A 72,089-nucleotide genomic window follows, 5' to 3' on the forward strand; every position below is an offset into this window, starting at 1 on the left:
TTCAAGTCATTATACGTAATGTTTATTAAGTACTGTGTTTAAATCATATTTTATACCCTGTTTACACAAATTATAGTATTTTAAATATTTTATACATTGTTTACACTATATTTACAATGATTAGGAAAGCATATATATAGCACCATATATGGGTTGACTGATTCTAGGGAAACACCTCGATCACAGATCGCATATCTAACCCAGATGTGACCTTATAGTCTCTGAATCCAGCTTCCTTGAATAATTCACTCCACTCTTTCTCATCATGTTCCCAGCCTGGTGTGAGCGTCGAAATAAACAGATCAAATAACATCTGTGTTTCATGGCAGGTTGCTTGCGAAGAGGAACTAACCACTACATCGATGATGATCAACTTTCCTTTCTGTTCTCTGGAACAAATCGCCTCTTTGCATCGTTTTAGGATGTTTACACAATCCTCATTGTTCCAATCATGTAGTACTGACTGATAACAACATATAACTATTTCAATCTCAAATATTTGTATAGTTTTCCAAGAATTTTTATTGTTTGACGAGTAAATACTAGTATTTAAATAATTATAATTCGTTGATTTCATGCATTCTCAAATAATAATATTGGTGTATTTTGTAGTAATTGCCCACTCTGATGTTGCTGTGGGAAAGCGGTTGAACCGTTGAAGACCATCCATATCCAGCTTGGCTGCCCGGCCGGTGAGAGACCAAAAAAAAAAAAAACGTCATGTACTAACGAAAACAGACCTGAAACAAACACGTTCGGTTCAAGGCCACTCTGTATTGGGTATTGGCAGGGACTAGCTAGATTGCCCCGTTTCCTTTTAGCGATCACAATTTTTATGTGGTGCTCGACATTGCAAAATGATTCGCATCTAGCTACGTGGTAAGTATAATTGCTTGTTCCATGTTAGCCGCTACAAGAAATTGCAAGAACAAGGATAAAAGACACGTTTCCCGTATTCCTGTATGACCGTTGTTAAGTAGATCATATAGCTAGAAGGAAAACTGAAGGACCGAAAATGGCGATCAGAAGGGGTTGAATGGGAGCCTCAAATTTCATTCGAAACTTTCGATCACTATCCCAAAATCGACTCCAAAAGACACACAACCAAAAGCAGTAAAAACACGAGCCACTGGGTGTCAAGAGAACCTAGAGAAGTTCCCTAGATTGCTAAAAACCCAACGCAAAAGACGGAACTCGAATTGCAGCACGGACGAGCGAGAAACGGATCGAATAGCACAAAACAGGGAACCACGGACTGTCTGCTACAGCACCTCGGACAGTCCGCTACAGTACCCCCATACTGTCCGCAGTTCAAAAATCAGAAAAGCGAATCAGGCAAAAAATGAACGCTGGATAGTCCAGGACCAAGGGACAGACTGTCCGTGGTTCAAATCAGCGAAAAACTAAGTTGAAAAACAGGTTCTGGACGAGGCTAAAACCCGAGTGGCGAACTGTCCGCGGGTAAACCCCGAACTGTCCAGGAGTCGCAAAACAGCACAAAACAGATCGCCTGAAAATCGCCTCTAACCAAAATCCGTTCGATTTGCAGTCAAATCAAAACCAATTGCCACCAAATTTTAACCACATGGTCACAAGGCAATAGGTGAGCTACCCCTAAGAGATCATCGCCCAATTTAAAGCCAATCAACAGGAAATTGGATGAACACGGAAAACACCGGTGGAAAAAGGCTCAACTCACGTCCTAGTTCATCTCAGTGTAAAATGAACGAATCAAAACGACCTCAAATTAGAGAAACGAGACAAGAACAAGAAGGAGAAAAATAAGAACGCGGAGAACACAAACTCGATTCACACAAACAGCTTACAAATCGAATTTCGGAGGACACGAGGAGGCTAGGGCCTCCATTTCCGCAGCAATCTCTTGTTCTCTTACATAAATATTGGAATTTGTGGACCTCTCTCAAGAAAACCTAAGGAGAGGGGGAAACCTAGGGCAAGGATGAGTAAAAAATAAAAGAGGTAAGGGAGATGGGAGCTTCCTCATCCTATTTAACAGAGCTATTATACAATCCTAGTTTTGCTCTTAGATATTTTTGAGTCAAACCACTTAATCCGAGGGGCACTATGGTCCGACCCAAGGTAATTTTCATTCGACGGCCACCGCGCCCTTCATGAGATAGCTTCGCCTCGACGCGAAGTCCTCGATGCTGCCACGTGCCGTCCATTCCTCCTCGGAACCTCCGCCCAGGTTTTGAGGCCCAAACTTGTGAACCCGGCCACCGATGGTTTTGAGGCCCAAACTACAAAACCGCCCGCGAGTAGCGTACTCCATACGCGTCCCCTGCCACTCGACACGTGTCACCGCCGTCCTCGATTGGCCGGCCGCCAAGTCTTTCTGAGCCCCGCTCGACTCGCACGTCCGCCATCTTGACTCGGTCAACACGGTCACTCCCATGTACACTTGCGCTTGTCGATGTCCCAGATGTCAACCACCACGGCTGATCACCCAGCCTCCTGGTCCCTCAGTCCAAGCCTCACGTCCGTCCTTCACTGCTCTCGGTCCATCGGCATGGCACGTCCCTACTTGACCTTCACCTCGTCATCGACCACCGCCTCCGAGCTCCACACCTGCACACCACAAGCCAAGAGACATGTCGCACAACCCAACTCACACCATGGTTAGCTCACAAACTCAACCTAGGACGTAGATCACGTTGACAATCACTCATCACAAAACGAACTACAAGGGCACATATCGGCCCCGTTCGGCTTACCCCATATCCGGCTTATTCGACTTCTTTTTTCAGCCGGAACAGTGTTTTTCTCTCACAACATTTTAGCCAGAACAGTGTTTTTCAGCCAATTTCAGCCAAGATTCAGCAAACCGAACGGGACCATCAACCTTGCTTTCGAAAACCACCAATAGATAGACCATTTTTATGCCATGCATGCACGACATAGATTATATCATGCAGTCCATTGTGCCGAGGTTCTATACAGGACACATGCTCATACTTGTGCTATACTTGCACGGTCTAAAATTCATCATGTTATGTTTTAGGCCATGCTAAAATGTCACACGATTCACGAATATATAGAGATGGCAACCGGGAGTGTTCTCCACCCCCATACCTGCTAAAGCTGTTAGGGAAGCCTTTTCTTCTGGTCCCCATGCTTGCACCGAAAACTAATCTCTGCGAGAGCCCCCGTGCCGCATTAGTACATCACAATTACAAATAGATGACTAGCAAGCAGTAAGACGACAACAAATGCTTAACCAAAAAAATGCTAATTCGATAAACGATAGTGTATACTTATTTAGCAGAGGGTTTAATTATGTGTATGCGGAGTGGGTATGCGAGGAACAGGACCGCGAGACCTGACATGATGATATATCTACCATTTAGATACCACTAGAGATAAAATAGCTTCATCCACATTTTAAAATAGAGGAATTACCTATGAGGAATCACAGTGGGGCCATATTTACATCTCTACACTCTAAAAAAACATAGTTAAGGGCTTCTTTGATACAAAGACTTAATTGTTAGTCAGCAAAAAAGTTAACCCAAATTATTCCTAGTTTACCCACTCAAAACGATGGGCTCACATGTGAGCTAATTTGTTAGCTAAGCCCGCAACTAGTTGTTAGCTAAGCGGCTAGCTAACTCTAATATTTAGCCCCAACTACTAAGACCCTGTTTGGATTAACAATTACTCCCTCCATCCCAAATTATAAGTCATTCCAAGAATCTCGAGAGTCAAAGCATCTCAAGTTTGACCAAATTTATATGATAAGATAATAATATTTATGATACCAACTAAGTGCCATTAGGTTATTCATTAATTATATTTTCATAGTATATCTAGTTGATTTCATAAATCTTTATAATTCTTTCTATAATTTTGGTCAAACTTGAGATGTTTTGACTCTCTAATATTCTTATAGTGACTTATAATTTGGAATGGAGGGAGTCGTTGTCAGTGACTAACAATTAGTTGAGGATCCAAATAAGACTGGCCTAAATTTTAGCTAGCTAATTACTAGTCCTAGCTAATCGTTAGTTCCAGTCCATAAAAAAGGGCTAACTACCTGATAGAAAGAACCGGTCCTGGTTCTTGTGTGAAGATATTCGAACAGAGCTAATTTAGGGTAATTTTATTTTATCATCCGGCCATTCTAAGACCTTTCCAAATTGGCATGCCACCTAGCTGTTGAGCTGTAGTACCAGTACCGCCTGATGTTCGTTGTTGGGGAGCGGAGAATTTCAAACGGGAAAGCAAGGAGAGCATGCGAAGCACGCAAGGACTGCCCATCTGCGATCTGTGGAACGGATAGCCGCTCTTCGGCTGCGCGTGCAACACAACTGCCTGCCTGTTCCTTCGCCTCCTCTCCGCCTCCCATCGGCGCATCAGATATCCGCACAAACCAAGCCATCAGCGCCATGGCGATCTCCACCTGGAGCGCGCGCCTTCTCCTCACCCCTGCTTCCTCCCGCGCCACCCTATGTCCCCCTCGCCCTCCTGCCGCAAACCCCCTCTCGTCGTCCTTCCCTCGCAACCGTCTCCACCTCGCGCGGCCGCGCGCCTACATCTCCGCGCCGGCGCCGGGCCCCGAGGCCGCCTACGCGCCGCCCTCCCTCGACGCCGCGGCGGCGGCAGCCGATGTCGCCGCCGCGATCTCATCCTCCGACGCCGTCACCTGGGCCGGCGTCTGGGCGCTGCTCTCGCGCCACAGGGCCCGCATCGCGGTCTGCCTCGCCGCGCTCGTCGCCTGCACCGCCTGCACCCTCTCCATGCCGCTCTTCTCAGGTGAGGTACTGGGGGGGCGTTGGTTGCGGCCTCTCTCGGGTGCGCCGCTGATGCTGCTTGTTTGGTTGTCTGAAATGTGCTGGCCGCGCCTTGTGTTTGTGTTGCACAGGGAGGTTCTTCGAGACCCTGATTGGGAGGGGGAATGAGCCACTGTGGAGGCTCTTGTCCAAGATCGCGGTGCTGTACACGCTGGAGCCCATCTTCACCATCATATTCGTGATCAATATGACCATCATCTGGGAGCAGGTTATGGCAAGGCTGCGGAGCCAGATATTTCGAAGGATTCTGATCCAAAAGGTACTTTCAGCCGACATCTCCTGTTTTACAAATGGAATTTTTTTGATAATTCTGCATTCTGACAACATTGGATGTGCTTGTATGAATGATGAAATGACATTTGCTGATTACTTGCATGGCTTTGTTGCCTTGACCGCAGAGCTGTTTTAGATTCTCCAACAATTCTGCCAAGTGTAGCTCAAACAAAGTTATCATCAATTAACTTTTTAATACACCTTCAGAGATTGAATTAGTCTTCGCGCCATGATGAAATGATTCACTTGTTTTGCCTCCTAGGTTGCAGAAGCACTTAATACAGTTCTACTAGGTAAATATACTAAGTACCTGGATGATACTAGAAGCAAGTTATGTAAATATTCATGTAGTATCAACACTCCAGTGCAGCAGGCATTGTATGCATCGGTGATGAAATCTTTAAAACAGGTTGTGCTTTAACGTTGCCTGTTTATGCACTAGTAATCCTTTAATGCATAGCCTATTAAAGCTCAATGTACTATGGGTCTATGGCTATTGCTTTCACAGTCATAGCGCATACGTTTCTTTATCTATAGAATATATTAGAGGCTGCATTTTCTCATTACATTTTCAATTTGGCACTCAGCAAAAGAGTGCATTTACTTCTTGTTAATAGCTCCTTGCTTGGAACTCCCTCTAAACTTTCTTATTTTTGCCTTTTGCAGATGTTATTTTTCGATCGTCACAAGGTAATATATTTTCTAGCAATTACAGCACCATCTTCATACTTAATCATGATAGTTACCAAGAAGGAAGAAAACCTCATTCACAAAATACACATCCCCACTTGTGACTTAAAATGTATGTACTTTTTGAAATATCATCAATAGTACTGTAGATTGGAAATAAAGTATATGGTTCTTGTTTCCATTGTTACTGGTAACATGTGATACGTCTTCCATAATGGCATACATACCATTAACATTGGTCTGATCTGTATGATTATGAAGAATTTTACATGATTTATTCAAGATTAGATGAAAAACCAGCTTTCAGTAAAACAAAATGGTAGATGGTTTTAATCATCGTTGCAGTTTATGAAATTGTCATGTTTCCTTGTATTGACCAGTTCTAGTACAGTATCTATTTAGCTTACTTTGTCTACAATGCAATGAATAAGATGCATTTTATTATAAAAAACATGTTTTTTAAAAAATAATTTGTAAATACAAAATTTGTTGATTAGAGCCTGATTGGTTGGCTTCCAAAATTTGCCAAATCAAAGATTTGGCAAGCCATGATTTTGGCTATTATTTGGTTGCCTATTAAAACTTACCAACCTCTCATATTTGGCTTACCAAATCCATGGCAATTTTTTTTTACCTAGCTTTTGCTTGCCAAATCTTTGGCATAGCAAATTTTGGTCACAAACCAATTAGACCCTTAGTATGCCAAAATTCCATGTGTTCTAACAAAGTAGTATATGGCAATAGGCTATTTCAATTTGTGTGAAGTTATTACGACAAGAACAAAGCCATTTGGTTGCAAACAAGTTGGGCTAGGCTAGAGTTGCCCCAACATGGGCTACCAACAAAAAAGGAAAAGAAAGAGAAAAATAAAATAAATATATCTAAGGCATCCATAATAGTGATATTATTAGGGGATCTAAAGCCTGCTGATAGTTTGGGCACGTGAATAGCTGCTTTCTATGCACTCCTATCCAAGGGCAATTCTCTAAGTATGATTTTGTTTTTGTCTATGTCTGTCTCAAGTATGAATTCTTAGCTGTATGTTTCATCCATGAAAACATATGAAAATGGTGCCCTCTAGACTCGATAAATTGGGAAGAAATTGTCTCTCCATATCTTGAGATAAATATCTTACTGTTTGATGGCAGGTTGGTGAGTTGACTGGTTTGTTGACGTCTGATTTGGGCTCCTTGAAGAGTATTGTAAGTGATAACATATCCAGAGATCGTGGACTGAGGGCACTCTCTGAGGCAAGAAACTTTACACTATGAGAATGTAAGGTTGATACTGCTAAATGCTAAGAGTTTGATTAGTACAATCACAACATTTCAGAGGTGTACTAGTATGATATTAAAATGTTAACTTCAACCATATTAGACCTTCTGTTCTCTTGATCATAATACTGAATTAGCTTAGTGGTTCATTTACTTACACCTTATTTCAGGTGAGGGTCTGCTAAAACATTTTTTCTCCTACTTTTACTTTTCAGATCATTGGTACACTTTGTATACTTTTCACACTATCAACTGAGCTAGCTCCAGTTCTTGGGCTCCTTATGGTCTCCGTCTCCGTGCTAGTTGGTAATCTTCTGAAAACTGGCTGCCATCAGCATGTCTCACTTACTGTTGGGACATAATGATATATGTGATGAATGTAAAATACGTAGCTATTTTAGGATATAATGATAGAATTAGATAGATAATGATGGAGTTAGATCAGATCCATCAAAGCCTATACTTCTGTAATTTCTTGTATATACTATGAACTTAAAATGCAATATTTTCTGTGCCGGATTTCTGATTTTGCTTGAGAATGTATTGGATATGTTGAGGAACACTAGTGGAAAAGCCCGAATTGAGATAATACAGACGTGCTGTTTGAGTTGTCAAAACACATCTCCACAAATCATGTTCATTTGTGAGTTTTAATTGTGTAAATGTTCATAATGCAATCACTCTGTATAAAAAGTAACCCCCTCTTTCTGCTGATGTTTTTTTTGGTTTTGTTTTAGGTTTTCAGTTTTTTTTGGGGTACAAATTGATCTACTTGCTTCTTGTCTCGTGCATGCCAAATTTACAAATATTTAATACCATTTCTAGGATAGCATAGGATTTATTTTTCATATTTAGCAATGTTATATCATTTGTAGGATAGAATAGGACTTATTCTGAAGTTTCCCTGTCCAACCCACCCGAATATACCTTTTAAGTTATTATGTATTTCATGAATGATTTTCTTACATTTTGGTGACTGAGATTACTACATTCTTCTAAAGAAATATTTTGCTGAAGTACTATTGATAGTTTTAGTTGCATATCCTTTAACATGCTAGTTTTTGTTTTTTTAATCAGCTATTTTCAAGAGGTCAACTGTTCCCACTTTTAAATCTTATGGAATCTTGCAAGCACACATATCAGATTGTGCATCAGAGACATTTTCAACTATCCGTACTGTGAGTGCCATTGTTTCGTCTGAAACATGCACATTTAAACATTAATTCAATTTCAAGGTTCATTCTTTTGTGTTACTGATGAAATGGTTTATCAGTGTTAACTCCTGTGGTTTATGTTATCCTTGATTCAAAAATTCATTTGCAGGTTCGGTCGTTTGGTGGTGAAAAACGACAAATTTCTTTGTTTGACAATTTGGTAAGGCATGAGATGCTTATTATTATTTTCTTATATTTGGCATTCATTGTGGTTTTAAGAAAATTCTTGTGACTAAGGACGATGCAGGTTGAAACAGAGTTGGGCTTAGGTACTTAGCCAATGAGCAAGTTAAAACAGGCCCAATTCCCTTGTGATTTCAATATTTTACATTTTCTGAAGTGTGCTTCCATGGGCTTTTTGATGGATAAGTCTAGCTGCTGTGGTCTTTGTGGGGCTGTTGTGGTCTTTGTGTTTTTAGGATAGCATAGGACAGCACTTAGACTAGAGGACAACATCTAGGACAGCATCTTAGACTATCATCTAGAGGACAACATCTTAGCATATAGGACAACATCTTAGACTAGCATCTTGGCATATGCTTGGCTGGCTAGCAGCCTATAAATATGTATCCCCACCCCTTGGGTTGGCATGGTATTGAGAAATAAACCAGAAAATTATTCCAGCTCCTAGTGTCATCCTCTCTCGATGAGAGTAAGAATTCTGCTACTTCCAAGAGTGAGAATTCAGCGACTAATAACTAGTATCAGAGCCGTACTATCCTGTAGCCTGAGCATCTCTTGCTCATCTTCTTTTCAAGCCTCGCAACAGCCCCAGCTACGAGCAGCAGTAGCTCTGGCCGCACCTGCTCACTCCTCTCCCTCTGCGCAGATGAGCAGCAGCTCGTCTGAAGTAGCCCTCTCCCCACGCAGCAGCCCCCCGGTAGCGCGTTATGTCCGCAGGGCAGTCTCAGCGCTCGGTCGCCTCGAGCACGTGGCGTCGGCAGGAGGCCGAACTTGCCGCGGTAGAGGAACGTGAGCGAGCAGCGGCAGAGACCGCTGCAGCGGCGGCAGAGACCGCTGCGGTGGCGGCAAGGGCGTCGAGGCTGGCAGCGGCGGAGCTGGCAGCAGCTAGAGCGGAGGCGGAAGCAGCGGCGGTGGCGAATGCAGCGCGTGCGGCGGCAGAGGTGGTCGAGGCTCTGCGCGGCAGCATCGGCAGCTCCATTTTCGCTGATGACACCACCGACGCGGACCTCGAGCTGCTAGAGAGGGAGGCAGCGCGAGCGCGGGTGGCGCAGTGGGCAGCCGTGCACGCCCACGAGCGTGGCGGCAGCCTAGACAGGCACAGACGCGCTGGCGGCGCTCCTGGAGGAGGCGCGCACGGCGGTGGCACTCCTGGGGCAGCCGCGCACGCCCACGAGCGCGGCGGCAGCCCAGACAGGCGCGGACGCGCCGGCGGCGCTCCTGAAGGAGGCGCGCACGGCAACGGTGGCGGACGAGTCGATGGAGAGCGCGGCCTTCACAGGCAGTGTGACTCTCTCGCCAGATCGGTACTGTGGTTACCACGGGCTCCAGGCTGTCGTCAGGGACGTCGGTCCCGGCGGTGGGTGGTCTACCCTCACCAAGACCAACTACGACGAGTGGGCTGCGGTGATGAGGGTAAAGCTCCAGGTGCGGCCCATGTGGGAGGCAGTCCGATATGGCGACGTCGACTACGACCTAGATCAACGGGCGCTGGATGCCCTTATCGCTGCAGTCCCGCCTGAGATGCAGTTCTCGCTTACCAACAAGGGGACTGCCAAGGAGGCTTGGGACGCCATCGCTGCGGCACGCATCGGCAGCGACCGCGCCCGCAAGTCCACACTGCAGGCACTTCGCAAGGAGTGGGAGAACCTAACCTTCAAGCCAGGTGAGGACGTTGATGACTTTGCTCTCCGTCTCAACACTCTGTTGTAGAAGATGGTGCACTTCGGCGATGACACCTACGGCGAGGAGAGAGCTGTCGAAAAGCTCTTTCGCTGCGTCCCCGAGAAGTACAAGCAGATGGCTCGCTCGATTGAGTCCCTGCTGGATCTCTCCACGATGTCGATCGAGGAGGCGATAGGTCGCCTCAAGGTCGTCGACAGCGATGAGCCACAGTCTCTCTCGGGGCCCATCACCACTGGAGGGAAGCTCCTTCTCACTCGGGAGCAGTGGCTTGCTAGCCAAGGTGATCAGAAGAAGGGGGAGCCTTCTTCCGCGACAGGCGGTCGCAAGCGTGGCAAGCCACGCAAGGCGCGCAGAGACGCCTAGGCCGGGGCGCGAGGATGTGCCGAGGGCGATGCCCGCGGAGGCACCTAGGGCGGCGCCGCCGGCAGGCACAAGCCGGCATGAGACGACGCCTGCCGCAACTGCGGCCAGCTCGGCCATTGGGCCAAGTACTGCCGACAGCCACGACGCGGCCAGGCCCACGTCGCACAGGTGGAGGAGGAGCCGGCTCTGTTCATGGCACATGCAAGCATTGAGCTACCTCCAGCGGCACCGGCCGCAGCGGCTCTCCTCCACATCGACGAGCCAAAAGCACACGCCCTCCTCGGCGACAGCTCCGGCAACAACAAGACTGACGGGTGGTGCCTCGACACCGGCGCCACCCATCACATGACCGGTCGATGGGAGTTCTTCACCGAGCTTGACTCTAGCGTCCGAGGCTCCGTCAAGTTTGGGGATGCCTCTGGCGTGGAGATCAAGGGCGTCGGCTCCGTCATCTTCACCACCGTGTCTGGTGAGCATAGGCTGCTCACCGGAGTCTACTACATCCCCGCGTTGAGGAACTCCATCATCAGCTTGGGACAGCTGGATGAGAACGGTTCGCGCGTGGTGCTTGAGGACGGAGTCATGAGGATTTGGGATCGTCGTCGTTGCCTTCTTGCCAAGGTATCCAGAAGCGCAAATCGACTCTACGTCCTTAACGTGCAGGTGGCACAACCCCTCTGTCTCGCTGCTTGTCGGGACGACGAGGCGTGGCAGTGGCACGAGCGTTTCGGGCACCTTCACTTTGAGGCCCTGAAGCGGCTCAATGCCACGGAGATGGTGCGAGGCCTGCCGTGCCTCGACCATGTGGAGCAGCTCTGCGACGTCTGCGTGTTGACGAAGCAGAGGCGACTCCCCTTTCCACAGCGGGCTAGCTTTCGAGCCAAGGAGAGGCTCGAGCTTGTGCACGGGGACTTGTGTGGCCCAGTGACACCGGCCACATCGGGAGGACAACGCTACTTCCTGCTGCTCGTCGACGACCTCTCCCGCTACATGTGGGTGATGGTCCTCGGCAGCAAGGGAGAGGCTGCGGACGCCATCAGGCGCGCACAGGCTGCTGCGGAGGCGGAGTGCGGCCGCAAGCTGCGCGTGCTGCGCACCGACAACGGCGACGAATTCACGGTGGCTGAATTTGCGTCGTACTGCGCTGACGAAGGCATTCAGCGCCACTACTCCGCGCCATACAGCCCGCAGCAGAACGGCGTCATCGAGCGGCGCAACCAGACGGTTGTGGGGATGGCTCGGGCCCTCCTCAAGCAGAGGGGGATGCCGACTGTCTTCTGGGGAGAGGCGGTGGTGACGGCCGTCTACATCCTCAATTGCTCGCCTACCAAGGCGCTCGACGGCAGGACGTCGTACGAGGCTTGGCATGGGCGCAAGCCAGCGGTCTCCCACTTGCGGGTCTTCGGCTGCCTCGTGTTCGCCAAAGAGCTTGGCCACATCAGCAAGCTCGACGACAGGAGCACTCCGGGAGTGTTCATCGGCTACGCGGAGGGCTCGAAGGCCTACCGCATCCTCGACCCGAAGACACAACGTGTGCGCACGACGCGCGACGTTGTGTTCGTTGAAGGGCGAGGATGGGCGTGGGACAAGGCGGTGGACGATGGCTCGGCTCCGACGTACGACGACTTCACTGTCGAGTACGTCCACTTCGAGGGAGCTGGGGGAGTAGGTGGCTCTTCTTCGGCAAGCGCGTCTACCCCTGTCCCCGAGCCTCCACCGACCCCGGCGCCTGCTACTCCGACAACACCACGCTCTCCAGCCAGGACCTCGGCTGCGATGAGTGCTTCGCCGGCTCCACCACAGCCGGCAACGCCACGCACTCCAGCACCGACAGGCACCACTCCGGGCACGCCTACTCCACCAGCTCGTGTCGAGCACGGCCCGGTTGAGCTCGCTACTCCGCTCTCTCACGACGAGGAGCGCGTCGACGCGTACCACGACAGCGAGCCGTTGCGGTACCGTACGATGGAGAATCTTCTCGGCGACCAGCCGGTGCCAGGACCGGTGCCTCATGACCTGGAGGCGCAGTTGCACCTTGCGTGTGACGACGGCGAGCCTCGGTCGTTTGCAGAGGCCGAGAGAAACGCGGCATGGCACGCCGCGATGCAGTTGGAGATGGATGCGGTTGAGAAGAACCGCACCTGGGAGCTTGCTGACCGTCCTCGTGGTCACCGCGCGATCACCCTTAAGTGGGTGTACAAGCTGAAGAGGGATGAAGCCGGTGCCATCGTCAAGCACAAGGCTCGCTTGGTGGCATGAGGTTTCGTGCAGCAGGAGGGGGTCGACTTCGACGACGCCTTTGCTCCCGTGGCACGGATGGAGTTCGTGCGACTCCTCCTTGCGCTAGCTGCCCAGGAGGGCTGGCGTGTTCATCACATGGACGTCAAGTCGGCGTTCTTTAACGGCGACTTGAAGGAGGAGGTTTACGTGCACCAGCCGCCGGGATTTGTGATCCCCGGCAAGGAGGGCAAGGTGCTCCGCCTGCGCAAGGCCCTCTATGGCTTGCGGCAGGCACCGAGGGCGTGGAATGCCAAGTTGGATTCCACGCTAAAGGGGATGGGCTTCGAGCAAAGCCCGCACGAGGCGGCCATCTACCGACGGGGCAGTGGAGGTAATGCTCTGCTGGTGGGTGTCTACGTCGACGACTTGGTGATCACTGGCACCAAGGATGCGGAGGTGGCGGCATTCAAGGAAGAGATGAAGGCCACATTCCAGATGAGTGACCTGGGGCCTCTCTCCTACCTGGGAATCGAGGTGCACCAGGATGACTCCGGGATCACGCTTCGACAGACTGCCTATGCCAAACACGTTGTTGAGCTAGCTGGGCTCACCGACTGCAACCCAGCTCTCACTCCGATGGAGGAGAGGCTGAAGCTGAGCCGCGACAGCACGACGGAGGAGGTGGATGCTACGCGGTACCGGCATCTTGTGGGGAGCCTTTGCTACCTCGCCCACACACGGCCGGACCTGGCATTCTCCGTCGGCTACGTTAGTCGGTTCATGCAGTGACCGACAACGGAGCACCAGCAGGCTGTGAAGAGGATCATCTGCTACGTTGCGGGGACTCTTGACCACGGCCTCTACTACCCTAGGTGCCCTGGGGCGGCACACTTCGTCGGGTACAGCAACAGCGACCACGCCGGCGACATCAATACCAGCAAGAGCACAAGCGGGATCCTCTTCTTCCTCGGCAAGTGCCTCGTTAGCTGGCAGTCGGTCAAGCAGCAGGTGGTTGCCCTGTCCAGCTGTGAGGCCGAGTACATAGCGGCCTCCACCGCTTCGACTCAGGTGCTCTGGCTCGCTCGACTGCTTGGTGATCTCCTCGGTAGAGACATTGGAGCGGTAGAGCTCAGGGTGGACACCAAGTCCGCTCTGGCCCTGGCAAAGAACCCCGTCTTCCATGAACGCAGCAAGCACATCCGGATGAGGTACCACTTCATCCAAGGCTGTCTTGAGGAAGGGAGCATCAAGGCGAGCTACATCAACACCAAGGACTAGCTTGCGGACCTGCTCACCAAGCCCCTTGGGAGGATCAAGTTCCTTGAGCTCTGCTCCAGGACCGGGATGGTTTAACTTTCCCACAAGACGACGCACAAGACTTAGTGGGAGAATGATGGATAAGTCTAGCTGCTGTGGTCTTTGTGGGGCTGTTGTGGTCTTTGTGTTTTTAGGACAGCATAGGACAGCATCTTAGACTAGAGGATAGTATCTATGACAACATCTTAGACTAGCATCTAGAGGACAGTATCTTAGCATCTAGGACAGCATCTTAGACTAGCATCTTAGCATATGCTTGACTGGCTAGCAGCCTATAAATATGTATCCGCACCCACTCGGGTTGGCATGGCATTGAGAAATAAACCAGAAAATTATCCCAACTCCTAGTGTCATTCTCTCTCAATGAAAGTAAGAATTCTGCTACTTCTAAGAATGAGAATTCAGCGACTAACACTTTTGGGCCTAGAAGGCTGGAGCACAGTAGCCCATGCCCTCTCTCCCACACACATATTAAAGTAGCGCAGCAGCCCATGTCCCTGTCTCCCCCAGACACATATTAAAGTACATACTGTCTATCTTTGTTCACAATAGAAACCCGAAACTTGAAGATTTTGCTTCTAAACTTTCACGAAATTCCACATTCCTGTACCATAGTTTCAGGTCATCTACCATTATACTTAAAGTACCAGTAATCTCTAATTATTTCAGAAGAGGTTTCCCTACGTGAAGTCGTAGAGTCAAGTACCAGACTGATCAGAGTTGTCTTATCTCCCAAACATTTCAGAGTCTCCATGCATAACTTAGCATGTTTGGCCATGTGGCACCTCTGTAAAGATGAAATCTTGACCATGCCATGCATGCCTTTGGGACTATCCCTAGGCAATTAAGTGCTCTAGTACATGAAGTTCATGACAGATAAGCTTAGTGCTCGACAGCACTTGTATCTTACTTTTCTGTATTTTATTTTTCATGGCTTCCAAGCCTTTGTAATAGGAATATGTTCAGCATCCAGTTTAGTAGTTAGGAAATATGCTAGAGCAGGTAGAAAGTAGATGCTGCCCTCTGCCCATTAAAGCAGGGGCACACCCTTGTATCAGGACAAGCCATTCCATTTCCTTTCAATCCAAGCAGCCAAGGGCCAAGCTGTCCTCTGGTAGTTCCCAAATCTGAATCTGAGATCTATTTTGGGCCAACAACTGGTATCGGAACCTTAGGTTCTCGAGCGAGTAGAGAGCCATGTCCACCGCCAGCCAGATCGCCAGAGCCCGCGCTGCTGCCGGCACCAGGGCCGGAGCAGGAGCCGACGACTGCGCGACCCGCCTTGCTGCCGCAGAGGCAGCGGCTGTGGTGGCGGCCGAGACGGCCAGGCAGGCAACGACTGTGGCCTAGGCCGCGGTGGCTACAGCCGTAGTGCTGCGTTCTGAGATGGAGTCGGAGCCAGCGGGAGGAGGGTCGCGTAGCCCGGACGGGCGCCGCCGCTAGTCGCCATCACCAGAGCGGCGTCGTGGTCGCCGCGGGCGCTCCCCGGTGCTGCAGACGGTCCACCGCGACTCCGAAGTGGGAATGTCATGGCCGATGCTCACCAAGTCGAACTACCACGAGTGGAGCCTACTGATGAAGGTCAAGCTGCAGGCCCGACGGCTGTGGGAGGCGATACATGTCGGCGGCGTCAGCTACGACGGTGATCGTCGGGCGCTGGAGGCCCTGTGCACCACTGTCCCCACCGAGCTCAGCACCTCCCTCGCCAACAATGCCACGGTGAAGCTGGCATGGGAATCGATCGCCGCGGCGCGCGTCGGCGGAGATCGTGTGCGCCGGTCGACGTTGCAGCGCCTCTGAGGGGAGTGGGAAGGCCTCATCTTTCAGCCAGGTGAGCAAGTCGAGGACTTTGCCCCTCGCCTGACCAACCTGATGGAGCAGATGGCGCGCAACGGCCACACCGACCTCACGGAGGAGCGCGCGGTGGAGAAATTCCTCCGCGGCATACCGAAGAAGTACGCGCAGATCGTCATGTCGATCGAGACGCTCCTCGACTTCGAGCAGCTCACCGTCGAGGACGTGACCGGGAGGCTCAAGGCGGTGCAGGACCGCGAAGAGGGGCCTCACGCCGAGCCGGGCGCCATTGGAGGCAAGCTGTTGTACACGATGGAGCAGTGGCACGCCTTCGAAAAGAAAAAGAAGGGGGAAGGATCCGGACCATCCGGTTCCTCCAAGGAGCGTCGTCGGCGACCATGCGGCGGCAAGACGAAGGAGCAGGTCGGGCCTCGGGGCCAGGCAGGCGCTGATGGCGGCGCCGCCGGTGAGCGCAAGGCGACCCGGGATGACACCTGCAACAACTGTGGCTGGTTGGGTCACTGGGCCAAGGACTGCCGCCTTCCTCCACGCCGCAGTGGGCAGTCTCACGTCGCGTAAGCAGGGGAGGAGGATGCTGCTCTGTTCCTGGTGCACTTGTGCGTCGAGCCGCAGCAAGAAGCAGGGGAGGAGGTGAAAGGTCCAAGATTTCCCCTTTCCGCGTCGGTCGGCTCCGCACATCTCCACCTTGACGAACCGCGCGCCCACGCCTTCCTCAGCAAATGCGCCGACGATGACAAGATCGACGGCTGGTACCTCGACACCGGTGCCACGCACCACATGACTGGTCGGCGCGAGTTCTTCTCCGACCTGGACTCCGGCGTGAAGGGCTCCGTCAAGTTCGGTGATGCCTCCGCCGTCGAGATCAAGGGAGTCGGCTCGATCGTCTTCAAGGCCAAGACAGGGGAGCACCGCCTCCTCACCGGCTGTACTCCATCCCGACCTTGAGGAACTCCATCATCAGCGTCGGGCAGCTGGATGAGAACGGTTCGCGGGTGGTGATTGAGGACGGCGTGCTGCGCATCTAGGATAGAAGCCGCCACCTTCTCGCCAAGGTGAACGGGGGAAGCAACCGCCTTTACGTGCTTCATGTGCAGGTGGCGCACCCCCTTTGCCTTGCGGCGCGGCGGGACGATGAGACGTGGCGCTAGCACGAGCGTTTCGGGCATCTTCATTTCGAGGCCCTGAAACTGCTCGGCAAGGAGAAGATGGTCCACGGCATGCCCTGCATCGACCACGTCAAGCAGCTCTGCGACACCTGTGTGGTGACCAAGCTGAAGTGCCGGCCCTTCCCGCGTCAAGCCTCCTACCGCGCCACCGAGCAGCTCGAGTTGGTGCACGGCGACCTCTGCGGTCCAATGTCACCGGCCAATCCTGGAGGTCGGCGATACTTCCTACTGCTCGTTGACGACACCACCCGCTACATGTGGGCCATGCTGCTCGATTCCAAGGCGGCAGCTGCAGACGCCATCAAGTGCCATCAGGCAGCCGTGGAGGAGTGCGGCCACAATCTCCGGGTGCTCCGCATGGACAACGGCGACGAGCTCACGGCGACCGAGTTCGCGGCGTACTGCGTCGACAAGGAGGATTCAACGCCACTACGCGTCCTACTCACCACAGCAGAACGGCGTGGTCGAACACCGCAATCAGACAGTGGTGGCAGCGGCACGTGCCCTCCTCAAGCAGCGCAGTATGCCGGCGGTCTACTGTGGGGAGGCCGTGATGACCGCCGTACACCTGCTCAACCGCTCGCCAACCAGTGCTCTCGACGGCAAGATGCCGTATGAGGCCTGGCACGGGCGCAAGCCAGCGGTTAGCTACCTGCGCGTCTTCGGCTGCCTCGTCTTCGTCAAGGAGCGGAACCACATAGGCAAGCTCGACGATCGCTGCTCGCCAGGGGTCTTCATTGGCTACGTAGAGGGGGCTAAGGCCTATCGCGTGCTTGACCCGGTGACACGGCGCGTGCGCGTGGCGCGGGACGTCGTGTTCGATGAAGGACGCGACTGGGCATGGGACAAGGCGGTGGACGACGGGTCGGCGGCCGTGCTCCTCGACTTCACCGTCGAGTATGCATGGGTGGGCGGTGCTGAGGGAGCACAAGGTGCATCCTCATCGACGTCTGGGTCTTCATCACCAGCGCCGACCACTTCATCAGCTCCACCGCGCTCGCCATCACCACATCCGGGGGAGCTCGGCAACCCATCAGCGGTGGTCGGCAACCCATCAGCGGTGGTCGGCAGCCCATCGGCGGCGGTCGGGAGCTCATCGGCAGCAGCGCCGACCTTTCCAGCACCGCAGCCGACCTCTTCGGCGCGCCAGACGACCACTCCGGTATCTTCTACTTCGCCCGCTGCGACACCAGCGCACGCAGGGCAGCTGGGGGTCGAGTACGCGACGCCACTGGAGGATGGTGAAGATCGCCTGGACGCCTACTACGACAATAAGCCCCTCCGGTACCGCATGGTGGCAAACATCCTCGGAGAGCAGTCTCCACCAGACCAGCCCGAGAGGCTCTTCGCTCAGCTACATTTGACGCACGTCGGTGAGCCGACCACTTATGCTGAGGCGCAGGGTAATCCAGCGTGGCGGGCGGCGATGGAGCAGGAGCTCAAGTCCGTCGAGTAAAACCGCACCTGGGAGTTGGTGCCACTGCCGGACAGCCACCGCCCCATCACCCTGAAGTGGGTGTTCAAGCTCAAGAAGGACGAGCTGGGCGTGGTGATCAAGCACAAGGCGCATCTGGTAGCACGTAGCTTCGTCCAGTAGGAGGGGATCGACTACGATGACGCCTTCGCCCCCGTGGCGCTCATGGAATCAGTCTGTGTCCTCATGCTGGCGGCTCAAGAGGGGTGGCAAGTCCACCACATGGACGTGAAGTCTGCCTTCCTCAACGGCGACCTCAAGGAGGAGGTCTATGTGCGCCAGCCACCTGGCTATGCCATCGCCGGAAAAGAGGGGAAGGTGTACCGCCTGTGCAAGGCACTCTATGGCCTGCGCCAAGCACCGCACGCCTGGAATGCGAAGCTTGACGCCACACTCATGAAGATGGGCTTCAAGCAGAGCGCGCATGAGGCGGCGGCGTACCAGCGGGGTAGCAGACGCAATGTTCTACTGGTCGGCGTCTACGTCGACGACATCATCATCACCGGCGCTGAAGAGCAGAAGGTGGTGTTCAAGGTGCAGATGAAGAAGGCGTTCGACATGAGCGACCTCGGCCTCCTCTGCTTCTACCTCGGCGTCGAAGTGCGCTAGGACGCCAGCGGGATCGTCCTCCGCCAAACCCACTACGCCAAGCTCATCCTCGAGCTCGGCGGCATGACCGGCTGCAATCCGCCCACACCCCGATGGAGGAGAAGCTTAAGCTGAGTCGGGAGAGCACGGCGGAGGAGGTCGATCCAACCCATTAACGGCGGCTAATCAGGAGCTTGCGCTACCTAGTCCATACCCAACCGGACATTGCATTCGCCGTCGGGTACATGAGCCGGTTCATGGAGTGGCCGATGATGGAGCATCTGTAGGCCGTCAAGCGAATCCTGCGCTACGTAGCGGGCACCCTCGACTACACGACAGCGACCTCGCCAGCGATGTGGATACCAGCAAGAGCACAACCGGGACGATGTTCTTCCTCGGCGATTGCTTGTTCAGCTGGCAGTCCCTCAAGCAGAAGGTGGTGGCCCTCTCAAGCTGTGAAGCGAAGTACATCGTCACCACCACTGCAGCAACTCAGGCACTATGGCTATCAAGGATGCTGGCAGAGCTCCTTGGCAGGAAGGTGGATGTGGTTGAGCTGAAGGTGGACAACAAGTCTGCTCTAGCTCTGGCCAAGAACCCTGTCTTGCGTGAGAAAAGCAAGCACATCCGCATCAAATACCACTTCATCAGAGATTGCTTGGCGGACGGGAGCATCAAGGCCAGCCACATTTCCATTACTGATCAACTGACTGATATTCTCACCAAGTCGCTGGGGAAGTCTAAGTTTCAAGAGATGAGGGAGAGGATTGGGCTACAACAGATCGCTTCCAGTGCTCGGCACAAGGCTTAGGGGGAGAATGACAGATAAGCCTAGTGCTCGGCAGCACTTGTATCTTACTTTTCTACATTTTACTTTCTTTAGCTTCCAAGCTTTTGTAATAGGAATATGCTCAGCATCCACTTTAGTGGTTAGGAAATATGCTGGAGTAAGTAGAAAGTAGATGCTGCCCTCTGCCCATAAAAGCAGGGACACACCCTTGTATCAGGACAGGCCATTGCATTTCCTTTCAATCCAAGCGGCCAAGGGACAAGCTGTCCTCTGCTAGTTCCCAAATCTGAATCTGAGATCTATTTTAGGCCAACAGTTTAGGGAATTAGGTGGACCTTTTTTGAAAGCAGAGTCAAATGTACTTATTCCCTTAGAAACAGTATGTAGGTTTGAGCATTTTTTTAATAAATTAGTTAAGAAAAGGAGCCAAATGTTATCCCATATATTTGATGCACCCATTTGGTTTGTAAGAGGCAGTACACTGGTACTACAGTCATACTTCATCTACTCACCAGTTCATTTTTTGGTTTTACAGGCACGTGCTTACCAAATTAGTGGCACAAAACTTGGAGTGCTGAAATCTGCTAATGAATCATTAACTCGAGTAGTCGTCTATGTATCCCTAATGGCGCTTTACATTCTTGGTGGCAGAAAAGTCAATGCGGTAAGCCACAGAATCGCTTGCATATATGTATTACTCTTTTTTTTACATTAATTTCTCTTTGGTAAAAGCGGTGCACTTGTTGCCTCTGTTAGCATATAAGCTGGTGGTGCAAAACGTTAAAACAAGTTGACAAGCACAGAAACCCTTCAGAAAGAGGTTCAACTCCTTGGTCATTCTAGTTGCCTGGGAAATTTGGAAAAACCTGCAACAATTGTCTTCAATGGAGCCAACTCAAATGTGGCTTCAGTGGTGAGAGCAGTGTCAGTTCAAGGCTCTTTCTGCTGTGCTGCTCCAAAATGGAGCTCAGCTGTTTGGATGTTTGTGCTATGTGTCTAGTGAATTCCTAGTGTTTTAGATAACAACTGGCATATATGGTAATAAACATATTATCTTGCTAGACTTTGAAAATGCTTGAATCTTTGTTATAGATTACCATTAGTTTATATCTTTGTTTTCTGTGAGAACATCAATTTGCAACAATTGCATCATCAAAATGCTGATCTACTGTAGCAAATTCATTCGCTTGAGCGTGCTTGCAGCTTGTAGTGGAATGTACCTCTAGAAACAAAAAAAAACTAATGTTTAAAGTGATTTGTTTGTCTTTTTTTATGGAGCACAATTTGTACCTATGTTAGGACTGTATGCATGGAGAAACTTTGTTGTAATAGTTATATAGTCATTTAGTACTCTATTTGTGTTTTGAAATTTCATTTGATTCTGTCAAGCTTGGATTGACTGGTCATGGAATAAAAAAGAATATGATGATTCACCATTTCAGGGCAAATTATCTGTTGGGACCATGGTGTCTTTTATTGGTTACACCTTCACATTAACCTTTGCTGTAAGTAGCAATTTTCAAGAACCTTTTGTAGTTTCATGTTATTTTATTGCATATTTAATTATGCTGATCATACATTTTAGGTTCAAGGAGCTGTTAATACCCTTAGTGATCTGCGTTCCACATTGGCTTCCGTAGAGAGAATAAATTCTGTTCTTTCAGTGAAGGACATTGATGATTCACTTGCGTATGGTTTAGCCAAAGAAATTGATGGCAAAGAGCTTGATGATTCCAATGGAATGTATGAAAATGGCTCTGTTAACAAACATTTCATGTCAGAGCTGAAATCATCCAGTAGCTGTAGTAATCTAGCCTGGTCTGGTGACATTCATCTGAAAGGTCTGTTTGTATTTATATCTAGGGCGCCCTTATATCTAAGCTTATACTATATTTCACCTTTCGTCTCCCTTATATGTTATTATTATTATTATTATTATTATTATTATTATTATTATTATTATTATATAGCATATTGTTCCTTAGCTTATGTGTCATGATTGAATATCCTCGTAACTTAAAACTGTATCATTAGCTCATCTTTTTTTTTTAATTTGTTTTCACCTTTATTTTGTCTAAAAAAACATACTTAAGATGAAATATGTTAACAGATCAAATTTGTGAATAGTCAGGGTAACTTAAAATTGTGAATAGTCGGGGTAACTTAAATTTGTGAATAGTCCTGGTAACTTAACATTGTGTCATTAGCTCATCTTTATTAAATTTGATGAGAGCGATTCAATTTATTATTTTTTATGATTGTTTCTTTAATGTCAGTAGTACGTGCAGCATGCAACCTCTAATGCAACATAACATTCTTGGATGACTTCAGTTCTACTCGCTCATGTAGTCATGTGTTTCTAGCAGAAGTCCATTTCTCTTATCCACTGAGATCGGATGTGGAGATTTTAAATGGCCTTGACCTTACAATTGAGTGTGGAAAAGTCACAGCACTTGTCGGGCCTAGTGGTGCTGGGAAAAGCACAGTGGTGCAACTTCTAGCACGGTATTATGAGGTACTGTATCCTATATATAGTCATACTAATATTTTTTTCATTGTAGCAACATTTTGAGTGTTCTCCATTTTTGCAGCCAACTCAAGGTTCCATCACTGTCGCAGGAGAAGACATCCGTGTATTTGACAAAAGAGAATGGTCTCGAGTAGTATCTCTAGTGAATCAGGTATATCATTGCAATTTCCACACCATGTATTTTGCTGCTGTAACTATACATATTTCGAGGATATAAACTTCTTTGTCACTTGCTGTTATAAGATCGGCATAGGGTTGAACATGTTAGCCCATATCCATATGTAAAAGAATCTGAGTAACTAAAGCATCAGACATTCAGCAGATTGACATAGGGCCTTCGAAGGTAGTTGCCACTCAAACTGGGTTGATTATGGCCTGATGGGCCCTTTTTTAGCTGACCTGATTGCCGCACATATATACAAGGCATTACGGCCCCCTCCCCCCCTGGGTCCTAGAGCCCCTGTGAGTTGCATTTTCTGTACACATTGCCACTGGCTTTTAGGTGGTTTCTGGGAAACAGATAGGTTCAGCTGCTCTTTGTTCAGTTTGAAGTTTCATAGAGTGAAGAGTCCCAATACTTCAACTGCAGTTCAGTCATGCTTGCGTTTAGGTTATTTCCAGAAAATTTTGCCAATAGAAGCCACTTTTTATTTTGTTCAAGGAGATTCTGGCATGGAACATCCCACACCAGACAAAGGGGCCAGTTTCTTTTGTCCTGTTGATCCACTAGGTTTGGCTTTGGCTACTATGATTGGAGCAATTGTTTTTTGTCTGCAAGGATTCAAATATTGAGAATGAGAGCACAGAAAAAGTTTCAATGTACCATCAGTGTATGCAAAGGATCGTTTGGAGTAGCTTATCAATGTTTTTTTACTAATGATATGTGCAAATATATCCTGATTGACTGTGAAACTGTTATGAGTTTGGGGTCAGTTCTTGAAATTTCATGTCAATCTGGAACTGTGTGGACAGGAGGGAACTCAAGACAACATAATAAAATAACTGCAGTTGGGATTTAACTTTCTTTTGCTAGCTACACTGTGGCTCCATGTGGTTAATTGTTCATATCCACCCTGACCCTACTGTTTTAGTGAGGACCCACCATAACAAAAAATAAAACCAATTGGTTTGTTATGAACTGCGCTCTCGTTGTATCATATTTTCACTATTTCAACCTACATCTATCATAGAAATTAGTAGGCATAGTTGTGTCTCATTGGCCATGCCATGTTTGAAACATGTTTTAATATGTAGAAGTAGCTATTTATTTTAAGTAGCTAGTGTTATGAGAAATTTATATTTTTCTTTCATGAAGGATCCGGTCCTATTCTCCGGGTCTGTTGGAGAAAATATTGCTTATGGTCTCCCAGATGATGTTGTCTCTAAGGATGAGATAATAAAAGCTGCTAAAGCTGCCAATGCTCATGAATTCATCATCTCTCTTCCACAGGTATGGAAATCTTTATCATTGGCTTTAGCCCAGCATTGATTGGCACTAGTTATCTTCAAGTCATATGCTAATATCATTGTTTGGTATTTTAGGGGTATGACACTCTTGTTGGAGAGCGAGGTAGTCTCCTAAGTGGGGGACAAAGGCAGGTAATCTGCTACAGTCACGTTTAAAGGAAGTTCATAATTATTCTGTAGCAAGGTTCATAATTCTGTTGTGAATGTACACTCTTATTTGTTGCTTTGCAGAGGATTGCAATTGCACGAGCCCTCTTGAAAAATGCTCCTATTCTAATACTTGATGAGGTATGCCATTCTTACATTTCAACTAGCTTTGTTATTCTTTATATTTTCCAAATATTGTATTAAGGATGCGAACTTAATTTTTTGTGGAGAAAAAAAAAGTAAACTTAGGAAGGGAATTACGTGTGATTATGCACTTCTGTATTGTTCAGTTCATAAAATCGATCCATTGATGTGGCATAGGAGATAATAAAGATAAATTATAATTATGATCTGCCATTACCCATGCTTGGGTGGAATGTAGTCATTCAATGGGTAGAGCTTTAACAAACTGATCTTGAGGGAGATCAGTGTCGAAGGTCAGTAGTGGTGGAGCTTCAGCACAAATAACATAAATAAAGGAGGGGGCAGTAATGTGTAATCACTAGAATTAATGGTAGAAATGTATAATTAGCGACCAATAATTACTGTAACTCAGGGAATCTGCAAATGGAGGGATTAATGGTAGAAATGTATAATTAGCTACCAATAATTACTGCACAAGCTAGATGGTTTGAGCTGACTGTATCGAATCATTGTTAAGTAAGTTGGGTCAAACATGTCTGCTGCAGTGGGTTTATTGTGCAAATAGAGGAGAAAAGGTAAGTAAATATGTCAAGAATGTTAAAGTGTCGGCACATGGATTCAGGTAACTCAAAACTATGAATACATTGATCCAGGGCAAAAAAGGACAAAAACTTGAGTACATACTCAAAGTTTTGCAGGTCAAGGTCGCTGGTTATCAAGTGTCAACTTGAGAGTTTCTTTGGATGCTAAAACCAAGTTATCAAAGTGTCGCGTTTTTAACCTTTTGCAGTACTATAGATGGATGTCTGCCAATACTCTATGCTAATTACATGATAGATAAGCTTTCAATAGACAAATGTGGTGTAGATCAGCCTTAATCTTTTAAAAAGTTTGAAAATAATGAATCTTTAATAAAATGGCACATATTGGTGGTAGTTCATGATTCTCCATTCCAAAATCTAAAACCTAGTTTTATCCTAAGCCAAACTTTTCAAACTTAAACCAGTAAATTTGTAGGAAAAATATTTGACAGTGGAGTAAATGCACTCTCAGGACATTTCATAGTGAATTTAATGAAACTGATGTGTAATATATGTTAGTATGGCCCCATTTGGCTTTCCCCATATTCGGCTTGTTCGGCTTGTTTTTTCAGTCGGAACAGCATTTTCCTCTCAACAATTCAGCCAGAACAGTATTTTTCAGCCAGTTTCAGTCAAGATTCAGCAAGCCAATATTTTTTTATAAACCATTTTATAAACTTGGTTAAAGTTAGAAAACTTTAGCTTGTAACAAAACTAAAACGACATATATTTCAGAATGTGCTATTTCTCCTTCACGGCGAATACACCGAGCCTACCTATGAACTTATGTTATTCGCAGGCTACTAGTGCACTGGACGCGACAAGTGAGCGGCTTGTACAGGAAGCTCTCAATCACTTGATGAAGGGAAGGACTTCTCTGGTCATTGCTCACAGGCTGAGTACCGTACAGAATGCACATCGAATTGCTGTTTGCTCGGAGGGCAGGATAACTGAGCTGGGGACGCACGGAGAACTGGTTGCTAAGGGAGGCAGTTACGCATCACTTGTCGGGACACAGAGACTTGCTTTCGAGTAATGACACGTCAACCACCGAGGCACGGTTCGACTGCACTGTAGGGGATTCTATATCCTTTGGAGCATAGGAATTCTCATGGAAATCATAATGCATTTCACATGAATCAATTCATTTTCATAGGTAAAATGGAGAAAATAGAAAAATCCACATTCTGAATGTGGCCTTTGTTATAGTTGTATCTATAAAAAAATGGGGTTATAGTTTGTTTTTTATCCACAGAAACAATACGGGCCTGTTTGCTTTCCTGCGTTAGTTGAAGTCTGGCGTCTGGTTAGACTAAACCTGTACCCAGCAAACTAACATGGGTTTGTTTGGTTGGACTGCTATCTCTAACCTGGTTTCCATAAGAGTTTGTTTGTTTGCTTGCTTCGTCTTGGAATCACTAGGTCTTGTGCCTGGTAAGGTTATCCATTGAAGCATTCTATCGAACAGTTGGTAATCTCCGTCACGGTGACAAGAAGCAGCAGCAGGAAGATGAGGTGCCTTGCATCAGGAGGCCGCGACAGCAGCGCCGGCGGCGGCGTTCCCGGCGGCCTAGGCGCAGTCGAAGCCACACTGGCAGCGCGGGCTCTCGGCGAAGTTCTCCCATAGGAACGACGCGGCGAGCGGGCCAACGGGGAAGCTGAGCTGGTCCCCGGCGCGGTCCACCTCGGTGATGCCGAGCCACACGAACAGCACCTTCACGCTCACGCCGTGCAGCGCCCGGATGGAGCCTTCCCGTGCCGTCCCGGAGATGCGGCGGTCGTACCGGAGCAGGTACTGGTGGCCGACGCGGCACTTGCAGGTGCAGCCCGAGAGGAACACCTCGAAGGAGCCGTCGTCGGGGCGGAGCTCGTACCGCTGCACGCGCTCTGGGAGGATGCCGCGCGGGAAATCCCGAGGCCAAGGCACGGGCGAGGAGCAGGCCGCGGCTCGCATGGTGTCCGTATAGATGGCCATTCGGGTCGCCCGGCCTGGCCCGGCATGAGCTCGTGCTCAGCACGACCCGGTGGTCACGGGCTGGCATGGCCCGTCAGGTGCATCGGGCTGGGCCGTGCCAGCCCACGGGCTGCACCTACGGCCTAGGCACGACCCTTTAAGGCGCGGCCCGTCGGCACGCCGAGCCCGCCGTGCCTGAGGCTGCCCAAGCGCGCTGGCCTTTGCGTGCGAGCGCGTCCTGTTTCGTCGCCGCCACGCGCAGGCCTCCGGGCGCCAGGGCACATGTGGATCTGTGCCACTTGCTGGCCGCCGCGGGTGTGCCCTGCTCCATCATCGCCATAGCCTCACGCCACTCGTTGGCCGCCTCGGATGCGCCTTGCTTTGCCATTGCCACGGCCTCGCGCCGCTCACTGGTGCCGGTGGGAGGAGGGGCAGGAGTCTGGTGGTACGCGAGGGAGGGAGGTTGTCGAGAGGCGATGAAAGTTGTGGTCGAACTCGCAATGGAAGTGCGACCGCATGAGGGAAGGGAAGTCTCGCGAACTCGGAAAGAGAGCCGAAGGGGTGGCGCAAGTGTGAGGAGTACTATTGGGCAGCTAGGGTTTACAGTTTGGCAGATATTTTATATATGTGATGTATAACCGGGCTGGGCTGGGCCGACATGCTGGGCTAGGGGAGTGGCTCAGGCACGGCCCTAGCATCGGGCTAGGCTGGCACGGGCCCGACAGCCATCGTGCCGTGCCTTGGCCGGGCCAAATCACCGGGCCATGGGCCGTGTCCATGGGCCTCGGGCCATATGGCTCTATAGGTGGGCGGTGGAGTGGTGGCCGGCGGGAGCTTCAGTGGAGTGGTAGCCAGTGGGAGTTCCGGTGGTGTGGCGGCACCGTCAACCTCGACCTCCTCGCGTTGTCACACACTCACGCACCGCACCAAGCGGAGGTGACTGCAACGCCATCCGGATGCTTGGCGGAGCCACGTTTTTTGGGATCCAGGCTAAGGGGGTACTTTGGCTACCGGGAGCCAGGCTAATGTCCATCTACAGTCGGACCACTTCCATTAGAAGTCGGTAGTTTGGTATATCTCAGACAGCTCTTCCTATCGGGAAACAATTTGTCAGGTGAGATACCTGATACTATTGGCAACCGCAGGGTCATGGAATTCCTCTTAATGGATGGCAATTCATTCCAAGGAAGCATACTTGCTATGTTTAAGAACATGGCTGGCTTGACTGTACTTAATTTGACGGACAACAAACTGAATGGAAGCATTCCTGACAACTTCACTACCCTTACCAACCTACAGGAGTTGTATCTTGGCCACAACAATTTATTTGGAACAATCCCGGACCTTTTAGGTAATTCAACATCGCTACTTCACCTAGATCTGTCCTACAACAATTTGCAAGGTGAAATACCAAAAGGAGGAGTTTTCAAAAATTTAACTGGACTATCAATTGTTGGTAATAATACGTTATGTGGGGGATTCCACAGCTCCATCTGCCAAAATGCGCAAGCTTTTGTGCAAGAAAGAATAGGAAAGACATACCCAAGTTTCTTAGAATAACAATCCCAACAATAGGAAGTCTCATTTTACTTTTTTCTAGTTTGGGCTGGATTTCACCATAGAAAATCCAAGACAGTACCGAAGAAAGATTTGCCACCACAATTTGCAGAGATAGAGCTTTCAATAGTTCCGTACAACGATATACTGAAAGGAACAGATGGATTTTCAGAAGCAAATGTGCTTGGAAAGGGAAGATATGGTACAGTATACAAGGGCACACTAGAAATTCAAGTCATTGTCGTCACTGTTAAGGTGTTTAATGTCCAACAATCATGGTCCTACAAAAGCTTCCAGGCTAAATGTGAGGCACTAAGAAGAGTGAGGCACCGATGCCTTCTAAAGATCATTACATGTTGTTCTAGCATCAACCACCAGAGTCAAGACTTTAGAGCACTTGTCTTTGAGTTTATGGCTAATGGCAGCTTAGATGGATGGATCCACCCAAATTTGGATGGCCAAAATGGACACATAGCACTCAGTTTGTCACAGAGGATGGATATCGCCGTGGACATTGTGGATGCTTTGGACTATCTTCACAACGGTTGCCAGCCATCGATCATCCATTGTGATCTCAAGCCGAGTAACATTCTTCTCAATCAGGAAATGAGAGCTTGTGTTGGAGATTTTGGCATTGCTAGAGTTCTAGAAGAAACAACAAGCAAACAACACATCAACTCCAGTAGCACCATAGGAATAAGAGGTTCCATTGGATACATTGCTCTAGGTAACTCAATTTTCTTTGTTTCATGCTTCAAATGATAGCATCTATCCCTATTAGCTCATCAATATGTGCTGCTGCATGGATTAGTAATTGTTAAAAAAATGTGACAGAAATTCATGGATAATTGGTTTAGAGTAGACCTCAACAAAATTTCTTATCTTTGCTCTTTACGATTTGCTCATATGTTTGTCTTTAGTTTGAATCTTAGCTTCCGCTATGCGTTGGACATGGATACTGGCATATTCAATGCTTCCCTCAAACATGTACCCATCATCTACATAGTGACAGATGTCATGTGTTTATACCATAATAAGTGGATAACATGGAAAATATATACGGTTACTTTTGGGATAATTTAAAAAAACATATGTATGCTATTAGATTCAGACTTAGGATTACTTTAGAATGTTTATAATAACAGTACAAGTGGGTAACTCAGAAGCAAATTTTAATTAATGGTTACCATATGTTATTTTTCACAATGGCATAATGGATAATTTAGATGAAGATGAGGGCTTATTTTAAGTTAGTTTTCACATTATCATATGTTGGTAATTTAAATGTACAAGATAGAAAAGGCCATTTAAGAATGTTTTTATAATGGCAAAGGTGTGTAATTTTTTAGAAAGCACAATATATCAAATGCATATTATCACCATTGATAACTATAGTACACTGAATTGATGGCTGATGCCTTTTATTTTTGTGAGAACATCTCAGATTTATTTTTAGTTATGGCTTGTCTTGTGAGCATTGTGTGGAGGCTCCAATAAGATTATCCAATTACTAATAGTAAGATGCACATCAAGTAGTCTTTTAGTTTTTATACATATATACCTATGTATCCTCATATTTCATTCCACTGCAGAATATGGAGAAGGGCTTGTAGTGTCAACTTCTAGAGATGTGTTTAGTCTTGGCATCACTTTGATCGAGATGTTCACAGGGAAGAGCCCAACAGATGATATATTTAGAGATGGGATAAGCTTGCATTATTATGCCAAGGCAGCTCTTCCTGACAAGATTATGGAGATAGCAGATTCCAACATCTCGTTGCATGATGGAGTAAACAATAGCAATGATACAAGACATATAACAAGAACCAAGGAATGTTTGTTGGCCGTCATTCAGCTTGGTGTCCTTTGTTCAAAGCAATTGCCCACGGAGCAATTGTCAATGAATGATACCGGTGCAGAGATGCATGCTATCAAAGATAAATATATTTTTACTCAATAATAAAGTGGTGTTAGTTCATATTAATCACCACTACCTTATACTATCATGTTTGTGTAAATGTATTGTTGAAGTCTTTGCTTATCTTTTTCCAGTAGTAATGTCTCATTTTATTAATATATCTACCTAGGAAGCAACCCCTCCTCTGTTATGTAAAAAAGTATACATATTTAATTATTTTAGGCGTGAGCTGTAATATATTTTATCAATTTTGCTGTGTTGTCTTATGTCATATATAGGCTGATAGGCATCATCATTGGTTAGAAAATGTTGGTGATCTCAAAAGATAATGGGTTAGTTGGAATCAAGCTAGTATAAATGCCACGATGCCATTACACTATTTGTCTAACTTGTCATTACATTTTGCTATAACCAAGCCATACCACTTTATACATATTTCACAATGTTGATCCCACATAAGTCAATCGTATTTCCATATTGCCTAGAATCCTTTTTATTCCCCTCCTCCGATGCCTCCAGCATGGTTAATGCCCTAACCCATTAATGTGGGCTCGATGATGGTGGGCCTTCCATGCTTTGTGGAGAGGAACACAAAGTCCATGTGAAAGTCCCAGCTTAGTTTTGGTAATTGAGTGACAACCTTAGGTAGATTAATGTGTTTCATGTGAGATGAACAGGTACGTAGTCCACAGGTAGACTAGGTTGAGCAAGATATAGAACCATGGTGAAGAGGTGGCTTGGTCATGTGATGATAGTGCTCTAGTGAAGGTTGGAGGAGCTCATTGTATATGAGACGTACATGATAGAGTCATATGGCTAGGTGGAGAAGATCAAGAGGCAAGGTTTGGCTACGAAGGATAGGGTTGTGAGTGTAAAGGGCAAGCTAGAGGCTCAGGTGCGATGTAGAGGGCTTGGTGTTGGTGGACCGAGGAAACAACAAAGAGAAAGCAAGGCTAAGAAATGTTGCATTTAGAATCGAGTGGCATACGTGGTGAGATGAGTTTGACAACCCTTTGAAAAAATGCTAATTAAGGTCTTGTTTGGCATGGCTCCAAATGGCTTTGGCTCATTATACAGTGCATAAATGAAAGGACTGGTTGATGGCTACAGGGGGATGATAGCCTAATTGAAAATTTTAAAAGGCGTATACTGACAAAACTTTTTAGATAATAAGATGGCTGTGACGGAGTGTTCCCACACATGCTGCCACGGGGTTGGAACCACGACAAGCATTGTTGTTCATAGTAGTGTTAGAGTGCGTGTCTCCGATGGCTTGGGTGGACTCAAGAACACAAGAATCACAGAGGGGACGCAATGGTTTATCCTAGTTCAGGCTAATCGATGCCCTACATCCAGTAGTTGATGATCCTTATACTCAAGAGCTGCTACCAGAACCTTGGCGCTATGTGGGGGACCAGCGCCTCCAGCGCTGCTAGTGGCCCGAGTGACCATGGTCTTCTCCTTGTGCACTACTAGCGCTGACGCTTTCCCTGCACCGAGGCTCGCTAAGTCCCTATCCCGCTGTCCTTCCCTAGCAAATGGAAGGATCCCAACAATGTGGGTCGCTCGGGATCCTTCCATTTTATCAATGGAAGGGGTCCTTGTATTTTATCAGTGAAAGAGCCAGTGGTCTGGGGACTCGCCGGGTCTTCACACCAGTGAGCTTGGCCGGGAGTCGCTGGCTTGGGGATTAAGGTCGGCTGGTGTAGAGGTGCCTCTGACCTTGGTGCGTTCCCAAACACTAGTGGGGCAAGGGGCTAGCCCAGCCTTCTCTGTGACTATCTGCATGCCATGGAAGCTCAGTTGGAGGTCCTGACTGAGCGACTGTGGCTCTCACCATCGTGGCAATGACAATGTAGAGGTTTTTGCTACCGTATATTGTAACCGGGTTATTGCCAATTAATAAATAAAATTACTTTCGTGTGTAATCTCATTGCTCATGAGTTGTGCTCAGAGACTTTGGCCCCTCATTGGGATGGGCTATTATGACAATGGCCTCGGTGGCCAAGATTGCTGCACCCATGCTACTAGCAGGTGAGCCCATGAGAACACCAGGTTTACGGTCGTTCCATGCCCTAGTCATGTCTCCTAGAGGAGGGATCCTGGGCTTCCTGACTGAGCCACTCGTATAGTTCCTGAGCCCGTCTTTCGATGTTCGGGGGCTCATTGTCTCCCTCGGTGGGTCACCACGAGTGGCTCGAGGTCGATACTCAGACATCGTTCGATGGGCGGCCAATTTTTCTTCTAAGCACTATAGCAGAATGCCCACAAGTGGTCGCACTGTCATACTTGAGCCCATATAAACCCGGTAGTCCATCGAGTACCACGAAGAGTCTCTATTCAACCAACATACAACCAAGATCATACATGATTCAACATACATGTCACATGTTACATAAATTCACAAATACAGTTCCATATATCATTGTATGATTAAAAGTTATCACAAACCAAGTTTAGGTAAAATAGTAGCGAAAGCAATTAAAGTTTGAAACCAACCTCTCCATCGTTATTCAAATACTGTGCCAGCTCATGATCACAGTCCCTCAAAAGCATAGTAGAGGGATTAACAAGAGATGCCTTGCCTAGGGTCCTACTCTTCGTCCATGGTGGGATAGAAGAAGTTTTTACAGTAGCCATGATACATCATATTATCTGCAACAAGTGGAAAATAAACCATGAGTACAAGAAGGTACTCAGCTAGACTTACCCGTCATAAATCAAAAATAAAGTGACTCCAAGGATCATGCAAGGCTTTATAAGTGGAGCTAGCTTGACAACATTTTGCATAAAAAGCTACTAATTCAGTTATACATTTATAATTCGGCCATCAAGTTAATTATAGCTATTCATCTCTAGATTAGTAACTAACTTATGCCAAACATGTGGTATATCATTTAGTAGCGTACAATAGTAACCATAGCCGGTGTAAAAGTTCTGAGTTCACCATAACCATCATTCCATAATCTAGTTACTATGATGCTTGAGCTAGCCAAGTTTCTCACTGTCCAGGAGAGATGGCAATTCGAATCGATTTCAACCAGCGGGGAATTTATTCCTAACACAAACCCAGGCAGACCAGATCAACGGTCATCTTTGGTACAACTTAGGTCCACATTTTGTGGGTTCGATCAGCGCTGCACAATCAGGGATGACCAGCTGCTAGGAGGATTAGGACTACCCTGCCCTTGGGCTCACGTCCGGCTCCCCACACATCCTTACTACCATCTAGAGCACGCACTTTCATAGAACAGGGCCTACCCTAAGTTGAGCTACTCGGCTTCATGGTCAGAACGAGTTATCCGACCAGCTAAGTGAGAGGCATATGTTCAATCTCAATAAAAGTTCCAACAACAGTACGGTCCTTAATCGGTATAGATGGAATCACATGAGTCAACCTACGCATAGACTCCGTCCGACCTCCAGTTATATTACCCCATGATTCTTTTCTACGATAACAAATATAGCCAACTGTGCTTCAGTATCCACCTATATCTCGTAGGTGACAGGAAATCACCCGACTTCTACCGGTCTAAGCATGACTAAGCATATATTCGATCTTGGACCTACACAGGGTTAAAGGTATATATATCTAGACAAGGTAGTTCTATGCATTAAGTGTTTCCAATCAACTCTTATAACCTAATGCATCAAACATAAAGGACTCAAGTGATATTTTGTAAAATATGGGAGGCTTAAAATGCTCCGGGGCTTGCCTTTGATAAAGGAAGTCAACCTATGATCCAGGCACTCGGGTAGGTCCTCAAGAGATTGCTCCTCGCCTTCTAGAGCAATGGGCTAGGGTGCCTCCTATTGTTCCTCTAGCTCTTCATCGAATTCCAATAGAGTTATCTCCTCGGACGATCCTATATGCATGAGTAGGAAATAAGATACCATGCATGCATATATAATGACATGTATAATATGATATGATATGATGAATGCATCCTTATAAGTGTTCTCAGCAACATTGCATTAAGGTAATAACAAGTTACATTTTCTTTTACTGAGTAGGTGCATATCTCTTCTCTAGTAACTTAAATAAACACTTATGTAAATCATTTTCTGGACTACAAGACAACAACCACTTGTTTTTGACTATAAATGGAGTTATGCACATCAAAATAATATGGTTGTGGACATTATGGAAAGCTTATGAAATTTCCTACAACTTTATTTTAATCATCTTAATGTGATTCAGCAGTTATCTAGGTTAAACAATTCAATCTTTTAGATCAGTCCAACGAGCAAGCATTTCTGACAACAGATTTCTATCAGCCAAAATTGTTAAACCATAAGGCCTATGGCTATGAAAATTTAACATAGGGTATATAAGTAAGTTATCTACAACTTTGTTATTAAAAAGTTCCATAGAAAAAGTCATTATCATCATGAAATTATTACCACAATAGAAACTGTACATGCAACCATCTAGTTGAATTATAAAGCAATAATTAACTAGCTACCTATAACCAATTACTTCTAAGCTTAACCAATAACATCAACAGATCATATGAATCCCAAGCACCACATAAAATATCATGGTTAAGCCTAACTAATTTATTTATATTCATTTATTAGTTTCATCATATAATAAGGTGGTTTACGGGATAAAGATTTCCATTCCTCAATAAATTTGGAAAAAAATTACAGTATCCTACATATGCTCTAGTAGTCTACTGTACAAATTTCATGCTATTTGGATAAGTATAGCTACCTCTACAAAAATGACAAGTTACATATGCTTCTTCCTACCAAAATAATTTAGCATAGTAAAAAGTGTCAAGCAATAGATTTAATATTTTTCTTACTTTCCTCCTAGCACAATAAAACTATGTAAAAATTTGCATGATCATATGTTAAGTATTTTTGTGCCCTTTAATTTCACTAGAAACTAGCAATTAATTAAGATTAAATAGGAAGACCATATTTCAATTATGCTTACTGTTGGTTTAATATTTTTCCTAGCTAGAGCATGTCAACACAAGACCAGCAAAATTAGAATCACACTTTTTGCACTTCCCTAGCTCAATATATGCAATTTACAAGATATAATCTAATTTAAAAGCACTCAACTTGCTCAATTTAATTCTCCCAGAAAAATACACTAAGCAATAGATTTCATATTTTTATCAAATAGTATACTTCAATATGAATCCAATAAAATTTGGTTCACCCCATTTGGATACTCCTAGCTCAAGATATATTTTTTGCAAGTTAGCAACAAAATATGTGAAATAAATAAAGAAAATCAAATTTACTCGGGCGCTACAGTTAGGTGCACCCGGTCTATACACCTACTGTGACTAACAGCAGGGGCCCACAGTCAAACTGGCCCCACTTGATAGATACACAGAGTAGAGGCAACCTCTAACCGGTGAGAACTCGTCGGCAGCGAGGTCACCGACGACGAGGTCACCGTAGTTGTGTTCCCCATCATCACGCGCATCTACAGGTACCCTACGTTTGCTCGGAGGATCACCGGAGCTACCTCACCGGTGAGCATGGCGGCTTAGCGGTGGTGCGTAGTGGTGCTCCAGCCATCTTCAGTGATGGCATGCTCAGGCGAGTGCGACTACAACATCTACAAACCCTAGCGAAGCTCTACGACGCGGATCAAGTCACGGTGAAGCGGCAGTGATGCTTGGCTGCGTGGATGGCGACATGGCGGCGTGAGCACGGCGGTGGCATGGTGATGTTCTAAGGCTAAACCCTAACGCCTACTATGAGAGAGAACAATGGCTAGACAGGCGTGGCCACGTTGACGTACATGGCGGCGGCGCTCTCGGCTCACGACGGTGCGGCTCACGTTCCGGCACCGACGACGCGATAGCGGCTCTATGAGTGGCGGCTATGGCTTCTAGGGTTTATAGCAAAGATGAACCAAGAGAGAGAGAGAGAGAGAGAGGTAGGAGGAGTAGTGGATAGGGCTAGCCACGGCGACCTCAGAGCTCGATGGTGCTTCATGGCCATGTCAGCGATGGTAATGGCCCATAGGCCTTTACCTTGGCTCAAGCTAAGGCAATGGTGGGTCGGTGAGGTGGAGGAGGTGATGGCGGAGCTATGGGTTCAAAAGATTGACCAGTGGCACTGTGGTGGTAGCGAGCGAGCATGGCAGAGGTCGGTGGCAATGGCGTGGCGCACTAAGGCTTCATTGGGCGCGGCGAGGGCGAGAGAGAGTGGAGCGAGGCGAGTGAGAGTGAGTGAGGAGGGAGGGTGCATTGCTATTGTTTTGCTACCCACATCAGCTTGACTAGTGGGACCATCACCGACAGGCAGCCACCACGCGGTGCGCGCGGTCTACGTCGGTCGGCCACGACGCTGCTGAAATTTGAATCAGCTTAGTCCAATTCAGGCGACTGACAACGCATCTTCAAATGACCAAAGCTCCTAATCCGTGATGAGTTGGTGAAAACTTTATTAATACAAAGTGTAGAGCTACACTAGTACTACAAGATTGATTAAAGGAGTTTTGTCTAAATCGCCATGGTTTTCTAACTACAAAGCTCTAAAGTGGGATACATTGAAACTAAAATCAGCATTCTACACTTAGAAAAATTTTAAGTCACAAAACAACATTTTGTTGATACTTGTGAGCTCTATTTGACCATGTTAAACACTGATTCAGCTTATGAAACTTAAACAAAGTTTGTTACCCATGATGTGAACTATAACTTTTATTTAGGTCACACAGACATGCAAACACTCTAAGCTACTTGTTCTACTTTGGTCAAACTAGCATCATGAAAATGGCATTACCAAGTAAACCAACACTTGGAAGCAAAATTGGCTCAAGTCATGAATATAAAATTATTCCAATTATCATTCTAGGTGTGTCTAAGGTATTTTGGTGACCTCACAACCATCTCATGCATTGGTCACATATGATCACAAGCATAATTAAGTATATGAGCAACATCACATGTGATAAAGAGAAAGTGAATAAAATGATACTTCATATGCTCATGCTCATGAATGCTTGGATGTTGCTTGTGCTCATGAAATTCAAATGCCAAATGCATTGCTTAACACTAGGGTGTTATAGCCCCTCTCCCTTATAGAAATCTCATCCTGAGATTTGTAAGACCTACCATTCTTTATAAAAAGCGGGATAGACTTCACGCAAATAATCCTCCCATTCCCAAGTGGCATCTTGTTCACTGTGGTTATTCCACACCACCTTGTAGAATTTAATGACTTTGCTCTGGGTTACTCTTTCCATTTTTTCTAACACTCGAATTGGTTTCTCTTCATAAGTTAAATCCGATTAGAGCTTAATGTTGGTGGGAGCAATAGCTTCATCAGGTATGCAAAGGCATCTTTTTAATTGAGAAACATGAAAGACATTGAATATAGCACTCATCTCTAGGGGAAGTTTTAACTTGTAAGCGACATTTCCTTTTTGTTCAATAATCTAGTATGGCCCTACATATCTAGGTGCAAGCTTCTTTTTTACTCCAAATCTCTGCACACCTTTCATGGGCAAAAATTTTAAGTACACATAGTCTCCCACTTCAAAGTTAGTGGTCTTCTTCTCTTATCAGCATAATTCTTTTGCCTAGACTGAGCTGCTTTCATATGCTGTTGGATAATGCATACTTGCTCTTCAGCTTCGGTGACAAAGTCAATGCCATAATATCTTCTTTCTCCGGGTTCAATCGAATTCAAGGGAGTTCTACATTTTCGACCGTATAAGGCCTCAAAAGGAGCCATCTTGAAGCTCTCTTGATAACTATTGTTATAGGAGAACTTAGCTAAAGGTAGCCATTTCGCCCATGAACCCTTAGAGGATATAACACAAGCTCTCAACATATCTTCTAAGATCTGGTTCACTCGCTCGGTCTGTCCCAAAGTTTGTGGATGATATGCTGAACTTTTGATTAGTTTAGTTCCTAAGGCCTGGTGCAAGTGGTCCTAGAAGTGAGCTATAAACTGTGGTCCCTAATATGAGATTATGGTCCTTGGTACTCCATGTAGCCTCACAACCTGTGAAACATACAACTCAATGTACCTCCTAGTGTGATATGTTGTGTTAACCGATACAAAATGTGCCGACTTGGTGAGGTGATCTACAATGACCCATATAGAATCGTGACCTTGTTGTGTTAGCGGGAGGCCTGTAATGAAGTCCATACTTATTTCCTCCCATTTCTAGCCTGGGATGGACAACAACTAAAGCTATCCACTAGGTTTCAGATGATCTACCTTCACTCGGCTATAGACATCACACCTAGCAACGTAGGCTGCAATTTCCTTCTTCATCTTGGTCCACCAAAAATGGGCCTTCAAGTCTTGGTACATCTTGCTACTACCTAGATGGATAGACAACTTGGATGAATGCGCCTTATCTAGAATTTGATTTCTAAGTTCACGGTCTTTTGGTACCACTAATCGGTCCTCAAACCATAGCACACCCCTTTCATCCAACCTAAAATGTTTGGTTTCCTATTCTTTCATCTTTCTCGTAATGTGAAATACACCTACATCTGTCTTCTGTAGCTCGATGATTTTGCTTTCAAGTGAACAACTGACATTGATATTGTGTAGCACAATAGGATGTAACAAATTAAATCCATCTTCCAACAAGGCTTCTAAGGTGTTATAATGAGATTTTTGACTAAGTGCATCTGCTACAACATTGGCTTTTACTAGATGGTAGTGCACTTCCAAATTATAGTCCTTGATTAGCTCTAACCATCTATGTTGTCTCATGTTCAGCTTAGGTTGAGTGAAGATGTATTTGAGACTTTTGTGGTCAGTGTATATGTGACATATGTTTCCCAACAAATAATGTCTCCATATCTTCAATGCGTGAACAACTACGGCAAGCTCTAAATCATGGGTGGGATAGTTGACTTTATGCTCTCTCAATTGCCAAGAAGCATAGGCAATAACTCAGCCTTCTTGCATGAGCACACACCCCAAACCTGTACCCAATGCATCATAGAACACATCGAAAGGCTTCTCAATGTCGGGTTGTGCTAAAATAGGAGCTGTAGTTAGCAAGGTTCACAAAAGTGTGAAATGCAGCTTTACACTCTGGCGTCCAATTAAACTTCTCATCCTTCTAGAGTAGTTTGGTCATGGGCTTAGCTATCTTGGAAAAATCAGGAATGAAACGACAATAGTAGCCTGTTAACCCTAGAAAACTAAGAACTTCATGAACCGAAGTCAGGGCCTTCCAATCCATGACCTCTTGTACTTTAGATGGGTCTATAGAAATTCCATCTTTAGATAAGATGTGACCCAAGAAAGGTACTTTCTTTAACCTGAATTCACATTTGCTAAATTTGGCATATAATTTATGCTCCCTCAATCTGGACAAAACAACTCTCAGATGCTCTGCATGATCTACCTCATTCTCCGAGTAAATCAAGATATCATCGATAAACACAACCACAAACTTGTCGAGCTCGGGCATGAATACCAAATTCATCAAGTACATGAAGTAGGCAGGAGCATTTGTCAGTCCAAAAGACATGACCGAATACTCATACAGGCCATACCTAGTGGAGAAAGCTATTTTAGGTACATCCTCTGGCCTGATCTTAATCTGATGATAGCCTGACCTCAAGTCAATCTTAGAGAATATCTTTGCTTTTGCTAGTTGATCGAACAGGATATCGATGCGAGGCAAAGGATACTTATTCTTAATGGTCACAACATTAAGCGGCCTATAATCCACACACATTCTCAAGGATTTGTCCTTCTTCTTTACAAATAAAGCTGGACAACCCTATGGAGACGAACTAGGTCGAATGAGACCTTTGTCCAAAAGTTCTTGTAACTAGATTTTAAGTTTGTCTAACTCATTTGGTGGCATCCTATAGGGTCTTCTTGAGATGGGTGCTGTACTTAGCACTAACTCAATCTTAAATTCCACATCCCTATCAGGCGGTAGACCTGGCAATTCATCTAGAAATACATCAGGAAACTCACAAAATTTCAATAATAAGTGATTATTGGATGATGTCAAGAGATTGTAGATGAATTATGTAATCATGCCAAACTGAATTTACTAGAGAGAATCTTAAATTCATACAATAAAATAGAGGCACAATAATTCATTCTCGCAACATAACATCACCAATTTGATCACTTATTGTACTCGCAACACGTTAATATGCATGTCATATTTCACTAGTAAAACGAAACTAGAATTTCATCAAAGTTCAACCCATCACGGATTAACATGCAAAGTACCAATATTACACCAAAGTTATGTCACGAGTACTGAAGTTCAAACTACAAGTCCGTTACATAAATAGCAGGGATACAACTAGCACATTGACTAGTCCCTAGATGGCTCTACTCTTCAGCATGCTCGCTGTTGAGGTCAGAGATAGCATCATCTTCATCTGATGGAACCACTTCTTCTTCCCAACTGTCATCTTCAACAAACATTTATGGATCTTCTTCTTCCTCATCCAGGATTAGGTGCAGCTGGTTGTTCAGATAATGCACCTCAAAAGCAACTACCTAGGCACCTTCCCAAGGAGTTTTTCCATCAGATTCTGCCTTCCACTCCTACCACAGGGGTGCTTGGGTACAAGCTAGTATGGTTAGCTGCACCTCATACCATGACTGTCCTTCCAAAAATAGAGGGGTAGTTCGGTATACCCCACATAATGTAGGACTCTCCAAAGTAGGGCAGGGGTGCCAAACATTTCTAGGAAAGTCTCACTCCCAGCTGATGCTGCCATCCATTCCAACAAAATGGTGCAACTCTCATGAGAACAACGTTATAATAGAAAAGAGTTACTTAATCGAATAAGAAACTTATAAGGGGAGGAACAATGCAAGTGTGTAATTAATGATTGATCATGATGCATGTATGTTTCATACGTCCTCACAAACTTAGGAAAGTTAAACTTCTATTGACATACACGATGGCATACATGCATTCTCTCATATATAACGTAGCTAGTTGGGCTACACGTTTCACTGTTAGTGTACCTACACAAGAATTTCATTTCAGCCTAACCCCACAATTATATATGTAGAAATAAAAATCTGGGCTCTAGGTTGCAGGCTAAATACTTCCATATATATACCCATATATATACTTTCATATCAAAGCTACCCGAAAGTAAATACGTCCCATATATACATATAAATATGCATATACAGTCGTATCAAAGCTAACCCATAATTAAATACCTCTCTCTCTATATATGAGACATATATATACTTTAGTTTCAAAGCTAACTCTCCCCATTAGACCACATGCTCACATCTTGCGGTCATGCCACTCATCATCTTACCTTGGGCGTAGAGGCAATTGATCCATATATTACCACTTAAGTGAATGGCATCCATACAATAGCACGCCGTATGGACAATGAAATTAAAACTCCCCAAGTTAGTACTTAATTAGCCACCTAAAATCCTTAACTGGGCATAAAGGAAGAGACACTGGCACACTTTAGATTCAAACTTTAGATTTAAACACCTATATATATAGCTATAAGTTACTACAAACTGGTTTTGGAAAAACAAAAACCTTTGTTTTAAAAACACATGTGGCAATTAATGTTGAATCTTGCTCTAATGCCAGCTGTAGCAGAACCATCCAATTTATAAGAGCACAAGTACAATAGCAGCCCATAAGCTGTCGCACTGTTATACTTGAGCCCATATAAACCCGGTAGTCCATCGAGTACCACGAAGGGTCTCGATTCAACTAACGTACAACCAAGATCGTACATGATTCCACATACATGTCACACGTTACATAAAGTTCTCAAATACGGTTCCATACATCAGAGTATGATTAAAAGTAATTACAAACCAAGTTTAGGTAAAATAGTAGTAGAAGCAATTAAAGTTTGAAACCAACATCTCCATCGTTGTTCAAATACTGTGCCAGCTCATGATCATAATCCCACAAAAGCATAAGAGAGGGATTAACAAGAGATGCCTTGCCCAGGGCCCTACTCCTCGTCCACGACGGGACAGAAGCAGTTCTTACAGTAGCCATGATACATCATATTATCTGCAACAAGTGGGAAATAAACCATGAGTACGAGAATGTACTCAGCTAGACTTACCCGTTATAAATAAAAAATAAAGTGACTCCAAGGATCATGCAAGGCTTTATAATTGGAGCTAGCTTGACAACATTTTGCATGCAAAGCTACTAATTCAGTTATACATTTATAATTCGGCCATCAAGTTAATTATAGCTATTCATCTCTAGATTAGCAACTAACTTATGCCAAACATGTGGTATATCATTTAGTAGCATACAGTAGTAACCATAGCCGGTGTAAAAGTTCCGAGTTCACCATAACCATCATTCCATAATCCAGTTACTGCTAGCCAAGTTTCTCACTCTCTAGGAGAGATAGCGATTCGAATCGATTTCAACCAACTAGAAATTTATTCCTAACACAAACCTAGGTAGACTAGATCAACGGTCACCTTTAGTACAACTCAGGTCCACATTTCACGGGTTCGATCAGCGCCGCACAATTAGGGATGATCAGCTGCCAGGACAATCAGGACTACCCTGCCCTTGGGCTCACATCTGGCTCTCCGCACATCCTTACCACCATCTAGCACGCGCACTTTCATAGAATGGGGCCCGACCTGAGTTGAGCTACTTGGCTTCGTGGCCAAAATGAGTTATCCGGATAGCTAAGTGAGAGGCATGCGTTCAATCTCGACAAAAGTTCCAACAATAGTATGGTCCTTAATCGGCATACATGGAATCACATGAGTCAACCTACGGATAGACTCCATCTAGCCTCCAGTTACATTACCCCATGGTTCTTTTTAACGATAGCAAATATAGCCAACCGTGCTTCGGTATCCACCTATATCTCGCAGGTGATAGGAAATCACCTGATTTCTATCGGTCTAAGCATGACTAAGCATATATTCGATCCTAGACCTACACAGGGTTAAAGGTATATATATCTGGATAAGGTAGTTCTATGCATCAAGTGTTTCCAATCAACTCTTATAACCTAATGCATCAAACATAAAGGACTTAAGTGATATTTTGTAAAACATGGGAGGCTTAAAATGCTTCGGGGCTTGCCTTTGATAAATGAAGTCGGCCTATGATCCGGGCACTCAGGTAGGTCCTCAAGAGCTTGCTCCTCGCCTTCTAGGGCAATGGTCTCGGGTGCCTCCTATTGTTCCTTTGGCTCTTCATTGAATTCCAATAGAGTTATCCCCTCGGACGATCCTATATGCATGAGCAGGAAATAAGAAATCATGGATGCATACATAATGACATGTATAATATGATATGATATGATGAATGCATCCTCATAAGTGTTCTCTGTAGCATTGCATTAAGGAGATAACAAGTTACATTTTCTTTTACTGAGTAGGAGCATATCTCTTCTTTAGTAACTTAAACAAACACTTATGTATATCATTTTTAGGGCTACAAGATAGTAGCCACTTGTTTGACCATAAATGGAGTTATACATATTAAAATAATATGGTTGTGGACATTCTAGAAAGCTTATGAAATTTACTAAAACTTTATTTTAATCATCTTAATATGATTCAGTAGTTATCAAGGTCAAACAATTCAATCTTTCAGATCAGTCCAGCGAGCAAGCATTTCTGATAGCAGATTTCTATCAGCCAAAATTGTTAAACCATAAGGCCTGTGACTATGAAACTTTAACACAAGGTACATAAGTAAGTTATCTACAACTTTGTAATTACCAAGTTCTAGAGAAAAAGTTATTATCATCATGAAATTATTACCACAATAGAAACTATACATGCAGCCATCTAGTTAAATTATAAAGCAATAATTAACTAGCTACCTATAACCAATTACTTCTAAGCTTAACCAATAACATCAACAGTTCATATGAATCCCAAGCACCACATAAAACATCATGGTTAAGCCTAACTAATTTATTTATATTCATTTATTAATTTCCTCATATAATAAGGTGATTTATAGGATAAATATTTCCAGTGCTCAATAAATTCTGAGAAAAGTATAGTATCCTACATATGAGTCTAGTAGTCTACTGTACAAATTTCATGCTATTGGATAAGTATAGCTACCTCTACAAAAATGACAAATTAGATATGCTTCTTCCTACAAAAATAATCTAACATAGTAAAAAGTGTCAAGCAATAGATTTGATATTTTTCTTACTTGCCTCCGAGTACAATCATACTGTGTAAAAATTTGCATGCTCATATATTAAGTATTTTTATCCCATTAATTTCACTAGAAACTAGTAATTAATTAAAATTAAATAGGAAGACCATATTTCAAGTATGCTTACTATAGGTTTAATATTTTTTCTAGCTAGAGCATGTCAACACAAGACTAGCCAAATTGGAATCACAATTTTTGCACTTCCCTAGCTCAATATATGCAATTTACAAGACATAAACTAATTTAAAAGCACTCAACTTGCTCAATTTAATTCTCCCAAAAAAATACACTAAGCAGTAGATTTCATATTTTTATCAAATAGTATACTTCAAGATGAATCTAATAAAATTTGGTTCACCCCATTTGGATACTCCTAGCTCTAGATGTAATTTTTGCCATTTAGCAACAAAATATGTGAAATAAATAAAGAAAATCAAATTTACTCGGGCGCTACAGTTAGGTGCACACGGTCTATACACCTGCTGCGACTGACAGTAGAGGCACATGGTCAAATTGTCCCCACTTGACAGTCGCACAGAGCAGAGGTAGTGCTCTGACCGGTGAGAACTCATCGACGGCGAGGTCACTAGCGATGAGGTCACTGCTGTTGTGTTCCCCATCATCACGCGCACTACGGGTACCCTAGGTTTGCTCGAAGGATCACCGGAGTTACCTCACCGATGAGCATGGCAGCTCAGCGGTGGTGCACGATGGTGCTCTAGCCATCTATGGCAATGGCATTCTTAGGTGAGCACGAATACAACATCTACAAACCCTAGCGAAGCTATACGGCATGGATCAAGTCACAGTGAAGCGGCGGTGATGCTTGGCCTCATGCATGGCGGCACGGTGGCGCGAGCACGGTGGTGGCACGATGATGTTTCGGTGGGAAAGGGGGCGCAAGTGTACATCCATCTTCCCTGTGAGTTCCCCATCCTAAGGCTAAATCCTAACGCCTACTATGTGAGAGAATGATGACTGGACAGGCACAGCCACATTGACATGCATGGCAGCGACGCTCTTGGCTCATGGCAGTGTGGCTCGTGTTTTGACACCGATGATGTGATAGTGGCTCTACGAGCGGTGGCTATGGCTTCTAGGGTTTATAGATAAGATGAACCAAGAGAGAGAGGTAGGAGGAGTGGTGGATAGGGCTAGCCACGGCGATCTCGGAGCTCGGTGGTGCTTTGTGGCCATGGCGGTGTCGGCAATGGCCCGTAGGCCTTTACTTTGGCTTGAGCTCAGGCAATGGTGGGTCGGCGAGGTGGAGGAGGTGATGGTGGAGCTATGGGTGCAAAGGATTGAGCAGTGGAACTATGGTGGCAGCTAGTGAGCGTGGCGGAGGTCACCGGCAATGGCGCAGCGCGCTGCGGCTTCGTCGGGCGCGGCGAGGGCGAGAGAGAGGCAGAGCGAGGCGAGTGAGAGCGAGTGAGGAGGGAGGGCGCATCGCTGCCATTTTACTACCCGCATTGGCCTAACTGGTGGGACCATCGCCGGTGGGTAGCCACCACATGGCGCACGCGGCCTATGCCGGTCAGCCATGATGCGGTGGAAATTTGAATCGGCTAAGTCCAATTCAGGCGACTAACAGCGCATCTTCAAACCATCAAAGCTCCTAATCCATGGCAAGTTGGTGAAAACTTCATTAATACAAATTGTAGAGATACACGAGTACTACAAGATTGATTAAAGGAGTTTTGTCTAAATCGCCATAGTTTTCAGACTACAAAGCTCTAAAGTGGGATACATTGAAACTGAAATCAGCATTCTACACTTAGAAAAATTTTAAGTCACAAAACAACATTTTGTTGATACTTGTGAGCTCTATTTGACCATGTTAGACACTGATTTAGCTCATGACCCTTCAACAAAGTTTGTTACCCATGATGTGAACTACAACTTTGTTTAGGTCACATAGCCATGCAAACATTCTAAGCTACTGTTCAACTTTGGTCAAACTAGCATCATGAAAATGGCATTACCAAGTAAACCAACACTTAGAAGCAAAATTGGCTCATGTCATGAATATAAACATTATTTCAATTATCATTCTAGGTGTGTCTAAGGTATTTTGGTGACCTCACAACCATCCCATGCATTGGTCACATATGATCACAAGCATAATTAAGTATATGAGCAACATCACATGTGATAAAGAGAAAGTGAATAAAATGAAACTTCATATGCTCATGCTCATGAATGCTTGGATGATGCTTGTGCTCATGAAATTTAAATGCCAAATGCATTTCTTAACACTAGGGTGTTAGAAGCGCTCGGCTAAGGCCTCCAGTGCCCGCCTGTGAACGTTGCTCGCACTTTTGGGTGCCTTGGGTGGCCTTAAAGCCCAGTGGGCTGGCCTTGAGAGCCTCAGTGTTGCCCCTTCTGGAGGGCCCCCATACCATCGTGTGGCTAGGATACGCGATCCATCGAAGGATCGGGAGACAGAGAGGTAGCTGCAAATGAAATGAAATGGACATAAGAGAGGCGAAAGATGACATCGCTGGTAACATGACGATCGGGGCCATCCTATTAGTGCTCACTAATATCTAGTCTAGTCCCCTTATTGTAACACCCCAGGTGTTTAGCTTCCACATTTGCACTGCATTTCATGAACATGAGCATCATGCATCCCTTCGTGAACTTATAGCACATGAAACATAATTTCAAAACATTGCAACATGTTGAATATTTCATGTGTGCTGTTCTTTTATGAAATGTAAAGTGTGCAACACTTAAGTGCAATATGTGCCACTCACTTAGTGAAACAAGATTAGTTAATACTATACAACAAGATCATGAAACATGTGAAACACGACTATGAAACATTTGCAACATTTCTTGTGTTTTTCATTATTTCAGTATATATCTTGCTTGACTCTTGTGTGACCAATGCATGGTATGGCTAAAAATGCTTGTAAGTAACTTAGTTACACATAGAATGTCTTTTGGAACATTGTTCATGTTGGTCACTTTAACTAATTAGGTTTTCAAGTCATGGTTGACCAATTTGGACCCCTAGAGCTCCTGTGTTTGACTGTTTAAAAAGTGTAGCTTAGGATGTTTGCATGTCTGAGCAACCTAAAGAAAAGTTGTAGTAAATTTAATAAGGAACAAACTTTGTTTAGAAGCCAAGTCATGAAAATGTGCACAACATGCTCAAAAGGGTCCCACAAGTCAGTTTTGAGGTTGGATTCGACACTTAGAAAATTCCTAAGTATGAAACTGAGTTTTCAGTTTCATGAGCTCAACTTTGGCATGATTTTACTCTCTATACTTTTCGAATTAGACTTTGAACTCTAAAGGAGTTTTGTAGCTGGTACATAGGGCTTGCACTTTCGTTTAGGAAGTTTGCGATAATGAGCAAAGGATTATGAAATACATTGACTCCAAAATGTGTCGTCAGTCGGTTGATTGCAGGCCTGATGGCCATCTTCGTCAGGCCGAGTGGCCGACCGGCCTCAGGCCGTCGTTGCCGCGTGGCCATGCCGTGGAGGCCATATGCCGGCGCTGGCTCCACCAGTCAGGCCGTCGCGGACACCTCAACTCCACGCGCCCTCTGGAGGAAGCGTCGCCTTCAATTGCATCTCCATCTCTTCCTCCACTCGCCGCTCTCGCGAAGCCACTGCTCTCCATTGCCGACGCCGCCAGCCTTGCCACCACTGCTCGCCGTGGCACCACCGTCAGCAAGCTCTCACCCACAGCTCCGCCGTGTACTCCTCTGCCTCATCCACCTCACCGTGGAGCCATAAAGTCAAGGTAGAGGCCGTGCTTCTTCTTCTCCGTGGCCGTGCGCCATTTCCGGCAAGAGCTCCGTCGAGCTCTCACGCGCTCGCCACCGCGTCGCGACTCACTCCATCTCGTCCACAGATTCCCCACCATCTCCTTTACCTCGTCCACCCTCTAGTAGAGCCTATCAAACGGAGTTGATGGCTCATTCACTGAATCCGCCGCCGCCATGACTCGACCTCACCAGAGATCGAGCTCACCGTGGCTGGAGCACTTGAGGCTTCCCCTTTCCCATTTTTCTTCTCGGATAGTTCCTCCATGTAACCGTGTAACTCATACCGTGCTTGGGTGGGGCAATGTAGGCTCGCCGTCGCCGGAGTTCCACCGCAGCCTCGTCGCCGTCCGCCGTGCACGTCGTCGCTGTAGGTAGAGGCCGGTAGAGACCGAACCCGAGGCACCCACGGGTGCGGCTCGTCGTGGTGAGCACGACAGTGGCTCTGGTTTCGCCGGAGATGTAGCCGCCGGTGAGCTACGCCATGCCCGCGCCGTCGCAGCCGCTGTGCTCTGTTTTCCTTTCACTTACAGGCGGGCCCGGCTGACTGACGGACCCCGCTTGTCAGTGACTGAGTTAGAAAAGATAGTTCAAAAATTTCAGTTTTTAGTGCTATTTTGTAAATTTTGTAACTCCTACTTGGTAGATTCAAATTGAGTACTTCCAATTTTGTTAGACTCACTGTTAGGTCTAGTATTTAATAAAAATATATCTTGAGCATATTATGTAGAAATTTTGGGTGAATTAAATTGGAACTTGAAAAGTGTTTTTGAATGCATGCAAACTTGTTTAAATCATATCTTGAGTTTCTGTGATCCAAAAATTATGAAATTTTGTGGGTAAGCTAGTATTGTATAGTAGAAGCTCTGGTTAAAATTTGAGAGTCATTGCATGTGTAGTTTTTGAGTTATAGATTTTCCTTTTATCATTGGATGATTCTTGTGTAATTTTTAGTAATTAATCTATGAATCCGATGGCCATGAAACTTGGTAGGTAGTATCCTAGTACCTTAAGGATGCTTAGAAAAATATGAAATCTATTGCTTGACACTTTTCATTAGGGTTTCCTAATTATGCCAATTTAAGCCATTATGCCTTATCATTTTTGTGTAGGCTTTTATACTTGCTCAAATGGTGTGAAATTTTTATGGTAGTCTACTTAGAGCATGTAGTGTCTACTGTAATTTTTGTAGAATTAATGGGGTAGTTTTCATATATGTTTACTATTTCCACTAATTAATTAAATAAATTAAGAAAGGTAGTAAAAGAAATGTTTTGGTGATGAACACTTTACTTTCTGGTGTTCTTATGATGTGTGTGATGAGATAGTAAAGTTGGTTTTGTCTAATTATATGTTTACATCATAAGTTGCTAATTATTTGTTTGCATTATGTCCCTCTGGACAGATCTGGGGACTTTGAAAGGTTCCCCATGATATTTTGGGTTTCTGTGAATGAGTTGAATACAAGAGTTGTAGATAAATTAGGTAGCTAGCTCCTGTCAAAATTTGAGGGCATTTGGCCCAGTAGTTTAGAAACTACAGCTGTTTAAAGTTAGGTTGCAGTTTTTGCTGATTCTCTGCCTTGTGAGGATAGACTTCTGTTGATTGATGAATTCGACCTGGTAAAGGTTTGAATCATGCTTTGAGGTCTGAAAATGTTTTGTAGACAATTTTATAAGATTTCCAGATTGTCTTGTTGCATATCAATTGGATTTATAAATCTCCAGTTATAGCTAGTTTACTGCACCGCTACATAGTATTCATTTTGCTGAAATACAATTGCTTGAGTGTATGTGGTTGCAATGTTCTCGTTGATTGTTTAGGGGTTAGTCTAACTTGAGAATATGCTTAGGTGCAGGTGCTAGGTCATTAACGGAAGATGAGCAATTATACCTTAGGTTGTATAAACGTGGTAAGTGAAAGTGATTTGAATAGGGCTTAAGTTGGAATATGCAAACTACAGCGAACATGTGCATTCCCCGAGCATCCCCGACATTCGTACATGTGCATCCATGATATTTATCTTGCGCATTCATGCAATAGGTGTGCCGGAGGGAGTGACGTTGCTGGAGTTTGAGGGAGCCAACCAGGAGGAGGAACCCGAGGTGCAGGAAGCCGACGAAGCAGTCGCCGCGGAGGAATTGCCCGAGTGCCCTGACCACCAGCCTTCCTCGTTCCTGAAAGGCAAGCCCCGGAGCATATTAAGCCTCCTATGTTTTCACAAATACATTGAGTATCTTTTATTGTTGATGATGCATTAAGTATAGGAATTGGTTGAAACCAATTGCTACATTATATCCTTCCTTGTCCAGATATCGCACTGGAATCCTATTTAAGTTCAGGAACGGGTTAAATGCTTAGCCATGCTTAGTGCGGTAGAAGTCAGGTGATTTCCTGTCACCTGCGAGCTTTAGGATGAGGTGGATCACGGTTGGCTATATTTGCTATCGTGGAAAAGAACCATGTAAATAATGAATTAAGACCGGGCGGGGTCTTGTGTAGGTTTGAACATAGTGACTCCGTCTGAGTCGTTTAAGGACCGATACGCTGTACGTCCTCATGCCATGTTGAACGCAGCCTAACACTTAGCTGGCCGGATAAGTCGTTCCGACCGCGAAGCCTAGTAGCTCGATTCAGGCCGGGAACGCGAGCAGTGGCGGCACTCTGGAGGTAGTAAGGATGTGCGGAGAGCCATTGGCATAAGTCCAAGGCGGGTTAGAGTCCCGAACAACCTTGGCAGAGTGGTTCTCTGAGAATGCCGATCTGTTCGGACCCACGACTCCTGAATTGTACCAAAGGTGACTTGTTGCGACCCTGACGGGGGAAACAGGGTTTGTGTTTAGGAATACCCCTCCAGCTGGATAGGAATCGATTCGAATCGCCGTCTCTCCCGGATAGTGAGAACTTGACTGAGCAGCGGCAACGTAGATTCAATTAATTTAACGATATGGTTAAATGGATGATGATAAGGTTGCCACAATGAATACCTGATATGGTTATTAATGTTTGCACCCTAATAAAATGATTGCTTAGTACAGGTGCTAATATAGATGACAGGTTAATGGCTAAAAAGTTACTGCTAGTTCAGGTTAAGAGTTGATCAATATTACTTATGCTTTTCTGCAAAAAGAAAATGTCAGCCAGCTCCACTACATTAAGCTATGCATAATCCTTGGTGTCATTTGTTTGGTTTTCGACGGGTAAGTCTAGCTGAGTATATTCCCGTACTCAGGGTTTATTCCCTCTTGTTGCAGATGACCTCCTATATCAGGGATTCTGCAAGTATTGTCTCCACCCGGCGGGTGATGAGGACTAGATCATGGGCATGATCTCCTTTCTCTTATCTGAATGCTTTTGCGGTCTGTGATCAGCGAACCAGTATGTGTATTTGAACTCGGTGTGTGAGTTAAACTATTTGCTTTCGCATGTTTTACAAGACTCGTTTTGTAATAACAATGACTCTGTGATGATGTAATCTATTTGTGAACATCTGTGAAATGTTGTAACGTACGATATGTTATGTTGGATTACTGTGATCTTGGTTGTATGCAAGTTGGTTTGAAATCCTTCGAGATTTCGGTTGACTACCGGGTTTATATGGGCTCAAGTTCGAGAATTTGATCGTTTCGGCGATTGTTTTTGTACTTGTGCTCTTATAAATTGGTCGGTTCCGTGACAGCTGGTATCAGAGCTAGATTCAACATTAAACATGTCTTATGGCTATTTAAAACAAAAGCTTTTGTTGTAAAAATGGTTTTCAAACTTATAATTATATATATAAGTGTTCAAAAATCAAAATTTTTATGGTATACTGGTGATCACATCCTTTATAGCCCACTTAAGGACTTCTAGGTGGCTTATATATAATTACTAACTTAGGGGGAATTGATTGTCTCTATTTCGTCGTCCATGCAGCGTGATATTGCATGGATACCATTCGTTGAATGGTAATGTATGGATCAATTGCCTCTACGCTAAGGTAAGAGTGAGTTGTGAGAGCATGACCGTCCAACCGTCGGTCTAGGGGAGAGCTAGTTGTGGTTACTGGAGTATTTACATGTTGCATACATGTATATATGAAAGTACTTAATTGTGGGTACATTTGTCGGGTAGCTTGGATACCGAAGTATATATATCGGGGGATGTATATATGGAGAGTATCTTAGTACTACTTGTGTAATTAGCATTATATCTTGTTGGGTTGGGCTGCAATGAAGTTTTTCTGTAGGTACGCTAACAACGCACCGTGTAGATCGACTAGTTACCGCTAATTGAGAGAACGTATGTATGCCACCGTATAGTCCGCTAAAGCTTAAATTTTCTTAGGTTTGGGAGGACGTACGGAACGAGCATGCATCATATTCACTCATGACATTCATATTGCATTACTCCCTCCCTTATAATTGCTTATCCCAAGTATAAAGTGAAATCTCTCGGCAAGAAGTTAGAAGGAGAGGAATACCCAGAAGAAGTCCAAGGTGTCTCCAATGTGGACAGTAATCACTTCGACGAGTAGTTCGTTAGCAAGTCTCACGAGTTAAGCTTTTGCAGTCATACTGGTAATGTACTTTAATTTGCTCCCTTCGGGATGCGTAACGTTGGTGAAGTTTAAAACTTGTCATGTTGGAATGCACTGTATATGGCGCTAGTAATCTACTTGATGATGTGGGGATTGGAGAATGAATTATTGCCTCTATTTATTGTATGAAGTTTTCATTCTTGTCAGTAAATACAGTTTGGCACGATTGTATTGTTCCCCTCCAATGTGCTGACATCATCAATAATTACTGGTTGCGCATTGTGCAGATGCCTCGTACTCGTTCCACCGGTGCGAGTGATGATGATGATCTTCCGCCACCACCACCCACACCCACGGAACTAATAGCAATGCTTGCGGAAGGACAGCGCACTATGGCCGAGGCCCTCCGTACGATTGCGAATCGTGATGGCCGTGGTCCACGCCAAGGACCGGATCCAAATCAGTACAATGATTTCAAGGATTTTCTTGACACAAAACCCCCAATCTTCAAGGAGGCTGAGGAGCCTCTACAAGCTGATGAGTGGTTGAATACTCTCGAGCAGAAGTTCCGTCTGCTCCGCTTGATTGAGGTGCTAAAAACTGAGTACGCATCGCACCAACTTCATGGGCCTGCTGGCATTTGGTGGAGTCATCATCGGTCCACTATGCCTGCTAATGCCCAAATCACATGGGATCAGTTCAAGTCTGCTTTTAGGGGAAATTACATTCCTCCTGGTCTTATGGCGATCAAACATACAGAGTTCATGAAGCTGACTCAGGGAAACAAGAGCCTGAACGAATACCTGCAAGCTTTCAACAACCTTGCAAGGTATGCTACCGAGTTTGTGGACACAGATGCCAAGAAGATTGCAAGCTTCAAGCGGGGACTTAGCCCCAAACAGATGAAGACCATGGGAAATTGCAAGTGCGCTCATTTTAATGAGTTTGTGAGTGATGCTTTATCGCAAGAGAACAACAATGCTGTGTATGCTGCTTCAAAAAGTCGTAAGAGGGCCTATGAGGTGGGTGCCTCACAATCTAAGGCTCCCGTCGCACAAAAGGCTCCATTCCGTCCTCCAGCATCAGCCGCCAAGTTTCGCCCCCCCGCAGAAGAAGAATCCCGCCAAGACTAGGTTTCGCAAGGCATTTACAGTTGCTCTTCCCAAGGGCACTACCAGTCAGGGCAGTTCCAGGGCTCCACCAAGCAACATGCCGTGCTGGAATTGCAATAAGACAGGCCACTGGGCAAGGGAATGCCCTTACCCTAAGAAGAATAATTACCAGGGTGGTCATCAAGGACAAGTGAACCACACTAATATTACTGAGATCCCTTCAGGTGAGGTAGTGACTGCCGGTAAGTTTCTGATTGACCAACACCCCGCAGTTGTACTATTTGATTTAGGTGCTTCGCATTCCTTCATTAGTCCATCATTTGCATCCAAGTTTATGCAGAAAACATATACTGTTGAGGGTGAGGGTTATTGTATTAGGGCTGCCAGTGGTATTATCCCAACCAAGCTGGTAGTTGGGGACGTACAATTTGAGATAGAGGGGCGAAGTTATCAGGTTGATTTGGTAGTTTTACCGGGGCTAGGTATCGATGTGATATTGGGAATGAACTAGATGAGCCGTCATGGAGTGCTTATTGATACGTCGACTAGAGTAGTCATGCTCAGAGATCCTAGCAATTAGGAGGGTTTTCTAGTACAGTTACCCAGGGACATCAATCTTTCTTGCATGACCAATGCGATGCACGCAAAGTCTCTGGCAGATATCCCTGTCGTGTGTGACTTTCCGGATGTTTTCCCCGATGATTTGCCTGGATTGCCCCCGGATCGAGAAGTGGAATTCAAGATAGAGTTGCTTCCTGGTACAGCTCCCATATCTAGAAGGCCATATAGAATGCCTCCTAATGAATTAGCTGAACTCAAGACCTAGTTGAATGAACTGCTACAGAAAGGCCTTATCTGCCCTAGTTCATCTCCATGGGGGTGCCCAACCATCTTTGTGAAGAAGAAGGATCAATCTCTACGCATGTGTGTAGATTATAGACCCTTGAATGCAGTTACAATCAAGAATAAGTACCCTCTGCCACGCATAGATATCTTGTTTGATCAGTTATCTAAAGCAAAAGTCTTTTCTAAGATTGATTTGAGATCTGGGTATCATCAAATCAAAATTCGGCCTGAGGATGTCCCAAAAACTGCATTCTCTACAAGATATGGTCTGTATGAATACCTTGTTATGTCTTTTGGATTGACCAATGCCCCCGCACATTTTACGTATCTGATGAATTCAGTGTTTATGCCTGAGTTGGACAAATTTGTGGTGGTATTTATAGATGATATCCTGGTCTATTCTGAGAATGAGGAAGATCATGTTGAACATTTGTGGGTGGTTCTTACTAGATTGCGAGAACACCAGCTGTATGCAAAGTTCAGCAAATGTGAATTTTGGCTTTGTGAGGTACCTTTTCTTGGACATGTGTTGTCCGATGGTGGAATTATGGTTGATCCCACCAAGGTGCAAGAAGTATTGAACTGGAAGACTCCCATCTCGGTGCACGAGGTTCGGAGTTTTCTGGGGTTGGCTGGCTATTATCGTCGCTTCATCTCGGATTTCTCTAAAATAGCCAAGCCTATGACTCGATTGCTGCAAAAAGACATGAAGTTTGTCTGGACTCCTGAGTGTGATACGGCTTTCCATACCCTGCGAACTCTTCTAACATTGGCTCCGGTTTTGGCACAACCGGATATCGAAAAACCTTTTGATGTGTTCTGTGATGCATTAGGTATTGGGTTAGGAGGTGTTCTTATGCAAGAGGGTAGAGTCATCGCTTATACCTCTCGCCAACTTCGGAAGCATGAAGTGAATTATCCAATGCATGACTTGGAACTCGCTGCAGTTGTTCATGCTTTGAAGGCCTGGAGACATTATCTGCTTGGCAATGTGTGCAACATCTACACTGATCACAAAAGCCTCAAGTACATCTTCACTCAACCAGAGTTAAATATGCGTCAAAGAAGATGGCTCGAGTTGATCAAGGATTATAACCTTCAAGTGCACTATCACCCTAGCAAGGCAAACGTCGTCGCGAATGCCTTAAGCAGAAAGTCTCATTGCCACTCGTTGATTGAGAGTGATGTCCATTTGTCAAAGCTCCTTCATCCTGCAGTCCTGCACAACATCACTGTCAGTTGTACTCTACAGAGTCGAATTATCGAGCTACAGAAGACAGATGCAGGTGTGTTTCACATCAAGCGCAAGATGAAAGAGCAAGAAACCAAACATTTTCGAGTAGATGAGGAAGGCGTGTTATGGTTCAAGGATAGGTTAGTAGTTCCAAAGGATAGAGAGCTCAGAAACCAAATCATATCTGAAGCTCATTCCTCTAAACTATCTATTCATCCTGGTAGTAGTAAAATGTATCATGCTTTAAAGCCTCGATTTTGGTGGACCAAAATGAAGAAAGAGATAGCCGCTTATGTGGCTAGGTGTGACACTTGTTGTCGGGTCAAGGCGGTACACATGAAAGCTGGATTACTTCAGCCACTCTCTATTCCAGGTTGGAAATGGGAAGAGATAAGTATGGATTTTATAGTTGGACTCCCTACCACTCAGAGGAATTTTAACTCAATTTGGGTAATTATGGACCGACTGACCAAGTCGGCACACTTTATTCCTGTCCGCATAGACTTTCGTCCAACCGACTACGCGGAGTTGTACTTCAACCAGATAGTCCAACTTCATGGGATCCCTCGTACTATTGTCTCAGATAGAGGACCACAGTTCACTGCTCGCTTTTGGGAGCACTTACATGGATTATTAGGGACTAAGCTCGTAAGAAGTTCTGCCTATCATCCGCAAACCAATGGGCAAACTGAACGGGTGAATCAAATCTTAGAAGATATGTTGAGAGCTTGTGTCATCTCGGCTAAGGGCTCATGGGAAAAATGGTTACCCCTAGCTAAATTCTCGTACAATAATAGTTATCAAGAGAGCATAAAGATGGCACCGTTTGAAGCTTTGTATGGCCGGAAGTGTAGAACCCCGTTGAACTGGGTAGAAGCCGGTGAAAGGAGATATTATGGAATTGATTTCGTTTAAGAAGCCAAAGAACAAGTCCGTACTATCCAAACCCACATGGCCACAGCTCAAGCTAGGCAGAAAAGTTATGCTGATCGACGTAGAAAACCTCTTGAGTTCGAAGTTGGAGACTTCGTTTATCTGAAAGTCTCACCTATGAAGAGTGTCCAACGCTTTGGTGTGAAGCGAAAGCTTGCGCCGAGATATGTTGGTCCGTTTGAAATCATTGGACAAAGTGGTAAAGTGGCGTACAAGATTCAATTACCTCCTAAGATGAGTGCTATCTTCAATGTCTTTCATGTATCCCAATTAAAGAAATGTCTTCGCGTCCCTGAAGAGAGAGTTCCATTAGGGGATATCGAGTTAAAATCAGATTTGACCTTTGAAGAAAAGCCGGTTCGAGTGATTGACACTCGTGAGCGAGTGACTCGGAGTTGGGTAGTCAAGTTCTATAAAGTCATGTGGAGCAATCAGGGTAGTGAACGCGATGCAACGTGGGAAAGGGAAGACTATTTGAGGGATGGTTATAAGGAATTCTATCAACAATGGTACGCTTTTCAAATCTCGGGACGAGATTTTTATAAGGGGGGGGGGCTGTAACACCCCAGGTGTTTAGCTTCCACATTTGCACTGCATTTCATGAACATGAGCATCATGCATCCCTTCGTGAACTTATAGCACATGAAACATAATTTCAAAACATTGCAACATGTTGAATATTTCATGTGTGCTGTTCTTTTATGAAATGTAAAGTGTGCAACACTTAAGTGCAATATGTGCCACTCACTTAGTGAAACAAGATTAGTTAATACTATACAACAAGATCATGAAACATGTGAAACACGACTATGAAACATTTGCAACATTTCTTGTGTTTTTCATTATTTCAGTATATATCTTGCTTGACTCTTGTGTGACCAATGCATGGTATGGCTAAAAATGCTTGTAAGTAACTTAGTTACACATAGAATGTCTTTTGGAACATTGTTCATGTTGGTCACTTTAACTAATTAGGTTTTCAAGTCATGGTTGACCAATTTGGACCCCTAGAGCTCCTGTGTTTGACTGTTTAAAAAGTGTAGCTTAGGATGTTTGCATGTCTGAGCAACCTAAAGAAAAGTTGTAGTAAATTTAATAAGGAACAAACTTTGTTTAGAAGCCAAGTCATGAAAATGTGCACAACATGCTCAAAAGGGTCCCACAAGTCAGTTTTGAGGTTGGATTCGACACTTAGAAAATTCCTAAGTATGAAACTGAGTTTTCAGTTTCATGAGCTCAACTTTGGCATGATTTTACTCTCTATACTTTTCGAATTAGACTTTGAACTCTAAAGGAGTTTTGTAGCTGGTACATAGGGCTTGCACTTTCGTTTAGGAAGTTTGCGATAATGAGCAAAGGATTATGAAATACATTGACTCCAAAATGTGTCGTCAGTCGGTTGATTGCAGGCCTGATGGCCATCTCCGTCAGGCCGAGTGGCCGACCGGCCTCAGGCCGTCGTTGCCACGTGGCCATGCCGTGGAGGCCGTACGCCGGCGCTGGCTCCACTAGTCAGGCCATCGCGGACACCTCAACTCCACGCGCCCTCTGGAGGAAGCGTCGCCTTCAATTGCATCTCCATCTCTTCCTCCACTCGCCGCTCTCGCGAAGCCACTACTCTCCATTGCCGACGCCGCCAGCCTTGCCACCACTGCTCGCCGTGGCACCACCGTCAGCAAGCTCTCACCCACAGCTCCGCCGTGTACTCCTCTGCCTCATCCACCTCACCGTGGAGCCGTAAAGTCAAGGTAGAGGCCGTGCTTCTTCTTCTCCGTGGCCGTGCGCCATTTCCAGCAAGAGCTCCGTCGAGCTCTCACGCGCTCGCCACCGCGTCGCGACTCACTCCATCTCGTCCACAGATTCCCCACCATCTCCTTTACCTCGTCCACCCTCTAGTAGAGCCTATCGAACGGAGTTGATGGCTCATTCGCCGAATCCGCCGCCGCCATGACTCGACCTCACTGGAGATCGAGCTCACCGTGGCTGGAGCACTTGAGGCTTCCCCTTTCCCATTTTTCTTCTCGGATAGTTCCTCCATGTAACCGTGTAACTCATACCGTGCTTGGGTGGGGCAATGTAGGCTCGCCGTCGCCGGAGTTCCACCGTAGCCTCGTCGCCGTCCGCCGTGCACGTCGTCGCTGTAGGTAGAGACCGGTAGAGACCGAACCCGAGGCACCCACGGGTGCGGCTCGTCGTGGTGAGCACGACAGTGGCTCTGGTTTCGCCGGAGATGTAGCCGCCGGTGAGCTACGCCATGCCCGCGCCGTCGCAGCCGCTGTGCTCTGTTTTCCTTTCACTTACAGGCGGGCCCGGCTGACTGACGGACCCCGCTTGTCAGTGACTGAGTTAGAAAAGATAGTTCAAAAATTTCAGTTTTTAGTGCTATTTTGTAAATTTTGTAACTCCTACTTGGTAGATTCAAATTGAGTACTTCCAATTTTGTTAGACTCACTGTTAGGTCTAGTATTTAATAAAAATATATCTTGAGCATATTATGTAGAAATTTTGGGTGAATTAAATAGGAACTTGAAAAGTGTTTTTGAATGCATGCAAACTTGTTTAAATCATATCTTGAGTTTCTGTGATCCAAAAATTATGAAATTTTGTGGGTAAGCTAGTATTGTATAGTAGAAGCTCTGGTTAAAATTTGAGAGTCATTGCATGTGTAGTTTTTGAGTTATAGATTTTCCTTTTATCATTGGATGATTCTTGTGTAATTTTTAGTAATTAATCTATGAATCCGATGGCCATGAAACTTGGTAGGTAGTATCCTAGTACCTTAAGGATGCTTAGAAAAATATGAAATCTATTGCTTGACACTTTTCATTAGGGTTTCCTAATTATGCCAATTTAAGCCATTATGCCTTATCATTTTTGTGTAGGCTTTTATACTTGCTCAAATGGTGTGAAATTTTTATGGTAGTCTACTTAGAGCATGTAGTGTCTACTGTAATGTTTGTAGAATTAATGGGGTAGTTTTCATATATGTTTACTATTTCCACTAATTAATTAAATAAATTAAGAAAGGTAGTAAAAGAAATGTTTTGGTGATGAACACTTTACTTTCTGGTGTTCTTATGATGTGTGTGATGATATAGTAAAGTTAGTTTTGTCTAATTATATGTTTACATCATAAGTTGCTAATTATTTGTTTGCATTATGTCCCTCTGGACAGATCTGGGACTTTGAAAGGTTCCCCATGATATTTTGGGTTTCTGTGAATGAGTTGAATACAAGAGTTGTAGATAAATTAGGTAGCTAGCTCCTGTCAAAATTTGAGGGCATTTGGCCCAGTAGTTTAGAAACTACAGCTGTTTAAAGTTAGGTTACAGTTTTTGCTGATTCTCTGCCTTGTGAGGATAGACTTCTGTTGATTGATGAATTCGACCTGGTAAAGGTTTGAATCATGCTTTGAGGTCTGAAAATGTTTTGTAGACAATTTTATAAGATTTCCAGATTGTCTTGTTGCATATCAATTGGATTTATAAATCTCCAGTTATAGCTAGTTTACTGCACCGCTACATAGTATTCATTTTGCTGAAATACAATTGCTTGAGTGTATGTGGTTGCAATGTTCTCGTTGATTGTTTAGGGGTTAGTCTAACTTGAGAATATGCTTAGGTGCAGGTGCTAGGTCATTAACAGAAGATGAGCAATTATACCTTAGGTTGTATAAACGTGGTAAGTGAAAGTGATTTGAATAGGGCTTAAGTTGGAATATGCAAACTACAGCGAACATGTGCATTCCCCGAGCATCCCCGACATTCGTACATGTGCATCCATGATATTTATCTTGCGCATTCATGCAATAGGTGTGCCGGAGGGAGTGACGTTGCTGGAGTTCGAGGGAGCCAACCAGGAGGAGGAACCCGAGGTGCAGGAAGCCGATGAAGCAGTCGCCGCGGAGGAATTGCCCGAGTGCCCTGACCACCAGCCTTCCTCATTCCTGAAAGGCAAGCCCCGGAGCATATTAAGCCTCCTATGTTTTCACAAATACATTGAGTATCTTTTATTGTTGATGATGCATTGAGTATAGGAATTGGTTGAAACCAATTGCTGCATTATATCCTTCCTTGTCCAGATATCGCACTGGAATCCTATTTAAGTTTAGGAACGGGTTAAATGCTTAGCCATGCTTAGTGCGGTAGAAGTCAGGTAATTTCCTGTCACCTGCGAGCTTTAGGATGAGGTGGATCACGGTTGGCTATATTTGCTATCGTGGAAAAGAACCATGTAAATAATGAATTAAGACCGGGCGGGGTCTTGTGTAGGTTTGAACATAGTGACTCCGTCTGAGTCGTTTAAGGACCGATACGCTGTACGTCCTCATGTCATGTTGAACGCAGCCTAACACTTAGCTGGCCGGATAAGTCGTTCCGACCGCGAAGCCTAGTAGCTCGATTCAGGCCGGGAACGCGAGCAGTGGCGGCACTCTGGAGGTAGTAAGGATGTGCGGAGAGCCATTGGCATAAGTCCAAGGCGGGTTAGAGTCCCGAACAACCTTGGCAGAGTGGTTCTCTGAGAATGCCGATCTGTTCGGACCCGTGACTCCTGAATTGTACCAAAGGTGACTTGTTGCGACCCTGACGGGGGAAACAGGGTTTGTGTTTAGGAATACCCCTCCAGCTGGATAGGAATCGATTCGAATCGCCGTCTCTCCCGGATAGTGAGAACTTGACTGAGCAGCGGCAACGTAGATTCAATTAATTTAACGATATGGTTAAATGGATGATGATAAGGTTGCCACAATGAATACCTGATATGGTTATTAATGTTTGCACCCTAATAAAATGATTACTTAGTACAGGTGCTAATATAGATGACAGGTTAATGGCTAAAAAGTTACTGCTAGTTCAGGTTAAGAGTTGATCAATATTACTTATGCTTTTCTGCAAAAAGAAAATGTCAGCCAGCTCCACTACATTAAGCTATGCATAATCCTTGGTGTCATTTGTTTGGTTTTCAACGGGTAAGTCTAGCTGAGTACATTCCCGTACTCAGGGTTTATTCCCTCTTGTTGTAGATGACCTCCTATATCAGGGATTCTGTAAGTATTGTCTCCACCCGGCGGGTGATGAGGACTAGATCATGGGCATGATCTCCTTTCTCTTATCTGAATGCTTTTGCGGTCTGTGATCAGCGAACTAGTATGTGTATTTGAACTCGGTGTGTGAGTTAAACTATTTGCTTCCGCATGTTTTACAAGACTCGTTTTGTAATAACAATGACTCTATGATGATGTAATCTATTTGCGAACATCTGTGAAATGTTGTAACGTACGATATGTTATGTTGGATTACTGTGATCTTGGTTGTATGCAAGTTGGTTTGAAATCCTTCGAGATTTCGGTTGACTACCGGGTTTATATGGGCTCAAGTTCGAGAATTTGATCGTTCCGGCGATTGTTTTTGTACTTGTGCTCTTATAAATTGGTCGGTTCCGTGACACTTATCATCCAGCTCATTCCATCCATTGACCTTGCTCGCCCAGGGGCCTCTAGTCGCTGCCATCCTTCAAAAAAGGGCAACAATTAATAAGTTAGCAGTCACTCGGGAAAAGGGAAACAGTAATGAGATGGGGAGAGCAAAAAGGTCTAGAGAACAAGACTTATCTTTATTTTTGTTGTTGGAGAGGCGGGCGTGTCTTGTCTCGGGAGGCCGGTGTCATAGGGTCAAAACCACAACAAGCATTATTGTTCGAGTCGGTGTCAGTGAACGTGTCTCGAGTGGCTCAGGTGGACTCAAGAACACAAGAATCACAGAGGGGATGCAATAGTTTATCCTGATCGGTGCCCTACATCTAGCAGCTAATGATCCTTATTCTCAAAAGCACCCAAAATCGCGGGGTTACAATAGAGTGTAGAGGTTTGGTAGAGGGTTAGCTCGGTGCTAATCCTAAGGTTGCCTCACCATTGGTGGAGTCTTCCCCTTGTCGAAGAGGAGGAAGATGATGGATGTGGCGAAGGAGCTCTTGGTGCCCCTCTCTAGGTTTCCCCTACCCTTGGTGCTGGGTAGGAGCAGATCAAATAAGGAATGTAATGATTTGTCTTGGATCCTTCCCTAGAGGTCCGACATTATCCCTTATATACCAAGATAGGTCACGTGCATGGTGGTTTGGAGAGAAGTGTTTATGGTCTACATGCGCTAGAGTCTAGGAGGGTCTTGCAGCGGTGCTCTATGGACCATGGTAGTGTCATGGAGGTGAAGAGGCCTTGGGTGTCATCCAACTACTCTATGTATTTGGCTATGTCAGCTTGGACCGGCCTCGCCCAGGTGGACCTTCTGGAGTCTTCTTGGTGGTGAAGGAGGTCAGCTCTAGGGGCTGATGTGTGGGCTTGGGAGCCACCCAGCCCACGGAGGTCAAGGGGATTTGTCCTCTTGTGTCACACCCCATGTGTGACCCTATCACGGGAGCGACCAACATGGCCACACCCGAAATGGAGTGTTTGAGAGCCCTCGAGCCTTGATGGCTCGGGGCTTGTCTTCTTGCACCCAGCTCTTTGCTGGCGTCGTAGGCTAGGCAGGAGCCAAGGGCCAAGTATGGGCACGTCATCGATCAGGAGCCTGAGGTTTGGGCAAGTCCTAGAGCCCTGAGCGGGGGCTGTGGCGTGCCTAGGCTCGATCAGGTCTCTTTGGTCAAGAACCATTGATCTCGAGGCTTAACATACCCATATGTTAGGATCTCATCAGGAGCCCCTAAGCCCTTTGTGGTCTCACTTAGACTATTTCGTGATGGCGATAAAGGGCTAAATTCAATCTTTTGGTGACAAAGCTAGCCATGGCGGGATAGTTTCTGCTGATGAGAGTGTGATGCCCTACATGGGGCCCTTCCCCTGATGTGAGACGGGGGTGCTCGGCTATCGAGGCCAAGTGGTAGAGGTGCTGACCCCCTCTGGTCCTATGTCATGTAGGTTTGTGGCCAAAGCGAGGGTTTGGTGAACTCATCTAGGAGTTACCAACTCTTGGCCTGGGGGCACACCTTGCGATTGGAGCCTACCATGGGTTAGGTGATCGAGAGCATCTAGGCTCTGGATCGGGGCCATTTGATCACCTAGAGCACCTACCTTTCTAGGGACTTTAGTAGTAGGCCCCAACCCTCTTGGGCTAACCTTCTGTGGCCATAGGTTGGGTTGTGGGGAGTGCGCTGAGCTTGAGTAAGGGTCCCTTGTTGGGTCCACCACTCAGTGGCTCCCGACCCAACTCTGGAGAGTTGGTTTGTTTTTGGGGGTGTGCTGCCTGAGCGCTCATCGATCAGGGGGTCGAGTTCCTCCATCTAGTGAGCCAATGTAGCCCCCGAGGCCACTATGGGGCCCCTTTATCAGCGGGCATGGCAGCTTCTAGGCACATCCTTTCCTCTGACTCCTTGAGCAGGTGGCTTGAAAGCACCTGGATCGCCATGCCTAGTGGAGGAGTTGTGGCATGCACTCCTATTCCATCCCACTTTGTCTAGGAGATGGGACATTGGGCCACATGGAGTAGATCTAGTGGAGAAGGAGCCACAACACTTGGTGCACGTAGATCCAAGCTAGTGATGGTGGCCAGTGGGCCCGAGGGGAGTCGAATCCCCTCAAGTCCCATGAGGAGGCATGCATGGAGTGGGTGGCACGCTTGGGTTGGCTCAGGAGGTTAGGCCCATAGGGAGGCAGCGGTTCACCTTCACCTCGAGTCCGACAACCGCCACCATGTCATACAATCATGCGTGGGATCCTAGGTGTGTGGTGGCTGCCGCACATGGTGTACTAAAGCAGATCATGGAGGCAGGGATAGAGGTTTACCTTCCATACCCAACGAAGCCCTTCCCTCCTGAAAGCCTCCGCTTTGGCTCGCCCTTATGCATTGACATGTCACCACTATTCTTCCCCTCGTCCCCATTGTGGAATGGGGGCCTTTTGAGGTCATGAGACCGAGATCTAAAAGATGGAGGAGGATGGGCTAGCATCGGAGGAGGTCCTGGTGGTCGGCTAGTGTCACCCCACCGCTGGGGAGTTTGCGTCGGTACCTGAGGTTCAGGAGGTCATCTCCTTCACCAATTTCCACCACCAGGGGCTCAGCCCCCTTGCTCCGCTTCGCGTGTGGCCTCCTATACTTCTATGGCTTCCGCCTCCATGACCTCACGCTAGAGAGGATCCTCCACATCATGACCTTCATCACGCTATGCCAGTCCTTCTTGGGGATTGAGCCCCACTTTTCGCTATGGAGGTGGTTGTTCCAGGTGGTTCCATCATTCCATGGTAGAGCCTTTCTAGCAATGGGGGGGTGCCTAGATCTAGGTGTGTCCACATGCTACTGGCTGATACCTCACCCTCGATGTCCGCTGGGCTTCGATGCTAAAAGGCTCCGGAGGAAGAGCTGGTTCTACCTTGCCAACATGGTCTTGGTGCTCCCATCCTTCTTGGAGGAGAGGCCAGATGGTGCTGCCCCTACTTTGTGGTAGTTGTTCCCCTTGTCGAAGGAGGCCACATGGGTTCCTGCTCTCATGGAGGCCATTGACGCCATAAAGGAGCAAGGGCTGACCGAGCCAGTGGTGGTGCACACCTGTTATGGCCGCACCAGGGGATCACTAACCCAATGATGGAGTTCTCTTATCCCATATCAGAGGAGTTGCTTAGGGTGTTGATGATTGAGGCTGTTGGCACGGACTACCTAGCGATGGGCGGTGGCCCTATTCCTTTCACCGTTGAGCATCCCCCTCCTGTGGGCCATCCATTCACTGAGATGATCTCAGAGCCCCCTCTCCTCCCTCTATGGTGTAGGGGGCATGGATGGCCGCGCCTCTAATAGGGATGCCAGATGCATTGGCGCAAGTGTTCGTCCTACCTCTTGCAGTGGCTTTGGCTCTAGTGGCGGCTCTAGCTCCGGCGACTTGCACAATGAAGGTAGGAGGAGGGTCACAAAGGCGGCAGAGGAGTCCCACCCGATGGGACAGGTAAGGACCATTTTTGTTTCCCACTGTCAATGTTGCCGCTTTTGACACCAGTGTTCATGCCATGTATAGGGGATTCCCTGAGAGGTCAGTTCCTTGAGCGCTAGTGAGCCTCCATGACACCAAGCTCGTCTGCTGCCACCGTCTCCGTTGGTGGTCGGACTAGGCTAGCGCACTCCTCTATTGGGGGAGCCCTCTCTCGGTGCCTTGCTCGTGCCCCCTGCGGCGGTGATCGAGGCATTGTGAAAGGAGTGGGAGGACACCATCAAGGCTATATAGGATGCCCAGAGGGAGGCCAAAGAGGAGCGGGTGGCAGCGGCATAGAGAACGTGTGTGCCGCAGCATAGGTAGAGGTAGCCCGCCTGAGGGAGGAGCTTGAAGGTGCAGGTCGTTCCCTTTCCCCATCTTTGCTCCCCACGGTCAATAGACTTTAGGCTGCGTCCACACATTGCTTGATGCCTCAAACCTTCATTGGTGCAGGGTCAAGGGAGGAAGCATGTCGTCTAGGCGAGCAACTTTGAGCGCTCTAGGAGGAGGCGGTTAGGCTATGGGCTCACCTCAACACTCACAGCGTGGAGTTGAGGGAGCTCTGAGAGATGGCCCTAGGTGCCTACCGCTCCCTCTTCCTCAGAGTTGTGCGTGACAATGCGGTAGAGGCGAATGCATGGCTCCACCCTACGCTGGAGCACTTTTGTGAAGCTGTGGAGGATGGTGTTCGAAAGGGGGCATCCTCGGTGCTGGCCATGGTCCACCTCTAGTTCCCTAATGTGGTGAACATCCGTGAGGTGGTGGGGAGCTCGCTCAGAGGCGTTGACCTCGCTGACTTGGCATTCTTGATGCCTCACCTAGAGGACACCGCCGATGCCATCCTAGCGATCACACTGCTAGACGATATCCTTCGCAGCCCTTCGCTAGACTATTGAAGAGCAATGAGCGCACCCAACGCTTCCCCATCCCTGTCAGAGAAGAGAGATCATCCATTATGTGTCCCATGGTTCGGTTGCGGGGTGTTGCCCCTAGAACAATTTGATGCTTTTTCTTTGTGTTGTAAATATTTAGTTTGTATGTTTGCCGTTTCTTTGCTGCCCCTATTTTTTACTGCTTGCTAGGTGTGCTAGACCTTCCTTTTGATTGGTATTTGGGATTCGTTTTCCCTTGTGAGGCTTGGCAATGCCATAGGGGGCCTGGGGTCATGCCCTCTTGGCCGTGCATAGGCACTAGCGCTAGATCAGGGAGCTTGGGGGCACAAATAGACCAGAGTCAGAAGGTTAGGCGGTGGTCGGCAAGGCAGACCTTGCGGTGCTCCATACATACTTGAAGGAGGGGGATTTGTGGCAATTAGAAAACGAATGGAATATTCAACATAAAATGTAAGGTATAGAAATAGGAAATGAGCAGGGAAAGGGACATTGTAAGGAAAATGGACCCTAGGTCCTTTTACTTTGGATTTTGGTGTTTGATGACCAACACAACCAAATTGGACAAATGAATTTGCAAGTAATTGTTTTGTAGTTTAATAGGGTGCAAGATGTGACTTGGAGGAAGGCGACATGATGATCCGATGATCAACACCTTAAGCAAGACCCTAGAAGCAGAAGAGAATACCCAAGGTATCAAGCAGAGTCCAAGCACGAAGATGGGAACCATGCTGGATGCAAGATCATGAAGAAATGAGCTTGGCAGAGGTGACCGAATGCAGCAATTATAGGGACCAGATGTGTCCGATTAGTTGCTCGGAAATAGTAGGCATCAGCAGCTATGACCAGACGCTGAGCAAAGCAGTGATTGGACGCACCGATGACACTGTTCTTTGTCATGACAATGTTTTCAGTGTGACCAGACGTAGTGGCACTGGATGATCGAACACATAAAGTACAATGTCCGATCGAGTACAGAGAGGTTCTAGAATTTTGCCAGTGTGACTGAACGCGTCCGATCAAGTGAGATCGGACTCGGCCCAGAGTCTGATCAACTTGCGTGCTCTAATGGTTGAGACGACCAGATGTGTTCGGTTAGAACGACAGCAACGTCCGGTCAGTAGCACAAAGCTAGGTTTCATCCCCAATAGCTACTTTCTCGGTGGGGCTTATAAATAGACCCTGCAACCGGCTATTTGAGAGGTGGAGAGCTGAGGAAACAAACCAAGGGTGTTGATACACCAATTTAGGGATCTCCACTTGCATAGTGCTTAGTGATTCATTAGGTGATTAACGTAGGTGCTTTGCGAAGTGCTTTGGTTTATTAGACCACCTCTTATGCACTTGCTCTAGGTTTAGGCCTAGTTTTTAGTGTGGTTTGCACACCTCTCATCACTTAGTGCTTGTGCGCACCATTGTCATACATTGAAGGGCTTGTAGTCTTGCGAGATCACACCAACAACATTTGTGGTGTGTCCGCCACTGTGTAACAAAGGGAGCAAGGCCCATGGCGGTTTGGCCAAAAGCTTGATAGTGAAGATGGCGGGGCACAGTCTGGTAGAGGCTTGCCAGAAGGCACAACAGAGACCCACTTGTTCATGGGGAAGGCCCGTGGCTATCCACGGAGTTACCCGACCAGGAGCTTGGCCCTTGCGAGGGATTGCTTGCGAGGCGCTTCAATGAGGACTAGGGGGAAGCTTGCATGTTTCTTGATACCTCGATAAAAATACCAGAGTCATCGACAAGAGTTTGCATATCTCTATCTTACTCTTTAGCTTCTGCATTTACATTGTTTGCATAACTCCTTTTGCGGTAGAGATAGCAACACATTAGCAAAACTGTAGTTGCACATTTAGATAGTTTATCTTTTTGCATAGTTTTGCTAAGGTTAGAAAAAGAGGCCATAGTTTAGAGTTAGAGTTTTAAGTTGCCTAATTCACCCCATCTTAGGTGTCATGGTCCCTTATAAGTGGTATCAGAGCTGGTTGGCTCAATTTGGACCTTTGGCTTCACCGTCATTGAGCCGATGCTATTTAAAGTGGTTGGGATGGATACTTCTAGGACTCCCCACTTTGATGGCACTAACTTCCCCTACTATAAAGCTAGAATGGCTTGTCACCTTGAGGTGGTAGATGTGGGTGTTTGGAGAGTCACTCATGATGGGATGAAACCCATTAAGAATCCTGATAAACCCATAGAGAGTGAAGAAAAAGAAATTCATTTCAATGCTAGAGCTAAAAATTGCTTGTTTGAATCTTTTAACTTGGATGTGTTTAACCAAGTGTTCACTTTAAATACAACACATGAAATTTGGTTAAAACTCCAAGAGCTCCATGATGGCACAACTAATGTCCATGAGCAAAAACATTGTCTAGCTAAACAAAATTATGATTCCTTTAAAATAAATGATGATGAGCTTGTTCATGATATGTATTCTCATTTGAATCTAATTATCAATGAGCTCCATTCAATAGGATTAATGAAGCTAGATGATGTGGACATCATGAGGAAGATCATCTCTATGCTACCACAAGAGAAATATGCAAGCATCATCACCATCCTTCACAACATGGAGGACTTAAGCACCATGACCCCAGCCATAGTCATTGGCAAGATAGTGGCATTTGAAATGTCATGGAAGATGGGTCAAGAAGAAGCCTCTTCATCAAGCAAAGACAAAGCTCTCGCATGTAGTGAGAAAAAGAAGATGAAGGGCAAGCAAGTTGAGACAAGCTCAAGCTCAAGCTTCTCAAGTGAAGATGAAGAAGATGAGGATGATGATGATGATGATGATTCAAGTGATGATGATCAATCTTCCTCCTCCACATCCAACCTTGATGAAGAATCAATCAAACTTATCAACAAGGTGGAGAAGATAATCCAAAGGCTCAATGTCAAGGGTGTGACCATCCAAATTCAAGATTTCATCTTCACCAATCAAAGAAATGAGCAAAGAAAGAGAGGATGCTATGGATGCGGCAAGTTAGGGCACTTTGTGGAAGTTTGTCCAAACAAACCCACACCCAAGACAAAGAAGAAGGTGTGCAAAGACAAAGCCATCACATCAATAAGGTCATGGGATGATTCTTCAAGTGAAGAAGAAGACCATCACAAGAGGCGAGGCCACAAGCACTCATCATTAAGCTCTTCTCGTGTGTGCCATATGGCACGAGGTAACAAAAGCTCATCCTCTAGTGAAAGTGATAGTGATGATGAAATGCCTTCTGTTAATGAACTTGTGCAAGAAAATCTTTAATATGCTAAGGCTTGCACTAGCCAATAAAAGAAGCTAAAAATGTTGCAAGAAAAGCTAGATAGTTCACAAGAAGCATATAAAACCTTGCTTGAACGATATGAGACATTTGCTAATCTCAACATTGAACTATCGACTAAAATTGAGCAACTGGAGGCTAGTGCAACAACAAATGCATGCACAATCAATGATGAGCAACTTGTAAAGAAAAATGAAAAATTAAAAGAAAAGTTAGCTAGCTCACAAGATGCTTATAAAAGTTTGCTTGCTAAAATGGAAACCATGTGCAAACATTGTGATGAGCTAATTAATAAAGTTGTTAATCTTGAAGCCATCGGTACAACCCTCACCAAGGCATCTAAAAAGAAAAATTCAATTTTTGATATGCCTAAAAAGGATGCCTCTACTTCTTGCAATAATTTATGTTTAGACTCACCCTTGTGCAACCAAGTTTGTGTTAAAAAAGTTGTTGTAGATACATGCACACAAGAGGTCTCAATGGAGAATGAGCAACTCAAGCAAGATGTGGCTTGCCTTACCAAGGACTTGACTCAAGTAAAAGGCAAAATAGAGCAAGCCCAACATCATCAAGATAACACCATAAAGGGAGTGAAGAAGCTTGATGAAGGACGAACCATGGTTTGCTATGTGTGCTACAAGGAAGGCCACAAGTCCTATGAGTGAATGGTGAAGAATGGGGGAGGAGCTAAGATGAAAGAGAAAAACAAAAAGGAAACAAGCAAGCTCTCTAACACCTACACTAATAAGGTGGACAAAAGGCGTCCACACCTTATCTCTTGAAGAAGAAGAAACATGACAAGGTGGTGGCCATCAAGGTGAACAAGCAAGCCAACAATGGGGCCAAACGCATTTGGGTGCCAAAGGAGATCATTTCCAATATGAAGAGCACCAAGAAGGTTTGGATTCTGAAAGGGAAGTGAGAAGTCCGATGGACTTTGGGGAATTTGGAGACTTGGCAAAGTATGGGTGCATTTTGTGGGGTGCATCACATTGGATCATATCAATTGCCAAGTGGGTTAGTGAACACTATGGACCCAAATTCCCCTTCCCATGTTTTATAACTAGATTTAATTTCTTGCAATTTCAATTAGCATCTAGTTCCTTTTCATGCCTAGGTTTGCATTTGCATGTTTAATCTTTTAACTTGCATACACTAGGTATATCTTATGGTAGGCTTGCTCAGTTTCACTCTTAACCCTTGGAGCAAACCTACATGGTTTAAATTGTTTAGGAGCATGACACATAGCTTGTTTTACAATTGTTCATCTAATATGTGCCAAAGTCCAAATTGTAGATAATTTCTCCCGAATATCACTTTCAAAAACGATTCTCACATTCATGTGATGTCTTCTTTCAAGTGGCATTTTTGATTCTAAAATAAATGTGCATGTCTCCTACAAGTATTCCATACTTGTGTGCACAAATTTAGGGGGATGTTACTCTACAAGTTGGATGTTTTGAGACTAACACCTTTTCAAGCTTATCATATGTGTAGTAGTCTCATTGTAAGGAAAATGGAGTCCCCGGAGTTCAGCATCATACTTCAAATATCCACCATCTATTGCAAGTGGTATAAATCAAATTGGTTTCCACATGTGGTATTTCTAAACTGATATCATCATGTTGATTTCACTTTGGTATTTATATGTTTTCTCCATGCATTATATAGATTAAACTCCCTTGAGCATTAATTTGCTAATTATGCATAAACTACATTCTCCATCATATGTACGCATATATTTAGGGGGACGTTAGTCCATGTAATAAGAGAGTTAAATTTTGTGACCTATTCCACTCCATATACAAAGGATCACAAAGTTTGACCCTCCCTTGTGCTACTAATGTCTTCCTTTTCGGTGTTTGATTCCAAAGGGGGAGAATTTGTAGGACCAAAAGCAAGCTCGATCATAATAATTTACAAGTGGTAATGGTCCGAGAAAGGGCGGATAGTGGATTATGGAGTTAGGGGGAGGCTTAAATCCATAATGCCACATGGGGACATTTGCAAGGGCAAGATAAGTTCCCAAAGATGTTTACATGTGGTATCTTTTAGCATCATATAACCTTGTCCTTTGCATTACATCCTAGAAAGTTAATAATTTTTATGTTCCAAAATTTTTATTATTTGCTTGCTTTGGTCATCTTGTCATCAATCACCAAAAAGGATGAGATTGTAAGGAAAATGGACCCTAGGCCCATTTACTTTGGATTTTGGTGTTTGATGACCAACACAACCAAATTGGACTAATAAA

General features: G+C 45.6%; 3 protein-coding genes across 3 annotated transcripts; 2 read left to right on the forward strand and 1 right to left on the reverse strand.

The window, feature by feature from the left end:
* Window positions 1-4,238: 4,238 nt before the first annotated feature.
* Window positions 4,239-26,135, forward strand: LOC136549660 (ABC transporter B family member 28-like). Its single transcript, XM_066541041.1, has 16 exons — window positions 4,239-4,773; window positions 4,883-5,070; window positions 5,751-5,774; window positions 6,923-7,024; window positions 7,264-7,354; window positions 8,126-8,226; window positions 8,372-8,422; window positions 20,397-20,525; window positions 21,304-21,366; window positions 21,447-21,702; window positions 22,228-22,376; window positions 22,453-22,542; window positions 23,707-23,841; window positions 23,934-23,990; window positions 24,090-24,146; window positions 25,530-26,135. The coding sequence occupies exons 1-16, from the start codon at window positions 4,407-4,409 to the stop codon at window positions 25,764-25,766; spliced, it is 2,097 nt and encodes a 698-aa protein (XP_066397138.1). The 5' UTR covers window positions 4,239-4,406; the 3' UTR covers window positions 25,767-26,135.
* A 138-nt stretch (window positions 26,136-26,273) lies between these two features.
* LOC136549661 (uncharacterized) lies at window positions 26,274-28,968 on the reverse strand. The gene has a single exon (XM_066541042.1). It carries the CDS (start codon window positions 26,703-26,705, stop codon window positions 26,301-26,303), a length of 405 nt encoding a protein of 134 aa, XP_066397139.1. The 5' UTR covers window positions 26,706-28,968; the 3' UTR covers window positions 26,274-26,300.
* LOC136548470 (probable LRR receptor-like serine/threonine-protein kinase At3g47570) lies at window positions 27,462-30,201 on the forward strand. The gene is made up of 4 exons (XM_066539986.1): window positions 27,462-27,705; window positions 27,799-28,035; window positions 28,285-28,968; window positions 29,834-30,201. Exons 1-4 carry the CDS (start codon window positions 27,462-27,464, stop codon window positions 30,199-30,201), a joined length of 1,533 nt encoding a protein of 510 aa, XP_066396083.1.
* The last annotated feature ends 41,888 nt before the right edge of the window (window positions 30,202-72,089 follow it).

This window comes from Miscanthus floridulus, chromosome 4, assembly GCF_019320115.1.
Source record: "Miscanthus floridulus cultivar M001 chromosome 4, ASM1932011v1, whole genome shotgun sequence".
NCBI lineage: Eukaryota > Viridiplantae > Streptophyta > Magnoliopsida > Poales > Poaceae > Miscanthus > Miscanthus floridulus.

Bases quoted from the DNA above. Each gene is read 5' to 3' on its own strand.
- LOC136549661 (XM_066541042.1), bottom strand. From the start codon at position 26,705: ATGGCCATCTATACGGACACCATGCGAGCCGCGGCCTGCTCCTCGCCC.
- LOC136548470 (XM_066539986.1), top strand. From the start codon at position 27,462: ATGGGCCTCGGGCCATATGGCTCTATAGGTGGGCGGTGGAGTGGTGGC. The intron at 27,706-27,798 runs GCTAATGTCCAT...ACAATTTGTCAG, and splicing joins CTTTGGCTACCGGGAGCCAG to GTGAGATACCTGATACTATT. The intron at 28,036-28,284 runs GTAATTCAACAT...ACTTTTTTCTAG, and splicing joins AACAATCCCGGACCTTTTAG to TTTGGGCTGGATTTCACCAT.
- LOC136549660 (XM_066541041.1), top strand. From the start codon at position 4,407: ATGGCGATCTCCACCTGGAGCGCGCGCCTTCTCCTCACCCCTGCTTCC. The intron at 20,526-21,303 runs GTAAGCCACAGA...TCACCATTTCAG, and splicing joins GTGGCAGAAAAGTCAATGCG to GGCAAATTATCTGTTGGGAC. The intron at 23,842-23,933 runs GTATGGAAATCT...TTGGTATTTTAG, and splicing joins TCATCATCTCTCTTCCACAG to GGGTATGACACTCTTGTTGG.